This window comes from Rutidosis leptorrhynchoides, chromosome 2 (genome assembly GCF_046630445.1).
Source record: "Rutidosis leptorrhynchoides isolate AG116_Rl617_1_P2 chromosome 2, CSIRO_AGI_Rlap_v1, whole genome shotgun sequence".
NCBI classification, from domain to species: Eukaryota; Viridiplantae; Streptophyta; class Magnoliopsida; order Asterales; family Asteraceae; genus Rutidosis; species Rutidosis leptorrhynchoides.
Genome location: NC_092334.1, coordinates 577,316,111 through 577,388,199, shown reverse-complemented (window position 1 = coordinate 577,388,199; position 72,089 = coordinate 577,316,111). Strand labels below are relative to the sequence as shown.

The following is a 72,089-nucleotide window of genomic DNA, read 5'->3' as shown; positions in this document are numbered from 1 at the left end:
GTAATTAGCCCAACATCATGATTACTTCGTTTTAAATAAGCATAATAATAACTTAGCTACGAGACATTAATATAAAAAGGTTGAACATAACTTACAATGATTAAAAATAGCGTAGCGTTACACGGACAGAATTTCGACTTACACCCTTACAACATTCGCTAACATACCCTTATTATTAGAATTAAAATTAAAATTAAAATATAAATTATATATATATATATAAATTTTACGTATGATAAGAGAAGAAAAAGATATGAATTGTGATCAGAATTCGGTTGGCTTTATAGGGAATTTCGATTTTTGGGGCTCCGCGACTCGCGGCAAAATCCTCTTCAAACTCCGCGAGTCGCGGAGAATGTATTTACAGCTCACACCCTTGGAGTCTTTCTCTGCCGACGGTTTATAATATATATATATAATATATATATATAATTAATATAATTAATTATATATTATATTATATTTATATACATAGTTAACTTGTAATTTTTAGTCCGTTGCGTCGAGCGTTGAGAGTTGACTCTGGTCCCGGTTCCGGATTTTCGAACGTCCTTGCGTACAATTTTATATTTTGTACTTTGCGTTTTGAATCTTGTACTCTTGTAATTTCGAGACGTTTCTTATCAATAATTGGAACCTTTTTGATTGTCTTTTGTACTTTTGAGCTTTTTGGTCGTTTGCGTCTTCAATTCGTCGAATCTGTCTTTTGTCTTCACCTTTTATTATTTAAACGAATATCACTTGTAAATAGAACAATTGCAACTAAAAGCTTGTCTTTCTTGAGGAATAATGCTATGAAATATATGTTCGTTTTTAGCATTATCAGCTGCCTCATGTTCAGTTGTTTCTGATTAAATATGTGTTGAAGACTTTTGTGGTTGGTATATATAATACTTTTGACCCTATATAAGTAGTGCCTCCAAGTCTTTAATGCAAAAATAACCGCGCCTAATTCCAAATCATGCGTCGTATAATTCTGCTCGTGAATCTTCAATTGTCTAGACGTATAAGCAATTACTTTCGTTCGTTGCATTAATACACAACCGAGACCTTGCTTTGAGGCGTCACAATATATCACAAAATCATCATTCCCTTAAGGTAATGACAATATAGGTGCCGTAGTTAACTTTTTTCTTCAACAATTGAAACGCTTTTTCTTGTTCATCATTCCATTCAAATTTCTTCCCTTTATGCGTTAATGCAGTCAAGGGTTTTGCTATTTTGGAAAAATCTTGGATGAATCTCCTGTAATAACCAGCTAGCCCTAAAAATTGGCGTATGTGTTTCGGAGTTTTCGGGGTTTCCCACTTTTCAACGGTTTCAATCTTTGCTGGATCCACCTGAATACCTTCTTTGTTCACTATATGACCGAGGAATTGAACTTCTTCCAAACAAAATGCACACTTTGAAAACTTAGCGTACAGTTTTTCTTTTCTCAGCAACTCTAGCACTTTTCTCAAATGTTCTTCGTGCTCTTGATCATTCTTCGAGTAAATAAGTATGTCATCGATGAAAACAATGACAAACTTGTCATGATATGGCCCACACACTCGGTTCATGAGGTCCATGAACACAGCTGGTGCGTTAGTCAATCCAAATGGCATAACCATAAACTCGTAATGATTGTAACACGTCCGAAAAGCAGTCTTTGGAATACCATCCTCCTTCACCCGCATTTGATGATATCCAGAACGTAAATCGATCTTTGAATAAACAGACGAGCCTTGTAGTTGATCAAATAAGTCGTCGATTCTCGGTAGTGGGTAGCGGTTCTTGATGGCAAGTTTGTTCAACTCTCGGTAGTCGATACACAACCTGAATATACCATCTTTCTTCTTGACAAACAAAACAGGAGCTCCCCATGGTGATGTGCTTGGTCGAATGAAACCACGCTCTAAAAGTTCCTGTAACTGACTTTGTAATTCTTTCATTTCGCTGGGTGCGAGTCTGTATGGAGCACGAGCTATTGGTGCAGCTCCTGGTACAAGGTCTATTTGAAATTCAACGGATCGATGTGGGGGTAATCCCGGTAATTCTTTCGGAAATACATCGGGAAATTCTTTTGCGACGGGAATATCACTGATGTTCTTTTCTTCAGGTTTAACTTCCTCGATGTGTGCTAGAATGACGTAACAACCTTTTCTTATTAGTTTTTGCGCCTTCAAACTACTAATAAGATTTAATTTCGTGTTGTTCTTTTCTCCGTACACCATTAAAGGTTTTCCTTTTTCACGCATAATGCGAATCGCATTTTTGTAACAAACGACCCCTGCTCTCACCTTTTTCAACCAGTCCATGCCAATTATTACGTCAAAACTCCCTAACTCGACTGATATTAAATCAATTTTAAATGTTTCATCCTCCAGTTTAATTTCTCTCTCCTGACATATATTATCTGCTGAAATTAATTTACCGTTTGCTAATTCGAGTAAAATTTACTATTGATGTCGTAGCGTGGGGTACGTGATAGTACTATATTTTACTACGAAATACGTTACAAATTACACAAGTTTTAATTATTTATTTACAAATGAGATATACCTAAACCTTGCTACAACACTATAGGCAGTGTACCTAATAGTAGAGTAGTATAGTTTTTAGTAAGTCCGGTTCGTTCCACAGGGAGCGGGCTTATTTCACACTATATTTTTAAACAACTATATTTGTACAAAATATATATAATTATATATAATAATATATAAAAGGGGGTTTACCGTTTAATGACCGGTTTATCGATTTATATTTTAAGCGAAGCGTATAGTAAATGACGATATTTAAATAACAATATAAAATAAATAACAATAATTAAAATGACAATAAATAAAAGTACGAGGAAATATGAAATAAAATATATTATGCTTATTTAAGCTTCCGTAACCATGATGTTTGACGTTTTGATTTTAATTTATTGTCCTGGGTTAATTGTATTTTGTCCTGGATTATTTGATAAGTCCATCTGGTTTTTGTCCATAACGGTCCATCAGTCATAAATATAAAGTGCGAGTGTCCTCGTCAAATTATCCTTATGTCCGAAGTCAAATATTCCAACTAATTGGGGACTTAAACTGTAACAAGATTTTAATACTTTGTTTAATAATTACACCAGGTTATCGACTGCTTGTAACCCAAGGTTTTAATACTTTGTTATCAATTATGCCAAGTGTCCTTGTACATAATTTCACCCCTGTTTTAATAATTCTAGTGACTATTAATCCATTCTCTTGTCCGGTTAAATGAACTATTATTCGTACATATAAATACCCCGCCCATCGTGTCCGATCGAGTGTATATGGTTATTTATAGGGACGTCCAATTGTAAATCTTTATATTAAAATTAACAAACTATCATTTAGTTAAACAAATATAAAGCCCATTAATAGCCCATAGTCTAATTTTCGCAAGTGTCGTTATTTTGTCCAAACCCCAATTATGGTACAAAGCCCAATTACCCCGTCTTTAATATTTAGTCCAACATCATGATTACTTTGGCTCAAATAAGCATAATAATAACTTAAGTACGAGACATTAATTTAAAAAGGAGAACATAACTTACATTGAGTATTTATCGCGTAGTGTTACACGGACAGAATTTCGACTTCAAAAACCCGTAAAATAACCTTTACATAACCCGAACTAATCTAATATAAAACTACCCTATACTATATATATATATATATATATATATATATATATTATATATATTTATTTATTATTTATTACAGAGTATTATTATTATTATTTATATTTTTAAACTCGGCAGAATGCATGGCCTTTTATAGGGATTTCTGATTTTTCAAACTCCGCGAGTCGTGGAGTTTTTGGCCTTCAAACTCCGCGAGTCGTGGAGTTTGATTTTCCAGCTCACATCAATTTGGATCTTAGCTTTGCCGACATAATATATAAATAAATATAATATATAAATAATTTTAAGAATTATTTAAATATTATATTATATTTATGTGCATAGTTGACTTGTAATTTTTAGTCCGTTGCGTCGAGCGTTGAGAGTTGACTCATGTCCCGGTTCCGGATTTTCGAACGTCCTTGCGTATTATTTTATATCGTGTACTTTGCGTTCCGCAACTTGTACTCTTGTCATTTTTAGACGTTTCTCATCAATAAATTGAACCTTTTGAATTGTATCTTGTACATTTGAGCTTTTTGGACGTTTGTGTCTTCAAATCTTTGTTTTCGCCTTTTGTCTTCGCACTTATTTAATATAAACGATTACAACTTACAATAGGAAAATTACAACTAAATAATTTACATATTGGGAGAATATTGCTACTAAATATATGTTCATTTGGAGCACTATCAACTATCTAAAGGTGTCAATGGGCAACTTAATTTAGCACAAAATTCTCTACTCATATAGCTTCTATCCGCACCCGAATCAAATAAAACATAAGCAGATTTATCGTCAATAAGAAACGTACCCTTAACAAGCTCCGGGTCTTCCTGTGCTTCTGCCGCATTAATATTGAAAACTCTTCCACGGCCCTGCCCATTAGTATTCCCTTGATTCGGGAAATTTCTAATAATGTGGCCTGATTTTCCACATTTATAACAAACAGCGTTGGTATTACTTGCTCCGACACTATTCGTTTCGGCATTACTTGTTCTGACATTATTTGTTCCTTTAGTTTTGTTAAACTTTGGTCTGTAGACCTCACACTTTGTCGCGCTATGACCATTTCTTTTACACCTGTTGCAAAATGTCGTGCAAAACCCCTGATGATTTTCTTCACACCTATGACATGGCTGTTTTTGGTTTTTGTTGCCGTTGTTGTTATTGAGGTTATTGTTGGGATTGTTATTGTTGTTGAAACGGTTGTTGTAGTTGTTGTTGTTGTTGGGATGTTTGTTGTAGTTATTGTTAGGATTGCGGTTATTGTTGCGATTGTTGTTGCGGTTGTTGGGATAATTGTTGCGATTGTGGTTGTAATTGTTGTTGTTGTTGTTGTACTGGTGACTCTTGTCACCGTTTTCCTCCCACTTCCTCTTGAGTTGTTTTGTGTTGGCTTCTTCGGCCGCCTGCTCTTTAATTCTTCCCTCAATCTGATTTATGAGTTTATGAGCCATTCGACTTGCCTTTTGTATAGAAGCGGGCTCGTGTGAACTCACATCTTCTTGAATCCTTACTGGTAACCCTTTTACAAATGCGTCGATCTTCTCTTCTTCATCTTCGAACGCTCCCGGACACAATAGGCACAACTATGTGAATCGTCGTTCATACGTGGTAATGTCGAACCCTTGTGTTCGTAACTCTCTAAGCTCTACCTTGAACTTATTGACTTCGTTTCTAGGACGGTACCGCTCGTTCATCAATTGCTTGAATGCCGATCACGGTAGTACGTAAGCAGCATTTTGTCCTACCTGTTCAAGATAGGTGTTCCACCACGTTAACGCAGTACCTGTGAAGGTATTTTTAGCGTACTTAACTTTGTCCTCTTCAGTACACTTACTTATGGCAAACACCGATTCAACTTTCTCGGTCCACCGTTTCAATCCAACTGGTCCTTCGGTTTCATCAAATTCTAAAGGTTTGCAGGCAGTGAATTCTTTGTAAGAGCATCCTACACGATTTCTTGCGCCATTAGCTGCATTGCTAGATTCAGAGTTATTGTTGGTATGTAGTGCAGCCTGTACTGCGGCTATGTTTGCAGCAAGAAAGGTACGAAATTCCTCTTCGCTCATATTCTTGGTGTGTCAAGTAGTCGGTGCCATTTCCTTCAAAATAACCAACTGAATCGAGTTAATCACGCAGAATATTAAGAGTAGTCAATAGTATTTCGTAGCATAATATGACCTCATTTATAAAAGCTTTTTCTTCATATTAGCATTTTATAAGTTTAAATTCGGGTACTACCTACCCGTTAAGTTCACACTTAGTAGCTAATATACAATTCAACTGAAATGTCCCGTTCTTATTGATTAAAAACGTTCCATATTAATTGATTTCGTTGCGAGGTTTTGACCTCTATATGAGACGTTTTTCAAAGACTGCATTCATTTTAAAACAAACCATAACCTTTATTTCATCAATAAAGGTTTAAAAAGCTTTACGTAGATTATCAAATAATGATAATCTAAAATATCCTGTTTACACACGACCATTACATAATGGTTTACAATACAAATATGTTACAACAAAATAAGTTTCTTGAATGCAGTTTTTACACAATATCATACAAGCATGGACTCCAAATCTCGTCCTTATTTAAGTATGCGACAGTGGAAGCTCTTAATAATCACCTGAGAATAAACATGCTTAAAACGTCAACAAAAATGTTGGTGAGTTATAGGTTTAACCTATATATATCAAATCATAATAATAGACCACAAGATTTCATATTTCAATACACATCCCATACATAGAGATAAAAATCATTCATATGGTGAACACCTGGTAACCGACATTAACAAGATGCATATATAAGAATATCCCCATCATTCCGGGACACCCTTCGGATATGATATAAATTTCGAAGTACTAAAGCATCCGGTACTTTGGATGGGGTTTGTTAGGCCCAATAGATCTATCTTTAGGATTCGCGTCAATTAGGGTGTCTGTTCCCTAATTCTTAGATTACCAGACTTAATAAAAAGGGGCATATTCGATTTCGATAATTCAACCATAGAATGTAGTTTCACGTACTTGTGTCTATTTTGTAAATCATTTATAAAACCTGCATGTATTCTCATCCCAAAAATATTAGATTTTAAAAGTGGGACTATAACTCACTTTCACAGATTTTTACTTCGTCGGGAAGTAAGACTTGGCCACTGGTTGATTCACGAACCTATAACAATATATATATATATATATCAAAGTATGTTCAAAATATATTTACAACACTTTTAATATATTTTGATGTTTTAAGTTTATTAAGTCAGCTGTCCTCGTTAGTAACCTACAACTAGTTGTCCACAGTTAGATGTACAGAAGTAAATCGATAAATATTATCTTGAATCAATCCACGACCCAGTGTATACGTATCTCAGTATTGATCACAACTCAAACTATATATATTTTGGAATCAACCTCAACCCTGTATAGCTAACTCCAACATTCACATATAGAGTGTCTATGGTTGTTCCGAAATATATATAGATGTGTCGACATGATAGGTCGAAACATTGTATACGTGTCTATGGTATCTCAAGATTACATAATATACAATACAAGTTGATTAAGTTATGTTTGGAATAGATTTGTTACCAATTTTCACGTAGCTAAAATGAGAAAAATTATCCAATCTTGTTTTACCCATAACTTCTTCATTTTAAATCCGTTTTGAGTGAATCAAATTGCTATGGTTTCATATTGAACTCTATTTTATGAATCTAAACAGAAAAAGTATAGGTTTATAGTCAGAAAAATAAGTTACAAGTCGTTTTTGTAAAGGTAGTCATTTCAGTCGAAAGAACGACGTCTAGATGACCATTTTATAAAACATACTTCCACTTTGAGTTTAACCATAATTTTTGGATATAGTTTCATGTTCATAATAAAAATAATTTTCTCAGAATAACAACTTTTAAATCAAAGTTTATCATAGTTTTTAATTAACTAACCCAAAACAGCCCGCGGTGTTACTACAACGGCGTAAATCCGGTTTTACGGTGTTTTTCGTGTTTCCAGGTTTTAAATCATTACGTTAGCATATCATATACATATAGAACATGTGTTTAGTTGATTTTAAAAGTCAAGTTAGAAGGATTAACTTTTGTTTGCGAACAAGTTTAGAATTAACTAAACTATGTTCTAGTGATTACAAGTTTAAACCTTCGAATAAGATAGCTTTATATGTATGAATCGAATGATGTTATAAACATCATTACTACCTTAAGTTCCTTGGATAAACCTACTAGAAAAGAGAAAAATAGATCTAGCTTCAACGGATCCTTGGATGGCTCGAAGTTCTTGAAGCAGAATCATGACACGAAAACAAGTTCAAGTAAGATCATCAATTGAAATAAGATTGTTATAGTTATAGAAATTGAATCAAAGTTTGAATATGATTATTACCTTGTATTAGAATGATAACCTACTGTAAGAAACAAAGATTTCTTGAGGTTGGATGATCACCTTACAAGATTGGAAGTGAGCTAGCAAACTTGAAAGTATTCTTGATTTTATGTAACTAGAACTTGTAGAATTTATGAAGAACACTTAGAACTTGAAGATAGAACTTGAGAGAGATCAATTAGATGAATAAAATTGAAGAATGAAAGTGTTTGTAGGTGTTTTTGGTCGTTGGTGTATGGATTAGATATAAAGGATATGTAATTTTGTTTTCATGTAAATAAGTCATGAATGATTACTCATATTTTTGTAATTTTATGAGATATTTCATGCTAGTTGCCAAATGATGGTTCCCACATGTGTTAGGTGACTCACATGGGCTGCTAAGAGCTGATCATTGGAGTGTATATACCAATAGTACATACATCTAAAAGCTGTTTATTGTACGAGTACGAATACGGGTGCATACGAGTAGAATTGTTGATGAAACTGAACGAGGATGTAATTGTAAGCATTTTTGTTAAGTAGAAGTATTTTGATAAGTGTCTTGAAGTCTTTCAAAAGTGTATGAATACATATTAAAACACTACATGTATATACATTTTAACTGAGTCGTTAAGTCATCGTTAGTCGTTAGATGTAAATGTTGTTTTGAAACCTTTAGGTTAACGATCTTGTTAAATGTTGTTAACCCATTGTTTATTATATCTAAAGAGATTTTAAATTATTACATTATCATGATATTATGATATATTAATATATCTTAGTATGATATATATACAGTTAAATGTTGCTACAACGATAATCGTTACATATATGTCTCGTTTCGAAATCATTAAGTTAGTAGTCTTGTTTTTACATATGTAGTTCATTGTTAATACACTTAATGACATGTTTACTTATAATTTATCATGATTAAACATAGTGTATCAATATCTTGATATGATTCATATGTATTTAGTAAGACGTTGTTATAACGATAATCATTATATATATCGTTTCGAGTTTCTTAATTTAATAAACTCAATTTTATGTTTATAACTCATTGTTAAAATACCTAATGAGATACTTACTTATCATAATATCATGTTAACTATATATATAATCATATATATGTCATCATATAGTTTTTACAAGTTTTAACGTTCGTGAATCACCGGTCAACTTGGGTGGTCAAGTGTCTATATGAAACCTATTTCAATTAATCAAGTCTTAACAAGTTTGATTGCTTAACATGTTGGAAACACTTAATCATTTAAATAACAATTTCATTTAATATATATAAACATGGAAAAGTTCGGGTCACTACAGTATCAAGCATAGATGTTTGATGGTTGCTTAGTTTTTGATATCTAAATCTAAATCTAAATCTAAATCTGCAACAAACGTCATCATAAACACAACATCGACTAGCACAACTCTATATAATAAAATCTGAATTGGATTCTTACGAAACCAATTCCTAAGCCAAACGCATATATCATTAACAGAATCAATTTAAGCTCAAAAAATAACACAAAACTATCATTAACAGAATCAATTTAAGCTCAAAAAACAACGCAACTAAAATTAAGGTCTTATCATGATAATATGTTATTTTGAACCCTATAGTTTTTCCCATTTTTCTAAAAACTCGTATTTTAAATTGAACATGATAATAATCAGTTATATTATCACAGTTACCAATTTGCTTTCTTTACTAAATTATCAAAATAATTCCTAAAAATCTGTAATTTATATTATTGACAATTATCTTTTTTATTATTATGATTTTTGACTTAACAAGTAATACGATTATTCATTTTATATATTTCAAAGTTTAAAATAAAATACGTCATGATCCAACTAAAAGAGTTTTAAACTACGAAGAAAAAAAAGTTAAAAGCTATCAGAACTAGTGTTTTAAAAAAAGTTTATAGACTTTTGTCATTTTACATGCTCATTATTTTAACAGATGTAGCTACTCTACCAAACAACTAAATACGTATAAAAAACTAACAAATACCAATTAGCAACTATCATCTACAAGTTATCTGCTATAACTACGAGCTAATCAAAATGTAGATTAGTGGAGATTTATATCATTATATACTAATATTAACTTATTTATTAGTCAATATTTATTTATGTCTTTCAGATTCTGCTTTGGCATTTCATCGTTTTGCTTGGTCAGAAATCGTTGGCATCCCAGTATTTTGTGCTTCGAAAGATAGTGCTACGAAAGTCGGTGATCTTTTGGCGAAGGCTTGGCCGTGGCTAGGTCATCTTCTTCTATGGGGAACATTAGCTCTCTTTTGTGTTCATCAAATCATTAAACCCGAAGCATATTCATGATTCAGTTGACGTGTATGTTTGTACATCAGTCACGGAAAGGTTGGTATACAATGTTTGGGTATCTGAAGTATCATATTTGAGTTGCCTAACGTGTTTATTAGAGGCTTATGATCAGAGTTTACAAATCGATTTGTGATGTCAAGTAGTCCGGTTGAAGATGTGGTCGTTGATCGACAAGCAGAGGTTAATGCAGTTGTGTTTTCGAGTGCTCCTTCCTTTTTTATTGCTCGCATCTTGCTTAAGTTAATTGTGCACCTCCTGTTTCAATTTATGGTTCTGTATCGCTGCCTAAGACAAGAGTTGATTCAGATTTTAACCCGATGTTGGACGGTAATTGTTCCAGGTTAAAATTCAGATCTTTGTTCAATGAGGTGGTTCTAAATCGCATCCCGACTTGCTCATGGAAGGAGACATCTCCTTCTGTTGGTCCATCGGAAATCAGAGTTATGTTCGTGGTTCCGGATGTTGTTAATCATGTTGTTGTTGATAGTATGATTATGATACCTAAAAAACTGGTTGATTATTCGTGTTATTGGGCAAGCAAATATGGGTTTGTATTTAGTGATGAAGACGAAGTAGAACACTCGGACAAGAATGGTGGTTTTCTCGCGGGCTTAGTGAATTGTGGATTGATCTCTTCTTCCATGGCAGGAATTCTCATTGGCAGCACTTCAGATAATGTTTCATCATATTCGTTCAAGTCTCGTAAGGGTAATACTTTAGACAGTTTGAAAGTAGATGATAAGAGCACTCGGTATCCATCAATCAATTTCACCGTCCCCCCAAAATCGACGCCGGGATCGACGATCGGTCGACACCGGCACGACGTCGATCTCGCCGTCGATTTCCAAGATCCCAAATTCGACGGTGGCTTATCTGACCGTTTGAAGGTGGGAAATTTAAAAATGGACCGTTAACAGCTATTTCCCTTTTGTTTTTTTTTTGTTTTTGTTTTTTCTTTTGTTTTCTTTTTTCAGAAGTGTTTGAAGTTTTTTTTTTTTTTTTTTTTTTTTTTTTTGTGGTTTTGTTTGTAGGTTTGGTGGAGATGAAAAAGAGGGTAGGTGGAGATGATGTAAAAAGAGAGTAGGTGGAGATGATGCTGCAACAACAAATACGGAGTATTATATTATCAATTTTCTATTTTTCTTTTTTCTTTAAGTTGTTTTTAATTTAATTATTGTGTAATTTATATTTGTTTTTTAATTTAATTTAATGTTGTTATTAAAAAAAATTAATAAAAGATATTAAAAATAATAGAAAATACTTTTTTTAGGAATGCAATTTTTTTAATTAATGGAAGTTGTTTGTTATATATATTATTTATTTAATTATTTTAAATAACTAAATAAAATATTAAAACTCAATTAAAAAAAATAAAAACTAAAAAATAAAAAATGGACACTGTGGACACCACTACCCCGGCACAGTTAGTCAATTTCAGCTTCTAAAAATGGACACTGAGAAATGAACACTAAAATGGACACGGACACCTCGTGCTCTAAGGTTGTTAAACCGATCATTGAGAGTCGGAAATGTAAGACGGTGGCTGGTTAAATTGTTTCATTTGTTATTTTGTTATAGGTTATTTGTTATCTTTTTTTTTGGGACCGGTCATAGGTTTTGACTTTCTCCTGACCCGGTTTTGTAAACTCAGTTTAGTTAGCTTTAGCTAGGTTTTTGTGATAGAGTTCATTAATGATTTAGAGCACTGGTGTGGTGACGCGTTAGTTCAGTGTCTTTGTCACGACCCTACTTTTTTCGTTATCTTTTACCGTTAATTATTTAACTACCGTTAACTGTTATTCGTGCCACGTCATCTCTATGACCTATATTATTATTTTTGTAATATATATATATATATATATATATATATATATATATTAATTATTATGTGTTATGTGAATATTTGTATTCATATTTTAAGTTATACGTTTCTACGTGTCGCGGATTTCTATCCGGCGAATCTTTTCGGTTTTTAAACCAACGGCCGAGCTTTTGAGATTTTTAAGTCCTAAATATTTTAAATATGATATTTTAAGGTCATATGAATATATAGATATAGTATTTATATATATTTTTCGTCGCGCATTTGTTATCTCTCCGAATTTTCAATCGCGTAGTCGTGTTTTCGCGTTTCGGGTTTCGTTCGGGCATTCGGGCCACAAGTAAATCAAAATTTAGAAAATTTGGGCCATGAGGGCCCACCCCCATGACCCCATTCACCCGAAGCTAAGGGAGGGGGAGTACTCCTTTGTTTTTCCATTTTACTCATTTCATTTTCATTTCACAAATTAGAAGCCTAAGCCTAAACATCAATTTTGCTCTCATTCTCCCTCTCCTCTCCTTGGTGGCCGTCGCCTCTCACCCCACACATCATCATCATCTTCATTCAAACTTTCTTGGATCATCATTTAATCAACATCAACGCGTTTCTCTCGATCTCCTCTACGCGATAACATCACTTGATTCTCGATTAGGGTATAAACCCTAACCCTAGATTTTTAATTTTTTCATTATTTTTCTGTATTTTGATGTTATAATGATAGTATGATAGTTACATGTTATTATATTGATGATTGTATGCATAGAATTGCTCAAATACATATGTTTTCGGTTTGATTTGATTGGGACAGCAGCTTTTTCATTCATTTCTGATATTGTAACTGATATAAAAGTGAAATTAAAGTATCTAGATGAGTTCCTCTCATCAAGACATTAATTTTAGACTCCGGATTCACGTCGTTTCGATTCCCGGAGCTCTAGATATGATTGAAATGGTGTTTTGTTAAGATTGAATTATGAAAACGAATTGAACCAGGTTTGGTCTGACCTTGTGACCACTTTTAGAGTCTTTAGGGTGTACTAGTGTGTTAGGATTGATGATGGTATGAACTTTCATGTTCGGGTCATCTAAATCCGAGCCACAGATCACCCGTTACGACTAAATCATGATTTTGAATGAATTAAAGATCCAAGTGGTGTAATGGCTGATCATCACGACTTGGGTACTGTTCTTGGTGTCTTCTTGAGTGCACTAATGTGTCGGGTGGTTTGATTAGGCGGAGATATATATAAGGCTCGCCGAAAACGGACACCTGGGGCTCAAGATATGACCCGAAGAACTTTTGAATTAAAACTTATGGTTGATTATTAAAACTTATGATATAAATAATGATTTTCTTTATTATTAAATTACTTATGATATAAAAAGTAATTATTAAAATTTAAGACTTATGATATATATATTTCTTATATCATTTAATTATTATTTATGATTTAATTAATAACTTTTAATTAAACTTATAATAATACTTTTATTATTAATGGAAAATACTTATGATAAGTATTAAACTTATATTCTGAGATTATTATAATAAGACTTATAGTAAGGATTGATTAATTATTTAATTATTATAAGGCTTAGTTATTATTTAATTATAATTTAATTATTAAATACTTATGATTTAATAATTATAATTAAAAACTTATGATATGATTAATAATTCATTATTAATTAATAATACTTATGATATGATTAAAATTTATTATTAATTAATAATACTTATAGTATGACTAATATTTAATTAATTAATTAAATACTTATGTTATATTAATTATATCATTTAAACTTATATTAACTTTAATAATTCATTTTAATTTAATTAAACTTATGTTATGACATAATTATACATATTTAACTTTAATAAACATTATAACCTATATTATTATTATAACCTATACTTTTAAAATTAACGTTGACTATGTTTGACCAAGGTTGACTTTTGAGTTGACTTTCGGTTGACTTTGACTTTCAGTTGACTTTTGTTGACTTTCTAATTAAGGAAACTTTCATAACTTATAAACTTTCCAAAATAGCAACTTTCTAAATTTAGAAACTTTCCAAAAATAGAAACTTTCCAAAAATAGAACTTTCCTAAAATAGAAACTTTCCAAAAATGGAAACCTGCTAAAAATAGAAACTTTCTAAAAATAGAAAGTGTGTGTCTGTACGCTGTTCCGATCAAACCGATGCATGCTGAGTATTGTTCTATGTCTACTTGCAACATGTACAATAGATATCATACTAAGACTTGACCTAAGTTAGTTATTTATATCGACCTGCTTTATTTATAGGTCGGCGTTGTGATCATTCCTGATCACTTTACTTCATTTGCTGTTCGCTTATTTGTGTAGTTTCTTCGTTACTATTAAGGTGAGTTATAGTCCCCTTTTTTTACATACTTTTCAAAGTATATTTTTGGGATGTGATTACATGCATTTTATTTCACGTTTAGACACAAGTGACAATTAAATTTAAGTTATTCATTGTGAGTTGGACAAAAATATTTCCTAGTCTGGTAACTGTAATCACTGATTTCTACTGGTGAACGCGAATCCTACGGATAGATCTATCGGGTTTGACAACCCCATTTCGAGCTAGTCGCGCTAGCAATTTATAATCGAAATGTTTAGTACTTTGTATTTTGTTGTAGATACACTGTCCGGTGTATATCATTTATTATGTTTGGCAAGAGTAAATAAAGGGTTAAGTGGTTACCAGGTGGCTCATTGATAATGGAATAATGTTTAATGTTTTCTAACATTTTTAAATCTTGTGGTCTAAAGTTTATTCAATTATTTAAATCTATAATTCACTCAACCTTTGTGTTGACAGTTTACTCGCATGTTTTCACATGTACATGAGTTTATGTGATGCTTCTGCTGTGTTTAGAAGAGTCTGCATGCATTTGGGCAGATTTTATGAAACAATTATGAAACTTAAGCTTGCATTCTGTTTTTGGATAATTTAAATTTGTGGGTTTGTTGGCAATGTTTTGTGTCAACTTTGGTTAATTAATATGTTGGGTTATTTTAAACTACATATTTTGGTATGCTTTCCTTTTTGAGAAACTTTTGAAATAAAAGAATGCAATGTCGTTTGTTAAATTCATTTAAGTTCGATCAAGCTGTGGGACCAAGTGACATAGCTGTTAAGTGTTTTGACGGGGCCATCACAGTCTTGCTGATGACTGGACGCTGACTGGACTGACACTGAAAACTGACATTGGTGAAAAAATAGGGGAATTAGGAAGAATGTCAGTTCAGTGTCTTGAAAAGAGAAAATATTGTATGTTATTATTTTTTAATTATTTTTTAAAATTAATTTAATTATTTTAAAAAACAATATTAACACAAAATAAACTTCATTAATAATAAAAAAGTTACATTAATTAAAAATTAAACTACAAAATAAAAATACAATTCATAATAAAGATGTTATTTGTAAGTCGAATAGCTCAAAGATGTTCGACCAATGTCACTCTTCCCCCTCATCCTCCTCCTCCTCTTCCTTCTCCTGAGCTCGAATAGCCCAAACATGTTCGACTAAATCGCCTCGTAAACGTTCATGCACCTCCCGATCGTGTAATTCCTTCGTCCTGGCTTTATACTCTTCACATCTATCGTACCAAGTAGTTTGCATGTTCTGAACCGGTTCATACACCCAATTATTATCAGAAATGTTGAACCCATTATCTTCAACTATCATGTTATGCATTATGATACACGCATATTTAATTCTTTGAATAGCCTTCAACGAATAAGCCCTTGTAGGTTGTTGTAGTATATGTCAACGTCCTTATAAAATACCAAAAGTCCTCTCAACATCCTTTCTTGCCTTAGATTGTTTTCGTGAAAAGTATTTACTCTTGGGATCAGCTGCACTCGAATACGCTTTAACAAAAGATGCCCATTGAGGGTAAATCTCATCCGCTAAATAATAACCCCTTTTGTACTCCACACCATTAATAACATAAGGGATGTCTGTGAAATTATCATTAAGCATTGATTCGAACAAAGAACTGGTATTTAACACATTTATGTCATTGTTTGACCCAACAACCCCAGAATAAGCATTCCATATCCAATTATCATACGAGGCAACGACTTCAAGCATAATAGTTGGATGACTATGATCTCCTCGCTTAAATTGGCCTTTCCATGCAACTGAACATTTTTCCCAAACCCAATGCATACAATCTATACTACCTAGAATGCCGGGAAAGTCATGTTTTTCCTCATGAACCTCGTATAAACGTTCCATGTCCTCACGAGTAGGCTAGCGCATATAATCATTTGAATATAAAACAACAATACATTTCGTAAAATTCTATAAACTTTCACGAGCTACACGTTCCGACATTTGTAAATACTCGTCTAACGCATCGGGTGCATAACCGTATGTCAACTGACGAAGTGCCGCCGTTATTTTTAAATGTGTACTAATGCCTAACTCGCCACGGCAATCAGGTCTAACATGAAACCATTCAAAATATTTAGGTAAACGATTTGCAGAAAAATTTAATATACCTTCCATAATTCGGCTGAATACACGTCTCCTCATTCGAAATCGACGTTTGAACTCCACTTCACTATACTTCGGACGTTCAGCAAAATAGTCTCTTATGAGGCGATCATGTGCTTCATGGTGATCACGTCTGATATAGCGTCGCGTTAAACGAACATTAGAACTATCCCCCTCATTACTTTGATCGGCCTCTAACATTTCGAGTGCAAGCATCGTATACTCATCGTCGGAAGATGAATAAGCCATTGTATTTTATAAACTATTTTTGGATTGTATAAAAAATGAGAGAAGTGAGGTTTGTGTGAGTGTATAGATTGTGATTTGTGTGTGTATATATAGAGGTTTAATATATTATTTAAAGGAAAAAAACCGAAGTCTAACGGCTAAAAATTTGAAACGGGGCCCACTTAACCATCAAGAAACCAAAGTCTTGCTCACGACATCGGGATGGTCGACGCTGCACCGACGCCGAATCGGTGTGATGCGACGGTCACTCGACAATTTTGGGGGTGGCGACGCCGAACTGACGGCGACCACACCTCATGCTCTTAGAGTTCATTACTGATTTCGCGCCTTGCAGTATTGTTGATTGTAACATTTGTTCGTCTTTTTTATCGTTCGATGAAAAGACTTTGTTATATATTTTGTTTTTTTTGAAGTAAATAAGAAAAAATGCATACACTAGCCTTTTATTTTATACACTATGACTACCTTAGTTAGGGATGGCAATGGATATTTCATCCATGGATATCCATATCCAATTCATTTATGATGATTATAGATGACAATTTATCATTCATGGATATATAAATTATTACTTGAAATACATCTATACATACATATATACGTACTAAATATATGCATATACATCTACATATCGATATTATGGAGTTCGATCCCAATAATTATTTTGCAGTTAAAAAAAACATTTAGATATCGATATACATGTAACCTATAAATTTTAAAGTTATTAATAAAAATAAGGGTTATAAAAGTGTCAATTATTAAATTGTTACTAATGATATTAAACGTTACATATTTAAATTGACTTAAACATATATTTACCTATATTATAATGTCATTTGCTCAATTGAAGTCATAGGTGACAAATTACAATAAAAAATAAACTAAAAATATAAAGATTTATATATTTATATTTGTTACTCCGTATAATTTATACTTGGTTTTTAAAATCATCGTGAGATTAAATTAAGCATATGTAAATGAGAGGTGTAATCTCTTGAATCTAATAATTTGCTTGAAATTCAACGGATCAATCAGAGCGCGACATGTGGCGCTAAAATCACATGTGATTGAAAAAAAAATTTAATTTTTTTTTTTGGAAAATTTTAAAAAAAACTTTCTGAAAATATTTTTTTAAATTTAGTATTTCAAATCCAATCACATGTGATTCTGCATGCCAATCACATGTGCTTGTAAAACACAATCACATGTGATTCTGCATGTCAAATCCAATCACATGTGATTGAAAAAAAAATTCATAATTTTTTTTCAAAAAGAAATTTCAACCGAAAACAGACTTTAATTCGGTGATTTGATCAAATTTGTTAGCGTTTCATGATCATATCTTCAAAATTGCATACTTTAATTCAGTGATTTGATCAAGTTTTGATCAAAAACTTGGTGTTTTAAGGTTTTAGCACAAACTTACTGAAATTCGTCATTTTACTAAAAAAAAATTCAATCATATATGATTGGATTTGACATTCAAAATCACATGTGATTAGGTTTTACAATCACATGTGATTGACATGCAGAATCACACGTGATTTACTGCATGTCAAATATAATCACATCTATAGTTTCTATTAAAATGTTAAAATTATGATGTCATAAAAAGACTATTTCCCTTCATAAAAAAATCAAAATAAAAAATAGAAAATTTTTGAGACATTCTAATGATGTCATCAACACTAATTAATTATAATTAAAAAATAGCAAAAAATAAAAATACGCACAAAGCGTGTCGATAAATAAATACGGAATAAATACACAATAAGGAAAAAATAAATACAGGTCGATAACATCCTAATCAGTTTATTAGGGTTTTCAAACACATCCCTCCATTGTTCTCTCTGCACCATTCGAGTGTCTTCAATTCTTCATCATCGCTATCTATTGAAACGTTTTACAATTATCCGACCAAGAATCAACAAGTTTATACATGTTTGCAGCGATATTCGAAATTAGAATAAATCGTCGCGATTCGGGTCAGGTAATTTTCTCGCTACTTCATTGCGTTATTTTGTTCTTTTTTATTCGATCTAACATATTATTAGAGTTTGGGCATTTATACATTCATGGGTTTGACAAGATTATTCGTTCTCTCCAATCAAAAACCTTAAAAATCGTTTACGCTTGGATTTGATTTAGTTTTTTCAACAATTGATTAAAACAGAATTAGTGCTCATCATTAAACGGATCTTATCGAGATGAATCATACATTTGTTGCAACGTGCACGTTCATCTTCTTGATATAACTTTAAAAGGTAATTTTAATTTTTAGGGTTCTACTTCACACTTATGTAGGATTTGGTTGATATTCAATATTTTTTGTGTTTATTTCATCAATCTTATTGTTGTAGATTATGAATTCGGAGCTAAAAGAAATATCTAAAAGATAAATAGAAGTGAACTGATGTAATGTTTATGTGCAAGATTACTATAATATTTAATTTTCTCAAATAATATTTTACAGTGGTTCAAGAATTCGAGTGGATTATATGATTTAACGTATCAACAAGCCTGAAATGTTGAGGATTGAAAGGGTTCCAATGATTCTTTTTATTTACCATAAAGAGTTGAAGAAGAAGGATGTGGTGGTTGTGATGCCTATCATGTGTTCGATCTAATGCCTACAAGTTATCTTTTATTCATAATTTTTTTATCTTTCAAATTTACGCTTTGTAGGTGATAATGGGTTGAACTAATGGTTTGAAGATGTGACATGTCATTTTGCTACCATGAAGAGGAAGATAATGTTATCTTCATACATTAATATTTAGGTTACAAAGTTTGAGTAACTTGGTGCTTATCTAATGTCTTGAGTAATTATATTCATAGATTTTGTATAATGTTATTTGTTTTTGTGATTCTTGATAAAGATTATATAAATATGATCATAGAAAGAGCAAATTTTTTTTTACTGTTATACACTTTGATATATGAAACTTTTTGTATTATAGTTTGAGTTGCAGTTTTGAGGCCTCAAAATGCGAAACATTCAGTAGGCAGTAGCAGATCCTAATTTTGCAATAAATACATCATACATCTCATACGTTATCGCTCAAAAGGTAAATTGAGCTACACTTTTACTATGGATTTTTGATTTGTTCTCGAATTTTTGCTATTATTGTGTTTGATAGATGAATAGGTCATGTGAACAGGTCATCTTTTGATATTTTGATTAAAATTATTGCATGATTATTACTGATTTATACTGATTTGGATTAATACAATATAAAAGTGACCTAATTTTTTATGTTTGTATTTTGAAATTGACTGTATTTGTTGTCATATATTATGAGGTATCACCAAAGAGTAAAGATTCTTGCTGAACTGAGAACAATTTTTACAAGTTAGTAGCATTGATGATAACTACAGTTTGTTTTATATATATATATATGCAATTTTACCATATTCCAATTATTATTTGTTATGTGGACTGAGAATTGGACCAGATGTTTTCTTTCTTTAGGTGAAGGGTGTATCTTATGAACAAGTAAAAGAAAGACATCATTTCAAAATTTATACAGTATATATGAGTTGGTAACTGAATGCCTTCTAGCTGCTGCATCACATGTTTCTTTCAAAACATGTGCAAGGAGGTATTGGTCTCAATTTATGAACGGCTGATATTGTCATTATATTTGATAGTGACTGGAGTCCGCAGATATATTAACAAGCAGATAATCGTGCACATTGTATTTTATCAGAAAAAGGAGGTTATGATATTTGTTTTGGTCAGAGTTAGCTCGGTTGAAGAGGTGATATTGGAGCGGACAAAGCAGAAAATGGGCATTGATGATAAAGTGATATCGGTAAGATTGTTCGCCATAACTTTCGAAGGTTGGTCTTTGAATTGATTTGGCCCGTTTGGGATAATCGAATGATCAAAATGTCCATGTTTATAAATTAGTGGGTCAAAATTGCCATCTATGGGATGATATTATTGGTATTTGTTTGCCTTTGCAGCTCAAGATCAGATAAGAGTGATGGCATTATGAGAAGATGGATGAGGAAAGAAGACAAAAAGAGATGCATGTTTAGCTAGCCAACCGGTAAATCACGAGGTTCCAAGTGAACTGGGGTTATACTAAACCTGACAACCCGAAAAAGATGAGGTTAACAGGTTTGACTATGAAACATGGACCTGGAAAAAGATGTAGAAAATATGTATTGTAGAAAATAGGTAGTGTTTGTATTGGTAGTAGGGGAAATGTTACATTTTAAATATGGTTTTTATTAGCTGTCGATTTCGTTTAAGTACCCAAACGAGTTAGATACCGTGGACCAATTTGAAGTCAACTATTTACTAATATGATGGTAATCCGTTTTAACAAAACTTTTTATTTTGGTAATTAATATCTTTATATGTGGGTACAAACTTCACGATACCTAATGTCTTAGTAATATATACTCCTAGAATGAATGAATTCATTTATGTATTGTTATCTATATATTCTTATAAGGCTTCTTGTGTGTAGATAACTGTATACATGGAGGGACACTGCTAGGTGTTGCCTACTGAATATCAAGAAGGTTTAGCCCTGTAGATGCAACACATATTTCGCCAACTCAGTGGATGCCCTTATCAAGGATTTGAAGTAATGCCCTTTCTTCTTTCAGGCTATCTTTCTCAAAGGGATTCTGCTGTAGATGTAATATCATGTCAAAATCCTTGCTTTGAGGGTGATTATTATTCATGTTAATTATATAAATATCTTTTTGACAAACCCGTGATTTCACGGGTCATTTCACTAGTGTGATTGAAAAAAAAATTTCAAAAATTTTTTTTCTTTTCAAAAAAATCTTTTTTCGCAAAAATAAAATTCGAAAAAATTTTTTTTAATTTTTTTTAAAACTTTTTATTTTATTTTTTTTTTTCAATCACATGTCCCACCACGTGTCCACTCTGATTGATCCTTTAATCTCAACTTAGGTTTTATTTGAATATTCTTCATGTAAATGAATATAAATCCGACCCATTGCCATCGCAATCCCTACGCCCCTAATTAAACCCTAAAAAATAGTGAATCGCGGTGGCTTCGTTCTGTACTATACTGAGTTGTAAACAGTAAGCTCCCTTCTTCGTCTTTTATCTTTCTCTTGATTGAAATCTCAAACTTTTTTTAAACTTTATTATCGTTAGGTTTTACAGCAATTTTATTATTCAGTATTCACATACAAAATATGTAATTATCATATTATCGATGTCATCTATTATCTATTAGAATTACAATTTGGATAAATTCCTCCGTAAAAATGAGTCTGTGCTCTTTAGTTCTGTTTGTCAAGAAGCTTATAATCTTTATGTCGACATTGATAATCTTTTAGTTCTGTTTGTCAAGAAGCTTATAAAATGATTTGTTATATACGTTTAGGATATGAGCTGTTGAAAAGTATGCTACTAGAATTGAGTAGTGAATTTTTTAGGGCTAACAATGACTGGTGCCTATAATTTCAAGTTAAATCGTGTTAAAGGATCAGTACATTGCTCTATACATATAATAGGAAAACCATTTGTGATTACTCATTAAACATGTGATTTGTGATTACTTATTAAACATGTGATTTTTGATTACTTATTAAGTAACGTGTGAGTTTTATATATGTGAAACTTACACACATAATTGCACATGCTTAGAGCCTTAGAGACAATCTATAACATCCATTTTTTATCCAAGGGTCCATATTGGTTAGTTTAATGATTCTCAAGTTTTAAGGGTGTTAAATGCACTTGCCCTATTTGTGAGCCTGCTCTCAAAAAAACAGTTGAGTTTGAAATTCATAGCAACACTTTGTTTTTTGCCCGTTTTCTTATTTTTGTTTATCCTACAGCAATATTGAATGAGATTTAAGTACATTATTTCAGTTTCATTAGTTCAATGATGTACATAGATATAACTTCAGGCACCTTGGATTGAAACGCACACAACAACGTTAGAGAAAGTAATGGATTTTCTGAAATCAACCTTGAAGGCTTTTATGGACTGCACATGATACATTTGTAAAATTTTGGATTCAGAGAACAAGAATGATAGCAGAAGAAGAAGATAGAATAAGCAACTTGCCAGATGTTGTTATTCATCGCATTCTCTCTTTTCTTGACTTGAAGTATGCTATGCAAACTAGTGCTTTGTCCAAAAAATGGAAGCTTGTTTGGACTCGATTAACCCAACTAAACTTAGATAGTTACAACTTTTCTAATACATCTTGTTTTCATAAATTTGTGAATCATGTCTTATTACATCGCAACAATCATAGAGAAGTTTCAGGATTGGAGCTAAGATGCAGGGGATCAGCAGCTACACAATCTACTGTTAGAAGTATTGTGAACTATGCCTGCTTGCATAATGTTAGGCGACTGACTTTAGTATGGGACGCTACAAGGAATCGGGGATTTCCACAGTTTGTTTTCAGTTGCCGGGCTCTCAAGGATCTCACCCTTGCAGTCAAAAATCATACCTTGCATGTTGAAAATTGCTACATATCAGATTTAGGTTGGGACTTTCCAGTCCTGGAGAAGTTGAATTTGAGCAATTTTGAATTAGATGGTGGTAAAAGTAAGCGCATCAACCTTTTTTTCTAAGTGTGTCAACCTAAAGGACCTCACCTTACATGGGATCGAAATGCGTGACTTGGAGGAATTAACACTTTGTCTCCCACAACTTTCTAATCTTTCAGTCACAAATAGTTTCTGTAATGTTTTGAACGTGGTAACTCCTCAACTTCAGAATCTGACCGCATCTTTTGACTCTATTCATGGACTTTATTGTCGTGAGGGCTTTAGTTATCTTGAGAAAGTCCATCTGTCATGGTTTAATACTTATTTCTGTGTGGGAAAGGAGAGGCATCTTTCCAAAATAATCGGTGTATTGCAGAAATTCCACACTGCCAAATTTCTTATTCTTGATGCGTCCATTATTAAGGTATACAAATATGTAAGAAGCTTTCTGAAGCTTTTTTTTGCAATGCCACAGTTTTTGTAAGAAAAGTTTTCCGAAAAAGCTTTAACGTCATTGAGAAAAGGGTTTTGAAAATTATCTCTTCATACAAACTCACAAACCTATAAAAAAGCTTTACTCCAAAAGCTTTAGAAATCTCAAGCTTCTGGGAAAAAAAAAAAAAAAAAAAGAAGCTTTTCCTCCAATGAAGAAAAGCTTTTCCAAAGTCCTTTTTTTTCTAATAGAAAAGAGTTTTTATTGAAGATGTTCTAATTTAAACTCTTACTGCATAAATGTATGCACAAAATGTTAACACCAGTTTGGTGTAAAAAGAGAATCTTTCTTACACCAAAATTGTTTTCACCCCAATCTTTACACCAAATTTTTACACGAATGTTTATCATAACCAATTTTTACACATTTTGGTGTCTTGGTTGGAGAAGGTTTACACCAAATCTTACCCCATTTCGGTCTTTTGGTCTTTTGGTGCACACTTTGGATATAGCTTTAGTGTTTAGCTAGTTTAGTTAATCTGGGAAAAAGATCAGTTCAACAAGCTCACCTAGGGGTCGGGTCAGATGGTCGGGTCATATTGTTTCTTGATCCCAATGGGGATTAAAATAAAAATGTTTTGTTGTAGTTATAACACATTCTTTCTTTTGCTTCTATGAACACACTTTTACCTCACGCATACACCTCACTTTCCTGGGATTGGGTATTGTTGTTGTGTGAACACAGTGCTGAAACTTTCTGTTTCTTTGTATATAATATTTACCAAGGCTCTTTCATCATGTGTGGATCAATTGTTGCTCGAACCTTGTCCATTCAATAACTTAAAGTGTTTGAAGATGAATACGATGCTGGTGACACGGAGTCATGTAGTTGTCCCCGTTCAACTCAAAAATTACTTTCTTGACAAGTCTCCAACTGCCACTTTCATTACAGATTATCCTCAGGTGAATACGACTGTTAAGATTAACTCCTCGTGAAAATTAAACGTTTGAAAAACTTTACGAACTATGTAGTGTCCATGTTTAACTTATTAAAGTGATGTATTTATATCCAGATTTAGCATGAAAACTTTGTCTTCATGGACAAGAATATTACAGTAAGAGTTTGTTAAGCAAACTTTTAAGGTCCATTTGCTAGTTTCTGTACACATCTACAAGTATGAACAATTTAATAACTTAAAACACATTTGGTAGTGTGAAATTTTTATTATTATTATTTTTACCCACTTATTAGTTCAAACGATTTCCACACACTTATAAGTGTAACGTTAATATTTTAACAGTGTGAAGTTGTATTGTTTACCCACTTATAGTAAGTTTAAACTATCTATATGCACTTATTATTGTAACATTAATCTTTTATTCGTAAGTTGATGAACCTTGGACAAAGCATATATAAGTTGTAGTGAATTTGTAATTCGAATTTTTTTTTCCATTGTAGGTGCCACAGAAGAGGTCTAGCCAGCAGGTATATGATGATGATGATGCAGGGGCTAAAAAGATGGCCAAGTTGGATTTACAAAAACAACCAGCAGCTGATACTACTATAATAACCCAAGAGAATGAGTTGTTGGATGCAAATCTACAGATGCAAGATCAAGTTATTAGTAAGCAAGAGGCTATGTTGGAGGCGAAAATACAGATGCAAGAGCAAGCTATTACAAAGCAAAAGGCTATGTTCGAGGCTAAAATGCAGATGCAAGATCAAGTTATCACAAAGCAGAAGGAAATGTTTGAAGCTAAAATACAGATGCTTGATAATGTGATTGCAGAGCAGAAGGCAAAAATACAAATGCAAGATAATGTAATTGCAGAGCAGAAGGAAAGAATACATATGGTAGAGGTAGCAAAGTTGGATCACGATAAATTGATTTCATATGTCATCAAGTCCAAAATAGCGGAACTGAAAGTACAAGTTGAGAGTGGGAATCCAGATTATGAAGTGATTCGCTCAATAGGGTCTGAGATCAAATCAATTATGGAATTGATACCTGATAGCTTAAGGCCAGTCATGGACGCGCAGTTTTGTTTTGAGTATGTAAAGTGGAAGAGTTTGTTCCTTACCCACATTGATGTGAGCCAATGGTCAAAGATCGAAACCGAGCTGGGGATTATTAATGGAGTTTGAGATTTACCTTTTCTAATAACATTTACAGTCTGATGTTATTGTTGCTAAAAATTTCTGGGTGCCGATACAGTCTTTCATCTTATGTGCATGACTAAATTTATGCTTCTTTTCCCATTAATACTTTAAAGATGGAACTGCAGGCCTAAAATGGGCACAAATGATTTACATTCTCAAAGGAATTAGATTTCGATGGAATCTTAACATTTCAGTGTTTCACCATTCAAAGAAATTGTCATTTCTTCAAAAGTGTGATGGAATTTAATTCCATTTCTATCTTCAACATTCAAAATTAAATTTTACGTTTCTGGCCATGTTACGTTTAAGTGATGGAATTTACGATTACGTTTCGCGTTACGTTTAGAGCAACATTTTTTTGTATGTATATAGGAAATGTCTTCAACTAGGACCAGCATTTAGCAACATAACAAAAGGCTCACATATGAACACAACATCAACTATCATGCCTCCATAAAATAAAAGCTGAACTGGATTCTTACGAAAACAATTCTTAATAAACAAATATATACACACAAATATTTTTTTTAACGACGATATTGACATCGAATACTCTCATTTGTCACCCACACACGCGTTAGGAGGAAACTCTTCACACACCATCGCATTAATATACACACACATATTGATATAGGCAAACGAATAGATAGCGAGAGCTAATATCAGTAACAAAATCAATTCAAGCTCATAAACAACACAAAACTAAATTTAAGGTCTTGATCACTATTTTGCACTCTGTGGTTTATCCGATTTTTCAAAACTCGAATTTAATTGAACATGATAATAATCTATATATCTATATATATGTTTATATAAAAGAGAGTTTGAAATAGCTTATATATCATTAGTACCTTAATTATAGTAAATTATGCCATGTGTAAAATCCACGTCAATACCTATCTAATTCTAAATATTATTAATTAAATTAAATTAATAGGTGTTTATAAATATGTCCTCCATAGCTTTTTAGTCCGCTTTTTTTTTTCCTGATTCACAAATTTTTAAATTTTTATTATTAATTTCAATTGTGAAAATGAGATAAATCTGAATAGTTATGTTATAGAATAAATTAATTATATAAATAATACTACTTAACTTGGAAAAGTCAAACTTAATTTCCCTTTCATCTCTAACGGTTGTAACGAAAGCAGTGTTTTTGGATCCAATTACTTTTTCTTTAATTTCAAATCCAAATTGTCTATTTCGATCCTTTATAAGATGAACTCTTCGAATGAAAAATCGTTATAAAGACGAATCAATCCAACTAATCTACTCTATGAAATTTCGGATCGATGTAGTCAACATCTTATTTTCAAGTTCGAAAATATTATATAAGATGCTTTTAGAAAATTATAATGTTTTCTTAATAATATATAACCTATCACTGCTACAACTCCTTAATAACTATAATATTCATCCATATATAACTTATCAACATATGTTAGACGCTTCAGATTCTTTATCAACATATGTTAGACGCTTCAAAAGGATTCATATGAAAACGATTTTAAGGATTAAGTTGTTCAATTGACTATTCGAGCAAAATCTTATATTCTACAAAATAGATGTAAGTTGATGCACCTATAAAATATGTAGAATATAAATGTGGAACATAAAATGTAGAACATGTACATTTTCGTTCTACATTTTCTGCAACTCATTTTTTTGCTCGAATTTCTTCATTTTTGCTCGAATTTCACCATTTTTACTCGCCCACCATTTTTTTGTGCTCGAATTTCACCAAAATTGCTCGAATTTCTTGTTTTTTGCTCTCCCGCCAATTTTTTTTGCTCGAATTTCACCAAAATTGCTCGAATTTCACCAAAATTGCTCGAATTTCAGTGTTTTTTGCTCTCCTGCCACTTTTTTTTAATTCTAATAGGAGTTCTCAGGTTCTCACACATGCTGAGTTTTCACTGGATTCTCTCTCTCTCTCTCTCTCTCTCTCTCTCTCTCTATAATCTCGTAGGGAAAAAATAAAAAATCAAATTTGAAAGTGAAATTCGGTTTTAATCGAAAACGAACCGAATTCAAATTCGATTTTCAATTTGGTCTCAGTTTCGTTTTTGATATTTAAATTTGGTTTCAGTTTAATTTTCACTTTTAATTTTAAAAATTTAAAATCGAACCGAATCACTGGAAACATCGAAAACCAAACACCATATTATATCAATATGAAATAGTTTAATTGTAAAACAATTCTCATATATACCTGAAAAACACACATTATATCAACAGTTTATTAGTTGGGACAAACAGTATATATGATTCACCAATCACAGATGGTTAATATCATTCATTCATCATTCATGGAACAAAATAATTATTAATTATAATTAGATATATAAATTTAATAATAACTAATATTAATATAGAAACAATGTCCCCTTTTCTCTCTCAAACGTTCAAACCAACATATCCAAACTCAATTCCGGTCAAGCCAAATCATAACCCCCAATTCAACAATCACAAAACCTCACAACCAAACAACAATCACGCCTCCTATCCTCCTAAATCAACAATTTTTTTGGGTGCTTTATCACGCTATACCATTCCTGATGTCATCAAAAGCACTCTAAAGAATTATGGTCAAATACAGGGCCTATCTTGGAAACAAGATCGCAGCTTTGCTTTTGTGAAATTCGCTAATTCATTTCAAGCTTCAAAAGTGGTGGATCGTATGAATGGTAAAATTTTAAATGGCAGAAAGATCTATGTGGGTTTCGCCAAAAAAGATATGGTAGTTCAAGGTGGGAAAGAAGATGATCCGTTGACTGGTGGATCCAATTCGTTTAATATAAACCTTTCATTTTACAACAAACTCAATGACAACTTAGATCTTACTGCTATCATTATTGACAAAGAGCCTATGAAAGCTCAGAAATTGCTTAAATGGTTGAAAAGCCGTAGTATTGCACTTCGATCTGTTTCTGTTTGGGGTTTATTTGCTTACGTTGTTCAATGTGCCGATGCCGAGAGTTTTCACAGGATGACTATGGGTCCCACTATGAACGCTGTTGAATTTACAGAAGTCGTTCCAATGAACCAAAGAAGAAACAAATTCTCAAGATTCACAAAGTTAGCAATCAAAGGAATCCCTTTTGAATGTTGCTCGCCAGATTGCACAATTGAAGTTGCAAAAGAATTTGGAAAGGTTATTCAAATAGACACAAAGTCTCATCGGGCTACACAAGCAGATACACTATTTGCTTTAGTTGAAGTTTGTGATCCAGGTCCTATCAAAACTTATGCTTATGCTAAAGTATCGAATCAATTTAGATGTAAACTGTGGGTTGAAGAACTTCATCTTCATGATGAAGTTGAGATTGTGTCAGAGGATATTATAGAAGAGTACAATCATGTGTTACAGTGTACAATCAATGCAGTTGAAGAACAAAAAAGAACCATGATTCGGAACATTGTTTGCCCGGAATCTAATCTTAATTCGCCGGAAAATCCACCGGAAGAAGGAGAAATTACCGTTGGGGATGAGGATTTAAGCTATGTAACTCCAACTAAATCTTTTAGCAACGGTAACAAATCAAAAGATATTCATTATTCGTTAGAAAAGGTAACTAGTGATGTCAAATCTCAAAAAGATATTGTGGATGGGATCAAAAAGTCAATTTTTACATCTAATGGGAATAATAATAAGGACAGGCATGCGCAAGATACAGATAATATTTCCACTCCCCATAAGGAGTCCTTTTCACTAAACCAAAATGACTTTCATACCCTTTCTTCCAAAGCAACAAACTTTATTTCATCTCCTGTTCAATACAAAAATGACTCATCTCCATTTTCAAACATTTGAAAAATAAAGCAGACATTTCTTTTTCCAGCCCTGTTTCAAAGTTTAACTCTCAAGTTCCAATTGAAGAACAATGCATTCGAGAAAATAACAACTCCTCAGCTTCTGCCTCTTTTACTCCTGCTGTCCAAAATACCCATTCCTCGTCTATTTCCAACTGGTTTAAACCTGTTGCTCATTCCAAGGTTGTCTCCTTTAATGGTCACACTCTTTCGCCTTCTGCAACAGAACCACACCAATCTGATCATTGTCTTGGAAATTCTTGTAAGAAAGAATGTCAAGAAATCAAAGCTAGATGCTTACCCATTGAAAAACCTATTCAACCTTTTGTTCAGACCAAAAAAGGTGGTATGAAAATGTCCAAAGAAAATACCAACAATTGGATGGACGAGGTACCAAACTTATCCGATATTTTCGACACCACCAGCGAGATCAATCACGTAGTAGGCATTTCTGCAAATGTCAAAAACAACAACACAAACGGACAACAATTTGGTTCAAAAAAGTTATAACATATAAAGAAGAGTTGTATAATTTTGGAGTGAGGATGGAAAATATGGCTAACGATGATACTCCAATCAAGAATCATTAATCAAGAGGCTAGTTTCTTACCATTTTCATCACTCTTACAGATTCAATTTCCTGTACAAAGACGTTTAATTTCGACAAAATTACCTGTGCTCAATCTCCTCTGACAAACAATATTGTTTCATTTGGTCTTCGTATCGCCAATTTGATCCTCGAGATTCTATTGAAGACGTTGAATCTTTCCAGTAATTAGCAATTGACGTGTTTTTAGGGCTCAGGTGTTGAATGAACGCTTCCAATTCAATTAGGGGAAGATGGATCTTCAATGACGATTGAATCGTCTCTTTCTCCTCTCTGTTTGGGCTAATGAGTTTAGCTTTTGTTGGGCTTGTTTTATTGTTAGGTGCTTAAGTCCGCTTATCGAGTGGGCCTGGTATTCGAGTGGGCTCTTAATCCGGGTCAATTTTGGGGTTGGCGTTTCCCGTATGCATGGTTTTGCTTTCGAGCTTCTTTTGTTTCGTGTTGTTCTTTCAATCTTCTGTCATTTTTTTTTTTTGCGCTCAAAAGCCTCTTTCATTGTAATATGTTGAATATTCATCGTTCTGATGAAAGTATTTTAATAAATTTCTTTTTTCGCCGTAAAAAAAAAAAATTCATTCATCATTCATAGTATATTATATTTATATTTATATTTATATTTATATATATATCATTAAAATAAACACTTAATATTCTTATCGAATAGCAAACTTATTAACAAAAAAACCACAATTCATCCACAAATAAACCATATAATATCAAATTTGTTATAATTCAGTAGGCTTATAACTACCTTTAGTGGTTTGATTCTTGATGTTATAATTCAGTAGGCTTATAACTACCTTTAGTGGTTTGATTCTTGATGTTATAATTCAGTAGGCTTATAACTACCTTTAGTGATTTGATTCTTGATTTAGAATACTAATAATGAAGTGTAAGAACAAAGATGATAATGGAGAGAAAGAAAGAAACACTTTGTAAGTGTGAGAAATGGTGCAAGTTTAATGCTTGCATTCATGAGTATTTATAGCCTAAAATCTCAATATAAAAATACATACTTTGTGTACCAAAATTGACTATATGTATACACCAAAATTGACTATCCATATCTATATTATTATTATTATTATAGCACTCCCCCTTGGATAGCAATTTTATTTTGTTGAAGATCAACTATAAATTACTGCCTCGTTAAAAACCTTGCTAAAGAAAACCCAGTGGGAAAAAACTTTAGCTAAGGGAAAAAGAGTGCAGCATGGAGTTGACTCCCCCTCAAGTAGACATCGCTTCAGCTGTTACATCTTTTGAACATGTCTCATGCCAATGTTATGAACGTGTGTTCTGAAAATAGCAGTTGGAAGTGCTTTCGTGAAAAGATCAGCAGAGTTTTTGCTAGATTGCACATATCTCATTTCAATCTGGTTGTCCTTAATGAGATTTTGAGTGTATGAGAAGAATCTAGGTGGTATGTGTTTTGTTCGGTCACTTTTGATATACCCTTCTTTCATCTGTGCTATGCAAGCTGCATTATCTTCATAGATAGTTGTTGGACTTTTATTGCGTTCTAGTCCACAAGAATCAGTAATGAGTTGTGTCATTGATCTCAACCAAAAACATTCTCGAGTAGCTTCATGTAATGCAATCACTTCGGCATGATTTGACGATGTAGCAACAAGTGTTTGTTTTTGAGAACGCCATGATATTGCAGTACCTCCATTTAGGAATACATATCCAGTTTGAGATTTAGCTTTATGTGGATCAGATAAATAACCTGCATCTGCATAACCAACCAAATCTTGTTTTGATTCGTTAGAATAAAATAATCCTAAATCAGTAGTTCCTCGAAGGTATCGAAATATGTGTTTGATCCCATTCCAGTGTCTTTTGGTAGGAGCAGAGCTGAACCTTGCCAACAAATTAACTGCAAAAGAAATGTCAGGTCTTGTACAATTTGTAAGATACATAAGAGCTCCAATTGCACTAAGATATGGTACTTCTGGTCCAAGAATGTCTTCTTGATCTTCACATGGACGAAATGGATCAGCTTCAACATTGAGTGATCTAACAACCATAGGAGTACTTAATGGTTTTGCCTTGTCCATATTGAAACGTTTCAAAATCTTTTCAGTATATGTTGTTTGATGTACAAGTAAACCATTAGGCATATGCTCAATTTGTAAACCAAGACAATACTTGGTTTTTCCGAGATCTTTCATTTCAAATTCTTTCTTTAGAAGTTGAATGGCTTCATGGATCTCTTTATTTGTACCTATGATGTTAAGATCATCAACATAAACAGCTATGATCACATATCCGGATGTTGTTTTCTTAATGAAAACACAAGGGCAAGTAAGATTATTTGTATACCCTTTGCTTATCAAGTAATCACTTAATCGGTTATACCACATACGTCCCGATTGTTTTAACCCATATAAAGATCTTTGTAATTTAATCGAATACATTTCTTTGGGTTTTGCATTTGATGCTTCTGGTACCTTAAATCCTTCAGGTATCTTCATATATATATCACTATCAAGTGATCCATATAGGTAAGCAGTCACAACATCCATGAGATGCATTTCTAAATTTTTAGAAACTGCCAGACTGATTAAGTACCTAAAAGTAATTGCATCCATAACAGGGGAATAAGTTTCTTCATAATCAATTCCTGGTCTTTGAGAAAAACCTTGAGCTACAAGTCTAGCTTTATACCTTGTAACTTCATTTTTCTCATTTCTTTTTCGGACAAAAATCCATCTGTATCCTACAGGTTTCACATCTTTAGGAGTGAGAATGATGGATCCGAAAACTTTTCTTTTATTGAGTGATTCTAATTCAGCTCGTATTGCTTCTTTCCATTGAGCCCAATCATGTCTATTTTGACATTCAACCATAGATGTTGGTTCTGGATCATCATCATTATTCATGATGTCATATGCAACATTAAATGAAAATTTCTCATCAAGATTTTTCATTTCATTTCGGTTCCATAATATTTTTGAATATGCATAATTGATTGCAATTTCTGTATTGACATCATCAATCTCCTCTGCAGTAGGAGTACTGATTTGTGGTTCTTCTTGAACACTTTCTTTTACTTCATTATCAGCTGATTTTCTTTTTCGAGGATTTTTATCCTTTGAACCAATTGGTCTTCCACGTTTCTGACGTGGCAAAGATTCATGAGTGACGTTATTGCCAGCTTTTGGAATTTCAATTCGAGCTGGAGTATTTACTGCTGGTATATATGATTTTGTCACCGTTTTTGTATCTGTAAATGCATCAGGCAATTGATTTGCAAGTTCTTGTATATGCATTATCTTTTGAACTTCTGTCTCGCATTCTTTTGTGCGAGGATCAAGATACTTTAATTGAGGTTCACACCATGAAACATCATTTTCTTTATTTTTCATTTCTCCCCCTAATCTAGGGAACAATGTTTCATTAAAATGACAATCAGCAAAACGTGCTGTAAAAACGTCACCTGTCATAGGTTCAATATACCTTAATATTGAAGATGTTTCATATCCAACATATATTCCCAACCTCCTTTGAGGACCCATTTTTGTACGTTGTGGTGTCGCAATTGGAACATACACTGCACAACCAAATGTTCTAAGATGGGAAATATTTGGCTCTTGACCAAAAGCAAGTTGTAGGGGGGAATATTTATGACTTGCACTTGGTCTGATGCGAATCAATGCAGCAGCATGTAAAATTGCATGACCCCATATAGATACAGGGAGTTTTGTTCTCATTATCAATGGTCTAGCGATTAATTGTAAACGTTTAATCAATGACTCGGCTAAACCATTTTGTGTATGCACATGAGCAACAGAATGTTCAACAACAATTCCTATAGACATGCAATAGTCATTAAATGCTTGAGATGTAAATTCACCAGCATTATCAAGTCTCACCCTTTTAATGGTGTAATCAGGAAAATGAGCTCTCAATTTAATAATTTGGGCAAGAAATTTTGCAAATGCCACATTACGGCTTGATAACAGACAAACATGAGACCATCTGCTAGATGCGTCTATTAGAACCATGAAATATCTAAATGGTCCACATGGTGGATGAATTGGTCCACATATATCACCTTGAATTCTTTCAAGAAACATTGGTGATTCTTTCTCAACCTTAAGTGGTGAGGGTCTAGTTATCAATTTTCCAAGAGAGCAAGATGTACATGGAACCATTGTATCATGATGGATTTTTCTATCCTTTAGTGGATGTCCATGAGTACATTCAATAATCCTTTTCATCATTGTTGATCCTGGATGGCCTAATCTGTTATGCCATAAACTGAATACACCAGGATCAATATATTTTTCGTTAACTACCATATGTATTTCTGGTACATTTATATGTGTATAATGTAATCCAGAACTAAGTCTTGGCAGTTTTTCAACCACATGACTCTTGTCAGTGATACTTAAATATTTCTCATTTTCTGTTGTCACTGACTGATAATCATACCCGTTAAGGTATATGTCGGAGAAACTCAATAAATTTCTGCTTGACTTGGGAGAAAATAAGGCATCATTTATTAAAAATTTTGTACCATTTGGTAGTATGAAATTTGCCTTTCCTATCCCTTTTATCAAGTTAGCAGGTCCTGATATTGTATGTATAGTTCCTTCCGTTGGTTTTAGATCAATAAAATATTTCTCGGATTTAAGTATAGTGTGTGTAGTTCCACTGTCTGCTATACAGAGATCTCCACCACTTGATTGATGTTGTATTCCAGCAAAATTCATATTGAACTTCATATATAAGAAATAAATAGTGAGTACATTAATATTACACAATATTTTAAACGCAAATAGATAGTACTGAAACATTTAGCAAACATAATGACAAAGACAGACGATATTAAATCGTTTATTTTTCAAAAGACACACAACTTAAACATTCAAGAAATCTTCATATAAATCAGATGGTTTCTCAGTGACTGTTGGATCAATATTATCCACAAAATTTACTTCCTTTTCTTTACCTTTCAGCGAATCCTGATACATCTTAACAAGATGTTTAGATGTTCGGCAAGTATTAGCCCAGTGGCCCATTCTACCACATCTGTAGCAAGATTCTTCAGAATTTTTAGAAGAATTTTCTTCAACATCTTGTTTAATGGGCTTGTTTTGTGGTTGATATTTATATTTTCGTGGATTACTATTTCTTTGACCACCACGGCCACGACCACGACCACGTCCACGCCCATTACCATTACCATAAGGATGGTTTCTACCATAGTTATGGCTTTTGGCATGATGATGGTGATGGTTATTATAACCACGACCTTGCCCGCGTCCTTGTCCCTGTTTATAATTATTTGCAGTATTTGCTTCAGGGATTGCAAGTGTACCAGTAGGACGGGATTGCTGATTTTTCATTAATAGCTCATCATTTTGCTCTGCAACTAAGAGATATGAATTAAGTTCAGGATATGTTTTGAACTTTAGCATTCTCAAATTTCTTTGCACTGTGATGTTTGCAGCATTCATTGTGGAGAAAGTTTTCTCCATCATGTCTGCATCACTAATTTCATGTCCACAGAATTTAAGTTGTGAACATGTATTATACAGAGCTGAGCTGTATTCATTTACTTTCTTAAAGTCTTGGAACCTTAATGTTCTCCATTGTTCCATTGCAGCTGGAAGTAAAATTTCTCTTTGATTATTGAATCTGCTTTTGAGACCTTCCCATAAAACATGGGGATCTTCTACAGTCACATAATTATTTTGTAAGCATTCATCAATATGTTGATGAATAAAGCAACATGCCGTAGCTTGTTCTTTTTCAGAACAAGTGTTGTTTTCATTTATGGTTTCAAGAATGCCCATTGATTTAAGATGCATTTTTACTTTTATAACCCATGGCATGTAGTTGTTTCCAGTTGATTCTAAAGGAGTAAATTTAAGCTTTTCCAGATTCGACATTTTCTATTATCAAAAATTAAAACAAACATCATGATAAATTAGAGTCAATTTATATTCATAAGTATATAAACATTAAACATAAATTTAATATAACATAAATGATAAGTAGGTGACAGTGTCGACCATGTGTAAGCAATCATAAATAAATGTTATATAACAAAAATATAAATATTAGTAAACATAAATGAAAATTTGGCGACAGTGTCGACCATATATTTTTTCAGGTGGTATAACCGACCTATATCATTCTGGTGGTATAACCGACCATATATCATTTTGGTGGTATAACCGACCATATATCATTTTGGTGGTATAACCGACCATATATCATTTTGGTGGCAGAGCCAACCATATTTAGTATTAAGATTATCGTGCTGATAACGTGTTATAATTCAGTAGGCTTATAACTACCTTTAGTGGTTTGATTCTTGATGTTATAATTCAGTAGGCTTATAACTACCTTTAGTGGTTTGATTCTTGATGTTATAATTCAGTAGGCTTATAACTACCTTTAGTGATTTGATTCTTGATTTAGAATACTAATAATGAAGTGTAAGAACAAAGATGATAATGGAGAGAAAGAAAGAAACACTTTGTAAGTGTGAGAAATGGTGCAAGTTTAATGCTTGCATTCATGAGTATTTATAGCCTAAAATCTCAATATAAAAATACATACTTTGTGTACCAAAATTGACTATATGTATACACCAAAATTGACTATCCATATCTATATTATTATTATTATTATAGCAAAATTTTTTTACTTGGGAGTTGGGACTAACAATATATATCACTCAACAATCACTAATAGTTTATATCATTCAAATAAACCATATTATATCGATTCGAATAGCAAACGTATAGTATTAACAAGAAAAAACAGTTTATTGACAATGACTAACCATTTATATCATTCATATATTTCTGATACGTCTCAGAATCATCACTTCGAATGTTGTATAACTTGGTAAACATAGCCACGTTGAATATCAATTCTTTGATCGTGTATTAGTGTTAAGACTTAAAAAGACAGAAATAACCTCACATGACTCGCACATGTCATGAATTGGCGTTAATTGCAAAGATGAGAAATTTAGTTAAGGGACTGTTGGAGATTTGTTTGCAAACCACAGGGACTGTTGGCACGATTTTGTCTATATATATATATATATATTTACGAGTGAAAAACGATACTTTTCCTCCATTTTGTACAGTTTTTTTTTTCCGGCTTATAAACGATATAAATATTATAACGCAAAAAGAAGGTTCATCAAAAATGAAACCTCCTTCGAACATACAAACAATAGAACCGAGCAAACTAAACTAAAACTAAGCTCGCAAAACCGACAATAACAATCCAAACACAATGATCGACACGGACCAAGGCCTATACGTGAAACAACAATTAAACATCTTTAATGAAAGAGAAAATTGAACCAATGGTCCCTGTGGTTTACATAAAACGGGGTAATTGGTCCTTGATCTTCATTTTCGGGGTTCGTGGTCCTTGTGGTTTACATGGCCGGGGTGAATGGTCCCAAATTCTGACGGCCGTTTATTTCTTCCGTCAAGTGGAAACACGTGACAAACATGTTATCGGTAAAATCGTCATTTTTCATTTTTCTTATAAGAGAAAATTGGGCCATTGGTCTCTGTGGTTTACATGAAATGGGTATTTGGTCCTGAACTTCATTTTCTCTTTTCTCTTTCAAAACACATTTTCTTTTTCCTTTTTATTTTCTTTTCTCTTTTGTCTTTTAAAACCCACTTATTAAATTCATATCATCGTTCTGTTCATCTTCGACAATAACAAGTTTATCAGCACAAGATTTTAATTACAACTTCAATCATCAACAAATTCATCATCTTTTATCAATTCATCAAGTGCACGAGTATTACGACTTGAAATTTCTGGATCTGTTCATCGTGAATTTTCGCCAAAAATTAAATTCATGTGAATTGAAGCTTTTAATCTATTGAAATAGACTCCATAACCAGTGACAAACATCTCTTATGAATAATCATTTGCCAAAACACCTTCAAATTAACAGATACGTCGATGAACAGTGTCGTCTTCATGAACTTCAAGTTGCAGATGGATTTTTGAATTTAGCATGTTTTAGGTATAGTTTTCTTTATGAAAAACGTTTTAAACCAAATCATGACGATTGAAGTTCAGGACCAAATACTCCATTTCATGTAAACCACAGGGACCAATGGTCCAATTTTCTCTTAGATGAAGAATGAAAAATGACGATTTTACCCATCACATGTTTGTCACGTGTTTCCACTTGACGGAAGAAATAAACGGCCGTCAGAATTTGGGACCATTCACCCTGGCCATGTAAACCACAAGGATCACGAACCTCGAAAATAAAGATCAGGGCCAATTACCCATTTCATGTAAACTACGGTGATCATTGGTCCAATTTTCTCTTAATGAAAACACCAAAACATCTTTAATGAAACCTCCTTGTACAGTTATAGGTAGCCCTAATTCGCCATTTCTTCCGACCCCTAAAAAATGGCGAACTGCAGTCGCTTCGTTCTGCACTACTGAGTTGTAAACAGTAAGCTCCCTTTTTCATCATCTCTTTCTCTTTATTGAAACCTCAAACTTATTAAACTTTAGTATCGATAGGTTTTACAGCAATTTTATTCACATACAAATACAAATTTGTAATTATCATATTATTGATCGATATCATCTAATAGAATCACAATTTGGATAAGTTCCTAGCTTAAAGTGAGTCTGTGCTCGTTAGTCTTTCCGTAATGATCCTCATAATTGTTATGTCGACATGAGGAAACACTCTGTGAACGAGTGAATCACTTGTACTATGACTATAAATTTAAAATTGATTAGCCTTTGATCTTTTTATTGTAAGATTATTGTTTCATTTTTCTATAATATGATTTGCTTTATACTTTTAGGATATGAGGAGTTGAAAATATGCTACTACCTACTAGAATTGAGTAGTGGATTTTTAGGGCTAACCATTTCTGCTCCCTATTATTTCTAGTTAAATCATTTTAAAGGATCAGTACTTTTTTCTACATATATAATAGGAAGTTCATTTGAGACCCTTGGATTAATAATTGGATGGCCTATATTTACTCTAATGACATGTGATTACTTATTAAGGAGTGTGTGATTTTATATGTGAATTTTATACAAATAATCACACATGCTTAGAGCCTTAGAGACAATCTATATCATCCCAAGGGTGCATTTTGGTTAGTTTAATGAGTATCAAGTTTTGAAGGGTATAAAATGAACTCACCCTATGTATATATATACATTAAAAACTTATTAGGGATGCAAGTCCCACTTAGGAAAGTCGTATGTAGGGTGTGTGTGAGTCTGCTCTTAGAAAACTGTGAGTGTGAAGTTCATAGCAACACTTTGTTTTTCTCTTTTTTCTTATATATCTTTATCCTGCAACAATACTTGATGAGATTAAGTATATTATTTCAGTTTTATCAGTTCACTGATGTACATGAATATAACTTCAGGCACCTTGGATTGAAGCGTACTCAACAACGTTAGAGTAAATTACGCGTTTTCTGAAACCAAAATTGAAGGGTTTTATCTACTATACGGGTAACGTTTCTAATATTCTGAATTGAGAGAACAAGTATTATGGCAGAAGATAGAATAAGCAACTTGCCGGATGATATTATTCATCACGTTCTCTCTTTTCTTGACTTGAAGTATGCTATGCAAACTAGTGCATTGTCCAAAAAATGGATGCTTATTTGGACTTTATTACCCCAACTTAACTTAGATAGTTACAACTTTTGTAATACGTCTCATTTTGATGAATTTGTGAATCATGCTCTATTACATCGCAACAATCTTAGAGAAGTTTCTGTATTGGAGGTAAGATGTCAGGGAGTAGTTACGCAATTTACTTGCAAAAGTATTGTCAACTATGCTGGGTGGTACAGGACTTCATGAATTCCCACAGTTTCTTTTCAGTTGTCGGGCTCTCGTGGATCTCACCCTTGCAGTTGAGGATCGTACCTCGTGTCTTGCAAGATGCTACATATCAGAATCAGGTTGGGACTTTCCAGCTTTGGTAAAGTTGAATTTGAGAAATTTCAAATTAGTTGGTGGTAGAAATAAGCGCATCAACCTTTTTTCCAAGTGTGTGAACCTAAAGGACCTCACCTTACGTGAGATCGACACATGTGGCTTGGAGGAAATAAATCTTTGTGTCCCACAACTTTCTAATCTTTCAGTCACATTTCGTTACCGTTACAGTTATCCAAAGGTTCCCAACCCAAAGGTTCTTAACATGGTTGGTCATCAGCTTCAGAATTTGACCGCATCTGTCGACTCTATTGATGTACTTCATTGCCTTAATCTTTTGTCGAAGTCTGCAGAGGGCTTTGATTCTCTTAAGAAAGTGAATCTTTCATGGCCTGAGATTAACCATGTACCAGAGAAGACACGTCTTTCCCAATTATTCGGTGTATTCCAGAAACTCAACAGTGCCAAATTTCTTATCCTAGATCCGCACATCATTAAGGTATACAAATATGTTATTAGTAATTTCTTATACATGTTACTAAGAGCATTTCCATTGCAAAAAGTTTTTTTAAGCTTTTTTACACTGCCGTTTAGTTTTTATAAGAATAGCTTTTCGGAAAAGACTTTAAATCCAATGACAAAAAACTTTTCTGTACTCCAAAAGTTTAGAAATCTCTAGCTTTAGGAAATAAAAAGTTTCTGAAGCTTTTTTTAAGCTTTTTTTTATATATAAAAATAGAAAAGAGCTGGAGATGCTATAAATTATTAGTTAACAATTATTAAAACTAATAAAAAAGTTAAAATCATATACAATATTGTGCATTATGTAAACGTCTTTGTAAGTTTGTTTCAATTATATGTTCTTCATGAACTGGTTTTTAATTTTATGTTCGATATGCAACACAAGCGAATTGCAAAGTTCGGTGTGGTGTAACATGGGGTTTTAACTATTGTTAAACTAAATTGTTTCACCATTTTTTTGTGTCTTGGTTGGAGAAGTCCTGCACCAAATATTACACCATTTTGGTAATTTGGTGCATACAATGGTGATGCCTTTAAAGTTTAGTAGTTTAATTATGCTGGGAATAATAATGTTTTGTTGTAGTTATATTGCATTTTATCCTTTTGTGCATATATGAACACAGTGCTGAAAGTTTATGTTTCTTTGTACCAAGGTTCTTTCATCTCGCCTGGATCTATTGTTGGTTGAACCTGGTCCATTCAATAACTTAAAGTGTTTGAAGATGAATACGATGCTGGAAACAAGATATGTCTGCCGCCCAACAAAACGGGAACATGTAGTTGTACCTATTCAACTCAAAAACTACTTTCTTGACAAGTCTCCTAGTGCCACTTTCATTACAGATTATCCTCAGGTGAAATACAGTAGTTGTACTTCAACTTTTTAAAATGATGTATTTATATCTTGATTTAGCATGAAACCTTTCTTTCCGTGGACAAAAATATTATGATTTTGTTAAGCAAAGTTTTAAGGTCCATTTGCAAGTTTCTATACACATTTACAAGTGTGAACAACTCAATAACTTACACACAATTAGCAGTGTGAACTTTTTATTATTATTTTTACCCACTAATAAGTGTAACATTGATGTTTTTGTACATAATTGAATAAACCTTGGACAAATATAAGCTATGTTGATTTTTTTAATCGTAGTAATCTATTTTGTTTACAGAACGTACATGATGATGTAATGTCGGAAGCAGAAACAAAAGTACCAGATACTATATTAACCCATGACGAGGAAATGTTGGATGCAAATATAGAGATAAAAGATGAAGTTATTAGTGAGCAAGAAGCTATGTTGAAGGCGAAAATACAGATGCAAGATGAAGCCATTACAAAGCAAAAGGCAATGTTTGAGGCTCGTATACATATGATGGATCAAGTTATTTTAGAGCAGGAGGAGATATTTGAGGGTAATATACAGATGGAAGATCAAGTTATAAACGAAGCGAATGCTATGTTGGAGGCGAAAATACAGATGCTAGATCAAGCAATTATAAAGCTAAAGACAATGTTTGAGGCTCATATACAGATGGTAGATCAATTTTATATAAAGCAGAAGGAAAATGTCGTTACACGGTACAAGAAGGCGATGTTTGAGGATGAAAGACAGATGCAAGATCAAGTTATGACAAAACAGAAGGCAGTGATGTTTGAGGCTAAAATACAGATGCAAGATCAAGTTATTACAAAGCAGAAAGTGATTTTTGCGGCTGAAATAAAGATGCTTTTTCAAGTACATGCAATTCAGAAGGCGATGTTAGAGGCCATACTACAAATGCAAAATAATATTATTGCAGAGAAGAATGCAAAAAAACAAATGCTACATAATGAATATGCAGAGCTGAAGGCAAAAAATCAAATGCTACATAATGAAAAAGCAGAGCTGAAGGCAAGAATACAAATGCAAGTACAAAATAGCTGATGAATTGCAAGTCCAAGTTGAGAGTGATTTGTTAAACAGGGTGTGTGATTAAATCAGTTATGAAATTGATGATACATGAGAGCTTAAGGTCAGTCGTCATGGACGCCAGTGTTTTTTGAGAATGTACAGTTGATGCTAGCCAATGGTCAAAGATCGAAACCGAGCCGGGGATTATTTTTAGTTTACCTTTTTTCTATTAACATCCACGGTCAGCCAGATTTTAGTGTTACTAAAGAATACGATTCTCCAGCACTGTTACTGTATTTTGTCTGATGATGTGTATGCTTCCTTTTTACATTGAATGCATGACTAAATCTATCTATGTTTCTTCTATGGTCGTGCTAATATATGGGTATAAAGAAAGTTATCAGCAGAAGAAAAACATAATGATCGTTTTCAACAGCAGAATTTTCACTTGACAAATATCTAACGAATATTGTTTAAAATATGATGAGGTGGTTCAAAACCTAAATAATTTCAGTTAACAGAACTGTTTCATAAATTTACATGTATAGTTTTTCTGCAACTGGGTGTTAATCCTCTGAAACTAAGTAGTGTTGGTTGGCCTAAGGAGACCTTTCCCTGAAGTTTACTGGTTTTGAGGTGTTATCCAACTAGCCTGAAAACTCCTTTTCCTTCCCTTGATATATTTTAGATGTAGCTGTGAAAATATAAGCATGAGCGACTACAGGCCTGAAATGGGCACACTTTAACATAATAAAAGTATTCTGGCAGATGTTTGTTGGTTACTATATCTAAATATCTAAATATACAACTAACATCAGTTTTAATATACAGCACAGTCACAGCATATAATGAATATAAGCTGTAACTGCAGGCCTAAAGTGGGCACAAGTGGTTTACCCTCGGACAATTAATGAACCTCAGAGCAACATTTTGTAGTTATATATGTACGGTACATGTATTCAACCAAGATGACAAGTTAGCAATCAGTCAATGCCTTCACCAGTTGGTATTGTGGTAACAACGTCGATGCAAAAAGCAATGGCAATTGCAAAGTTGAGTTGTCTTGATGCAACGTAGTAGTCATATATTAAAATCTTTTCTTCCTTTGTAAATGTTGTACGCGTTCTTTTTAACTGATATGGAGTCACATGTCCGAATCTGTTGCCTGGTCAGAGCTAGAGGGTAGTTCAACTTTCAGAGAACTCTTGCATGTAGTTTTATTTTTGGTATCAACTATCAAGCATGGATGTTTGTCGGTCACTTAGTGTATGTTTGGTTACCATTTTAAAGCTTTTTAGAGCTTTTTAATATATCTAAATATGCAACAAACATTAAGTTACAACATTAGCTGAGTAGAGTATGAGCATTAGATGAATTGTTGCATAAAAAATAAGTTGATTTTGGAATCCAACGACTTAACTAACAGGTCAGGGTGGGTCAAAGTTGGAACTTTGCTGTCAAAATCGGATTTATTCGTTATAATTGGTCAATTCAATCCAAAATGGTCAAAAGTGGTCAAAATCAGTTAAACTAAAAGTTGATGATCAATGTTATCTCCAACTATACCAACTAGTTAGGAGCTTAACCCAAGTATCAGTTAGGAACGACGATGACCTATGCTACATCGTAGTTTATTTGATGTAACACCCTTCTCAAAGGAACTATATGTGAGACTCTCGTGTCATACGGCTCCGTTTCAAAATCAGGATCCTTTCCTTTGACTAACTGGTCCTCAAGCCAACTTGTCCTGCCTTTCTACTAACGGAGGTGTGCAAAGGTAGGCTCAAGCTTAGATTCTACTCGTGATCCTAATTTAACTAGTCATGTCCCAACCGATTTGTCCTAAACTAGCACTTTTACAACCTTTCTATTCAGTCTAATCGAGTCCAGCCAAAGTTCCACCTCTCAATTTCATTATTCACATCCTTAGCATCAATAAACAAAAACATACATCTCTATCTCTACAATATATATGTAAATAAAGCTTAATAGAGCAATTATTTAATTTATGATTAAATTTCAACTATTGAATTATGCAATTTACAATCAATACCCCTATAATTTTGCCATCCATTTAAAAAATTTAGATTTATAATGCTATAATCAGAAATTCACAAATGATCTACCAAAAAAAGCCTTAAAAACAATTAATGATTGAAAAGAAAATCAAATACCTATAATTTTATTCCTTAATGATAGCATAATTATTATTTTATTCCTTAAGATAGGCATGAATCGATTGGCTTCAAAGTTATTCATAGTTTATTATTATCACAATTAAACGTATTATTATAGTTATTTATATTTATACGAGTATTTATTTATATTTAATTTATATAGACAAAGAAATATATAGTTGTTATCCCCTCTTTATGCCTTAAAAAGAGAAAACTTATTAGCTAATAATTATTTCTAAAACCCATTTTTTAACCATTCTATTCTATCTAATAAAAAGGAGTTGATGGTGAGATCATCATGTGCTATATAAGATTGTAACATGTGCTTCTAATAATAGTAAATGTCAAACGATTCTTCCACTAAAACAACTAATTAGTAAATTAAATTAAATTTAATATATAAAAATATACTTTTTACATACTTTTTTCTTGGGTATATGAGTGATTTTGACTTACATATCTTAAAAAAATATATGCGTCAAGTAATGTCAAGTAACGTCAAGTAACGTCCACTAACGTCCACTAACGTCCATTAACGTCCACTAACGTCAAGTAACGTGAACTAACGGCAACTAACGTCAAGTAACATCAACTAACGTCAACTAACGTCAAGTAACGTCCACTAACGTCAACTAACGTCCACTAACGTCAAGTAACGTCCACTAACGTCAACTAACGTCAAGTAACATCAACTAACGTCAAGTAACCTCCACTAACGTCAACTAACGTCAAGTAACGTCAACTAACATCCACTAACGTCAAGTAACGTTAACTAACGTCGACTAACGTTAACTAACATCAAGTAACGTCAACTGACGTCAAATAACGTCAAGTAACGTTAACTAACGTCACCTGACGTCAACTAACGTCAAGTAACGTCCACTAACGTCAAGTAACGTCAACTAACGTCAAGTAACATCCACTAACGTCGACTAACGACCACTAACGTCAACTAACGTCCACTAACATCCAATAACGTCAAGTAACGTTAAGTAACGTCAAGTATCATATACTAACGTCAAGTAACGTCAACTAACGTCAAGTAACGTCCAATAACGTCAGATAACGTCAAGTAACGTCAAGTAACGTCAAGTAACATCAAGTAACATCAAGTAACATCAAGTAACGTCAAGTAACGTCCACTAACCTCCACTAACGTCAAGTAAAGTCCACTAACATCCACTAACGTCAACTAACGTCAAGTAACGTCAACTAAAGTCAAGTAACGTCAACTAACGTCAAGTAACATCCACTAACGTCAATTGACGTCAACTAATGTCAAGAGTAACGTCAAATAACGTCAACTTACGTCAACTAACGTCAAGTAACGTCCACTAACGTCAACTAACGTCCACTAACGTCAAGTAACGTCAACTAACGTCAAGTAACGTGAACTAACGTCAACTAACGTCAAGTAACGTCCACTAACGTCAACTAACGTCCACTAACGTCATGTAACGTTAACTAACATCACCTGACGTCAACTAACGTCAAGTAACGTCCACGAATGTCAACTAACGTTAACTAACGTCAACTAACTTCAAGTAACGTCAACTAATGTCAAGTTACGTCCACTAACGTCCACTAACGTCAACTAACGTCAAGTAATGTCAAGTAACGTCAAGTAACATCAACTAACATCAAGTAACGTCAACTAACGTCAAGTAACGTCCACTAACATCAAGTAACGTCAAGTAACGTCCATTAACGTCCTCTAACGTCCACTAACGTCAACTAACATCAAGTAACATCAGGTACCATCAAGTAACGACAAGTAACGTCCACTAACGTCAACTAACGTCAAGTAACGTCCACTAACGTCCACTAACGTCCACTAACTTCAAGTAACGTTAAGTAACGTCGACTAACGTCATGTAACATCAACTAACGTACACTAACGTCCACTCACGTCCACTAACGTCAACTAACGTCAAGTAACATCAACTAACGTCAAGTAACCTCAACTAACGTCAAGTAACGTCCACTAACATCAACTAACATCCACTAACGTCAAGTAACGTTCACTAACATCCACTAACGTCGACTAACGTCCACTAACGTCGACTAACGTCAACTAACGTCAACCGACGTCAAGTAACGTTAACTAACGTCACCTGACGTCACCTAACGTCAAGTAACGTCCACTAACGTCATCTAACGTCCACTAACGTCAAATAACGCAAGTAACGTCAAGTAACTTCCACTAACGTCGACTAACGTCCACTAACATCAACTAACGTCCACTAACGTCAAGTAACATTAAGTAACGTCAAGTATCATATACTAACGTCGAGTAACGTCAATAACGTCCACTATCGTCCACTAACGTCAACTAACGTTAAGTAACGTCGACTAACGTCTACTAACGTCAACTAACGTCCACTAACGTCCACTAACGTCCACCAACGTCCACTAATGTCAACTAACGTCCACTAACGTCAACTAACGTCCACCAACGTCTACTAACGTCAAGTATAGTCAACAAACGTCAAGTAATGTCCACTCACGTCAAGTAACGTCCACTAACGTCCACTAACGTCCACTAACGTCATGTAACATCCACTAACGCCCACTAACGTCAACTAACGTCAAGTAACCGCCACTAACGTCAACTAACGTCAAGTAACGTCAAGTAACGTCAATTAACATCCACTAACGTCAAGTAACGTTAACTAACGTAAACTAACGGCGACTAACGTCAACTAACGTCAAGTAACGTCAAGTAACGTTAACTAACGTCACCTGACGTCAACTAACGTCAAGTAACGTCCACTAACGTCCACTAACGTCAAGTAACGTCATAGCGTCAAGTAACGTCCACTAACGTCGACTAACATCCACTAACTTCAACTAACGTCCACTAACGTCGACTAACGTCCACTAACGTCCACTAACGTCAAGTAACGTTAAGTAACGTTAGGTAACGTCAAGTATCATATACTAACGTCAAGTAACGTCAACTAACGTCAAGTAACGTCCACTAACGTCATATGTATATTGAAATGTCCCGTTCTTATTGATTAAAAACGTTCCATATTAATTGATTTCGTTGCGAGGTTTTGACCTCTATATGAGACGTTTTTCAAAGACTGCATTCATTTTTAAACAAACCATAACCTTTATTTCATCAATAAAGGTTTAAAAAGCTTTACGTAGATTATCAAATAATGATAATCTAAAATATCCTGTTTACACACGACCATTACATAATGGTTTACAATACAAATATGTTACAACAAAATAAGTTTCTTGAATGCAGTTTTTACACAATATCATACAAGCATGGACTCCAAATCTTGTCTTTATTTAAGTATGCGATAGCGGAAGCTCTTAATAATCACCTGAGAATAAACATGCTTAAAACGTCAACAAAAATGTTGGTGAGTTATAGGTTTAACCTATATATATCATATCGTAACAATAGACCACAAGATTTCATATTTCAATACACATCCCATACATAGAGATAAAAATCATTCATATGGTGAACACCTGGTAACCGACAATAACAAGATGCATATATAAGAATATCCCCATCATTCCGGGACACCCTTCGGATATGATATAAATTTCGAAGTACTAAAGCATCTGGTACTTTGGATGGGGTTTGTTAGGCCCAATAGATCTATCTTTAGGATTCGCGTCAATTAGGGTGTCTGTTCCCTAATTCTTAGATTACCAGACTTAATAAAAAGGGGCATATTCGATTTCGATAATTCAACCATAGAATGTAGTTTCACGTACTTGTGTCTATTTTGTAAATCATTTATAAAACCTGCATGTATTCTCATCCCAAAAATATTAGATTTTAAAAGTGGGACTATAACTCACTTTCACAGATTTTTTTACTTCGTCGGGAAGTAAGACTTGGCCACTGGTTGATTCACGAACCTATAACAATATATACATATATATCAAAGTATGTTCAAAATATATTTACAACACTTTTAATATATTTTGATGTTTTAAGTTTATTAAGTCAGCTGTCCTCGTTAGTAACCTACAACTAGTTGTCCACAGTTAGATGTACAGAAATAAATCGATAAATATTATCTTGAATCAATCCACGACCCAGTGTATACGTATCTCAGTATTGATCACAACTCAAACTATATATATTTTGGAATCAACCTCAACCCTGTATAGCTAACTCCAACATTCACATATAGAGTGTCTATGGTTGTTCCGAAATATATATAGATGTGTCGACATGATAGGTCGAAACATTGTATACGTGTCTATGGTATCTCAAGATTACATAATATACAATACAAGTTGATTAAGTTATGGTTGGAATAGATTTGTTACCAATTTTCACGTAGCTAAAATGAGAAAAATTATCCAATCTTGTTTTACCCATAACTTCTTCATTTTAAATCCGTTTTGAGTGAATCAAATTGCTATGGTTTCATATTGAACTCTATTTTATGAATCTAAACAGAAAAGTATAGGTTTATAGTCGGAAAAATAAGTTACAAGTCGTTTTTGTAAAGGTAGTCATTTCAGTCGAAAGAACGACGTCTAGATGACCATTTTAGAAAACATACTTCCACTTTGAGTTTAATCATAATTTTTGGATATAGTTTCATGTTCATAATAAAAATCATTTTCTCAGAATAACAACTTTTAAATCAAAGTTTATCATAGTTTTTAATTAACTAACCCAAAACAGCCCGCGGTGTTACTACGACGGCGTAAATCCGGTTTTACGGTGTTTTTCGTGTTTCCAGGTTTTAAATCATTAAGTTAGCATATCATATAGATATAGAACATGTGTTTAGTTGATTTTAAAAGTCAAGTTAGAAGGATTAACTTTTGTTTGCGAACAAGTTTAGAATTAACTAAACTATGTTCTAGTGATTACAAGTTTAAACCTTCGAATAAGATAGCTTTATATGTATGAATCGAATGATGTTATGAACATCATTACTACCTTAATTTCCTTGGATAAACCTACTGGAAAAGAGAAAAATGGATCTAGCTTCAATGGATCCTTGGATGGCTCGAAGTTCTTGAAGCAGAATCATGACACGAAAACAAGTTCAAGTAAGATCATCACTTGAAATAAGATTGTTATAGTTATAGAAATTGAACCAAAGTTTGAATATGATTATTACCTTGTATTAGAATGATAACCTACTGTAAGAAACAAAGATTTCTTGAGGTTGGATGATCACCTTACAAGATTGGAAGTGAGCTAGCAAACTTGAAAGTATTCTTGATTTTATGAAACTAGAACTTTTGGAATTTATGAAGAACACTTAGAACTTGAAGATAGAACTTGAGAGAGATCAATTAGATGAAGAAAATTGAAGAATGAAAGTGTTTGTAGGTGTTTTTGGTCATTGGTGTATGGATTAGATATAAAGGATATGTAATTTTGTTTTCATGTAAATAAGTCATGAATGATTACTCATATTTTTGTAATTTTATGAGATATTTCATGCTAGTTGCCAAATGATGGTTCCCACATGTGTTAGGTGACTCACATGGGCTGCTAAGAGCTGATCATTGGAGTGTATATACCAATAGTACATACATCTAAAAGCTGTGTATTGTACGAGTACGAATACGGGTGCATACGAGTAGAATTGTTGATGAAACTGAACGAGAATGTAATTGTAAGCATTTTTGTTAAGTAGAAGTATTTTGATAAGTGTATTGAAGTCTTTCAAAAGTGTATAAATACATATTAAAACACTACATGTATATACATTTTAACTGAGTCGTTAAGTCATCGTTAGTCGTTACATGTAAGTGTTGTTTTGAAACCTTTAGGTTAACGATCTTGTTAAATGTTGTTAACCCAATGTTTATAATATCAAAAGAGATTTTAAATTATTATATTATCATGATATTATGATGTACGAATATCTCTTAATATGATATATATACATTAAATGTCGTTACAACGATAAACGTTACATATATGTCTCGTTTCAAAATCATTAAGTTAGTAGTCTTGTTTTTACATATGTAGTTCATTGTTAATATAATTAATGATATGTTTACTTATCATAATATCATGTTAACTATATATATAACCATATATATGTTATCATATAGTTTTTTTACAAGTTTTAACGTTCGTGAATCACCGGTCAACTTGGGTGGTCAATTGTCTATATGAAACCTATTTCAATTAATCAATTCTTAACAAGTTTGATTGCTTAACATGTTGGAAACATTTAATCATGTAAATATCACTCTCAATTAATATATATAAACATGGAAAAGTTCTGGTCACTACAGTACCTACCCGTTAAATAAATTTCGTCCCGAAATTTTAAGCTGTTGAAGGTGTTGACGAATCTTCTGGAAATAGATGCGGGTATTTCTTCTTCATCTGATCTTCACGCTCCCAGGTGAACTCGGGTCCTCTACGAGCATTCCATCGAACCTTAACAATTGGTATCTTGTTTTGCTTAAGTCTTTTAACCTCACGATCCATTATTTCGACGGGTTCTTCGATGAATTGAAGTTTTTCGTTGATTTGGATTTCATCTAACGGAATAGTGAGATCTTCTTTAGCAAAACATTTCTTCAAATTCGAGACGTGGAAAGTGTTATGTACAGCCGCGAGTTGTTGAGGTAACTCTAGTCGGTAAGCTACTGGTCCGACACGATCAATAATCTTGAATGGTCCAATATACCTTGGATTTAATTTCCCTCGTTTACCAAATCGAACAACGCCTTTCCAAGGTGCAACTTTAAGCATGACCATCTCTCCAATTTCAAATTCTATATCTTTTCTTTTAATGTCAGCGTAGCTCTTTTGTCGACTTTGGGCGGTTTTCAACCGTTGTTGAATTTGGATGATCTTCTCGGTAGTTTCTTGTATAATCTCCGGACCCGTAATCTGTCTATCCCCCACTTCACTCCAACAAATCGGAGACCTGCACTTTCTACCATAAAGTGCTTCAAACGGCGCCATCTCAATGCTTGAATGGTAGCTGTTGTTGTAGGAAAATTCTGCTAACGGTAGATGTCGATCCCAACTGTTTCCGAAATCAATAACACATGCTCGTAGCATGTCTTCAAGCGTTTGTATCGTCCTTTCGCTCTGCCCATCAGTTTGTGGATGATAGGCAGTACTCATGTCTAGACGAGTTCCTAATGCTTGCTGTAATGTCTGCCAGAATCTTGAAATAAATCTGCCATCCCTATCAGAGATAATAGAGATTGGTATTCCATGTCTGGAGATGACTTCCTTCAAATACAGTCGTGCTAACTTCTCCATCTTGTCATCTTCTCTTATTGGCAAGAAGTGTGCTGATTTGGTGAGACGGTCAACTATTACCCAAATAGTATCAAAACCACTTGCAGTCCTTGGCAATTTAGTGATGAAATCCATGGTAATGTTTTCCCATTTCCATTCCGGGATTTCGGGTTGTTGAAGTAGACCTGATGGTTTCTGATGCTCAGCTTTGACCTTAGAACACGTCAAACATTCTCCTACGTATTTAGCAACATCGGCTTTCATACCCGGCCACCAAAAATGTTTCTTGAGATCCTTGTACATCTTCCCCGTTCCAGGATGTATTGAGTATCTGGTTTTATGAGCTTCTCTAAGTACCATTTCTCTCATATCTCCAAATTTTGGTACCCAAATCCTTTCAGCCCTATACCGGGTTCCGTCTTCCCGAATATTAAGATGCTTCTCCGATCCTTTGGGTATTTCATCCTTTAAATTTCCCTCTTTTAAAACTCCTTGTTGCGCCTCCTTTATTTGAGTAGTAATGTTATTATGAATCATTATATTCATAGATTTTACTCGAATGGGTTCTCTGTCCTTCCTGCTCAAGGCATCGGCTACCACATTTGCCTTCCCCGGGTGGTAACGAATCTCAAAGTCGTAATCATTCAATAATTCAATCCACCTACGCTGCCTCATATTCAGTTGTTTCTGATTAAATATGTGTTGAAGACTTTTGTGGTCGGTATATATAATACTTTTGACCCCATATAAGTAGTGCCTCCAAGTCTTTAATGCAAAAACAACCGCGCCTAATTCCAAATCATGCGTCGTATAATTTTGTTCGTGAATCTTCAATTGTCTAGACGCATAAGCAATCACCTTTGTTCGTTGCATTAATACACAACCGAGACCTTGCTTTGATGCATCACAATAAATCACAAAATCATCATTCCCTTCAGGCAATGACAATATAGGTGTCATAGTTAGCTTTTTCTTCAATAACTGAAACGCTTTCTCTTGTTCATCATTCCATTCAAATTTCTTCCCTTTATGCGTTAATGCAGTCAAGGGTTTTGCTATTCTGGAAAAGTCTTGGATGAACCTTATGTAGTAACCAGCTAGTCCTAAAAACTGGCGTATGTGTTTCGGAGTTTTCGGGGTTTCCCACTTTTCAACAGTTTCTATCTTTGCCGGATCCACCTTAATACCTTCTTTGTTCACTATGTGACCGAGGAATTGAACTTCTTCCAACCAAAATGCACACTTTGAAAACTTAGCGTACAATTCTTCCTTTCTCAATACTTCTAACACCTTTCTCAAATGTTCACCGTGTTCTTGGTCATTCTTTGAGTAAATAAGTATGTCATCAATGAAAACAATGACAAACTTGTCAAGGTATGGTCCACACACTCGGTTCATAAGGTCCATGAACACAGCTGGTGCATTAGTTAAACCAAACGGCATGACCATAAACTCGTAATGACCGTAACGTGTTCTGAAAGCAGTCTTTGGAATATCATCTTCTTTCACCCGCATTTGATGATACCCGGAACGTAAGTCAATCTTTGAATAAACAGACGAGCCTTGTAGTTGATCAAATAAGTCATCGATTCTCGGTAGTGGGTAGCGGTTCTTGATGGTAAGTTTGTTCAACTCTCGGTAGTCGATACACAACCTGAATGTACCATCTTTCTTCTTGACAAACAAAACAGGAGCTCCCCACGGTGATGTGCTTGGTCGAATGAAACCACGCTCTAAAAGTTCTTGTAATTGGCTTTGTAGTTCTTTCATCTCGCTGGGTGCGAGTCTGTAAGGAGCACGAGCTATTGGTGCAGCTCCTAGTACAAGATCTATTTGAAATTCAACGGATCGATGTGGGGGTAATCCCGGTAATTCTTTCGGAAATACATCAGGAAATTCTTTTGCGACGGGAACATCATTGATGCTCTTTTCTTCAGTTTGTACTTTCTCGACGTGTGCTAGAACAGCATAGCAACCTTTTCTTATTAGTTTTTGTGCCTTCAAATTACTAATAAGATGTAGCTTCGTGTTTCCCTTTTCTCCGTACACCATTAAGGGTTTTCCTTTTTCTCGTATAATGCGAATTGCATTTTTGTAACAAACGATCTCCGCTTTCACTTCTTTCAACCAGTCCATACCGATTATCACATCAAAACTCCCTAACTCTACTGGTATCAAATCAATCTTAAATGTTTCGCTAACCAGTTTAATTTCTCGATTCCGACATATATTATCTGCTGAAATTAATTTACCATTTGCTAATTCGAGTAAAAATTTACTATCCAAAGGCGTCAATGGACAACTTAATTTAGCACAAAAATCTCTACTCATATAGCTTCTATCCGCACCCGAATCAAATAAAACGTAAGCAGATTTATTGTCAATAAGAAACGTACCCGTAACAAGCTCCGGGTCTTCCTGTGCCTCTGCCGCATTAATATTGAAAACTCTTCCACGGCCGTGTCCATTCGTGTTCTCCTGGTTCGGGCAATTTCTAATAATGTGGCCTGGTTTTCCACATTTATAACAAACTACATTGGCATAACTTGCTCCGACACTACTTGCTCCGCCATTACTCGTTCCGACACCATTTGTTCCTTTTGTTCTATTAACCCCTGGTCCGTAGACCTCACACTTTGCCGCGCTATGACCATTTCTTTTACACTTGTTGCAAAATTTGGTGCAGAACCCCGAGTGATTCTTTTCACACCTTTGGCATAGCTGCTTCTGATTGTTGTTGTTGTTGCGGTTATTATTGTTGTTGGGATGATTGTTGTAGTTGCTGTTGTTGTTGTTGTTGTTGTTGTTGTTGTTGTTGTTGTTGTTGTTGTTGGGCCGTTTGTTGTAGTTGCGATTGATGTTGCGATTGTTGGGATAATTGTTGCGATTATTGTTGTAATTGTTGTTGTTGTTGTATTGGTGATTCTTATCACCGTTTTCCTCCCACTTTCTTTTGACTTGCTTCACATTGGCCTCTTCAGCAGTCTGTTCTTTAATTCTTTCTTCAATTTGGTTCACGAGTTTGTGAGCCATTCTACATGCCTGTTGTATGGAGGCGGGCTCGTGTGAACTTATATCTTCTTGGATTCTTTCCGGTAATCCTTTCACAAACGCGTCGATCTTCTCTTCCTCATCTTCGAATGCTCCCGGACACAATAGGCACAATTCTGTGAATCGTCTTTCGTACGTGGTAATATCAAATCCTTGGGTTCGTAACCCTCTAAGTTCTGTCTTGAGCTTATTGACCTCGGTTCTGGGACGGTACTTCTCGTTCATCAAGTGCTTGAATGCTGACCACGGTAGTGCGTACGCATCGTCTTGTCCCACTTGCTCTAGATAGGTATTCCACCATGTTAACGCAGAACCTGTGAAGGTATGCGTAGCGTACTTCACTTTGTCCTCTTCAGTACACTTACTTATGGCAAACACCGATTCGACCTTCTCGGTCCACCGTTTCAATCCGATCGGTCCTTCGGTTCCATCAAATTCCAAAGGTTTGCAGGCAGTGAATTCTTTGTAGGTGCATCCTACACGATTTCCTGTACTGCCAGATCCAAGGTTATTGTTGGTATGTAGCGCAGCTTGTACTGCGGCTATGTTTGAAGCTAGAAAAGTACGGAATTCCTCTTCATTCATATTCACGGTGTGTCGAGTAGTTGGTGCCATTTCCTTCAAAATAGTCAAATGGAACAAGTTAATCATACAGAATATTAAGAGTAGTTAATAGTATTTCGTAGCATAATATGAACTCATTTATAAAAGCTTTTTCTTCATATTAGCGTTTTATAAGTTTAAATTCGGGTAGTACCTACCCGTTAAGTTCATACTTAGTAGCTAATATACAATTCAACTACTACAATTCTATATGAAAAACTGATTATAATAATATTTCGCGTTCAAACTTTTATACAATATTTTACAAACTTACAATACCGCTTATTTTACATAAAGCATGAAATATAGCACACAATAACTTTGATACAAGATAGTTGTGAAGATAATTCTAGCTAGTACACAAATCGTTCAGCAAAGGCAATAAAGACACGTAATTCATACGTCCAAAAACAAGTCATGCATTCTGGTTTTACTAGGACTACTTCCCATCCTTGGTCTTGTGCAACATAACCGTTATGGCCATTGATAAGACAGCGTGTTGTAACATCGTCAAAGGGACGAGGGTTACGTAATGTCCAACAGTCCCGTAACAATCTAAAAACCTCATTTCTTACCCCAATTACCGACTCCGTCACTTGTGGGAACGTTTTGTTTAATAGCTGTAGCCCGATGTTCTTTTTCTCACTTTGGTGAGAAGCGAACATTACTAACCCATAAGCATAGCATGCTTCTTTATGTTGCATGTTAGCCGCTTTTTCTAAATCATGAAGTCCTATATTCGGATACATTGAGTCAAAATAATTTCTTAACCCGTTGCGTAAAATAGCATTTGGGTTCCCCGCAATATATGCGTCAAAGTAAACACATCGTAACTTATGGGTTTCCCAATGTGATATCCCCCATCTTTCAAACGAAAGTCTCTTATAAACCAAGACATTCTTGGAACGTTCTTCGAATGTCTTACAAACTGATCTCGCCTTAAATAGTTGTGCCGAGGAATTCTGACCGACTCTAGACAAGATTTCATCAATCATGTCTCCGGGTAGGTCTCTTAAAATATTGGGTTGTCTATCCATTTTGCGTTTTTATACTGTAAAATAGACAAGAGTTAGATTCATAAAAAAAATACTTATTAATACAAGCAATTTTTACATATATCATAAAGCATAAGCACACTATATTACATATATTACACCACATGAATACAACTATCTTATTCCGACTCGCTTGTTTCTTCTTCTTCGGTTTTGGTTCGTTTTGCCAAGTTTCTAGGGATATATGATTTTCCCCTAATACGAGCCGTTGTTATCCACATTGGTTTAGAAAAACCTGGTGGTTTAGAGGTTCCCGGGTCATTGTTACAACTTAAGGACTTCGGGGGTTGACGATACATATAAAGTTCATCGGGGTTGGAATTAGATTTCTCTATTTTTATGCCCTTTCCCTTATTATTTTCTTTTGCATTTTTAAATTCAGTTGGGGTAATTTCTATAACATCATCGGAATTCTCGTCGGAATCCGATTCATCGGAGAATTGGTAATCCTCCCAATATTTTGCTTCCTTGGCGGAAACACCATTGACCATAATTAACCTTGGTCGGTTGGTTGAGGATTTTCTTTTACTTAACCGTTTTATTATTTCCCCCACCGGTTCTATTTCTTCATCCGGTTCCGATTCTTCTTCCGGTTCCGATTCTTCTTCCGGTTCCGACTCTTCTTCCGGTTCCTCTTCGGGAACTTGTGAATCAGTCCACAAATCATTCCAATTTACATTTGACTCTTCATTATTATTAGGTGAGTCAATGGGACTTGTTCTAGAGGTAGACATCTATCACATAATATCAAACACGTTAAGAGATTAATATATCACATAATATTCATATGTTAAAAATATATAGTTTCCAACAAAAATGTTAAGCAATCATTTTTAAAGAAAACACGGTCGAAGTCCAGACTCACTAATGCATCCTAACAAACTCGATAAGACACACTAATGCAAATTTTCTGGTTCTCTAAGACCAACGCTCGGATACCAACTGAAATGTCCCGTTCTTATTGATTAAAAACGTTCCATATTAATTGATTTCGTTGCGAGGTTTTGACCTCTATATGAGACGTTTTTCAAAGACTGCATTCATTTTTAAACAAACCATAACCTTTATTTCATCAATAAAGGTTTAAAAAGCTTTACGTAGATTATCAAATAATGATAATCTAAAATATCCTGTTTACACACGACCATTACATAATGGTTTACAATACAAATATGTTACAACAAAATAAGTTTCTTGAATGCAGTTTTTACACAATATCATACAAGCATGGACTCCAAATCTTGTCTTTATTTAAGTATGCGATAGCGGAAGCTCTTAATAATCACCTGAGAATAAACATGCTTAAAACGTCAACAAAAATGTTGGTGAGTTATAGGTTTAACCTATATATATCATATCGTAACAATAGACCACAAGATTTCATATTTCAATACACATCCCATACATAGAGATAAAAATCATTCATATGGTGAACACCTGGTAACCGACAATAACAAGATGCATATATAAGAATATCCCCATCATTCCGGGACACCCTTCGGATATGATATAAATTTCGAAGTACTAAAGCATCCGGTACTTTGGATGGGGTTTGTTAGGCCCAATAGATCTATCTTTAGGATTCGCGTCAATTAGGGTGTCTGTTCCCTAATTCTTAGATTACCAGACTTAATAAAAAGGGGCATATTTGATTTCGATAATTCAACCATAGAATGTAGTTTCACGTACTTGTGTCTATTTTGTAAATCATTTATAAAACCTGCATGTATTCTCATCCCAAAAATATTAGATTTTAAAAGTGGGACTATAACTCACTTTCACAGATTTTTTTACTTCGTCGGGAAGTAAGACTTGGCCACTGGTTGATTCACGAACCTATAACAATATATACATATATATCAAAGTATGTTCAAAATATATTTACAACACTTTTAATATATTTTGATGTTTTAAGTTTATTAAGTCAGCTGTCCTCGTTAGTAACCTACAACTAGTTGTCCACAGTTAGATGTACAGAAATAAATCGATAAATATTATCTTGAATCAATCCATGACCCAGTGTATACGTATCTCAGTATTGATCACAACTCAAACTATATATATTTTGGAATCAACCTCAACCCTGTATAGCTAACTCCAACATTCACATATAGAGTGTCTATGGTTGTTCCGAAATATATATAGATGTGTCGACATGATAGGTCGAAACATTGTATACGTGTCTATGGTATCTCAAGATTACATAATATACAATACAAGTTGATTAAGTTATGGTTGGAATAGATTTGTTACCAATTTTCACGTAGCTAAAATGAGAAAAATTATCCAATCTTGTTTTACCCATAACTTCTTCATTTTAAATCCGTTTTGAGTGAATCAAATTGCTATGGTTTCATATTGAACTCTATTTTATGAATCTAAACAGAAAAGTATAGGTTTATAGTCGGAAAAATAAGTTACAAGTCGTTTTTGTAAAGGTAGTCATTTCAGTCGAAAGAACGACGTCTAGATGACCATTTTAGAAAACATACTTCCACTTTGAGTTTAATCATAATTTTTGGATATAGTTTCATGTTCATAATAAAAATCATTTTCTCAGAATAACAACTTTTAAATCAAAGTTTATCATAGTTTTTAATTAACTAACCCAAAACAGCCCGCGGTGTTACTACGACGGCGTAAATCCGGTTTTACGGTGTTTTTCGTGTTTCCAGGTTTTAAATCATTAAGTTAGCATATCATATAGATATAGAACATGTGTTTAGTTGATTTTAAAAGTCAAGTTAGAAGGATTAACTTTTGTTTGCGAACAAGTTTAGAATTAACTAAACTATGTTCTAGTGATTACAAGTTTAAACCTTCGAATAAGATAGCTTTATATGTATGAATCGAATGATGTTATGAACATCATTACTACCTTAATTTCCTTGGATAAACCTACTGGAAAAGAGAAAAATGGATCTAGCTTCAATGGATCCTTGGATGGCTCGAAGTTCTTGAAGCAGAATCATGACACGAAAACAAGTTCAAGTAAGATCATCACTTGAAATAAGATTGTTATAGTTATAGAAATTGAACCAAAGTTTGAATATGATTATTACCTTGTATTAGAATGATAACCTACTGTAAGAAACAAAGATTTCTTGAGGTTGGATGATCACCTTACAAGATTGGAAGTGAGCTAGCAAACTTGAAAGTATTCTTGATTTTATGAAACTAGAACTTTTGGAATTTATGAAGAACACTTAGAACTTGAAGATAGAACTTGAGAGAGATCAATTAGATGAAGAAAATTGAAGAATGAAAGTGTTTGTAGGTGTTTTTGGTCATTGGTGTATGGATTAGATATAAAGGATATGTAATTTTGTTTTCATGTAAATAAGTCATGAATGATTACTCATATTTTTGTAATTTTATGAGATATTTCATGCTAGTTGCCAAATGATGGTTCCCACATGTGTTAGGTGACTCACATGGGCTGCTAAGAGCTGATCATTGGAGTGTATATACCAATAGTACATACATCTAAAAGCTGTGTATTGTACGAGTACGAATACGGGTGCATACGAGTAGAATTGTTGATGAAACTGAACGAGAATGTAATTGTAAGCATTTTTGTTAAGTAGAAGTATTTTGATAAGTGTATTGAAGTCTTTCAAAAGTGTATAAATACATATTAAAACACTACATGTATATACATTTTAACTGAGTCGTTAAGTCATCGTTAGTCGTTACATGTAAGTGTTGTTTTGAAACCTTTAGGTTAACGATCTTGTTAAATGTTGTTAACCCAATGTTTATAATATCAAAAGAGATTTTAAATTATTATATTATCATGATATTATGATGTACGAATATCTCTTAATATGATATATATACATTAAATGTCGTTACAACGATAAACGTTACATATATGTCTCGTTTCAAAATCATTAAGTTAGTAGTCTTGTTTTTACATATGTAGTTCATTGTTAATATAATTAATGATATGTTTACTTATCATAATATCATGTTAACTATATATATAACCATATATATGTTATCATATAGTTTTTTTACAAGTTTTAACGTTCGTGAATCACCGGTCAACTTGGGTGGTCAATTGTCTATATGAAACCTATTTCAATTAATCAAGTCTTAACAAGTTTGATTGCTTAACATGTTGGAAACATTTAATCATGTAAATATCACTCTCAATTAATATATATAAACATGGAAAAGTTCGGGTCACTACATATATTAATGATTACAAACTGTGTTCAAACTCTCCGAAGTTTTCGAAGACACTTCAAACAATGAACAATCGAGATGATGATCCAACCACATATTACCCACATTTGTGTACCTAAAAAGCTCTCGAAGCCAAAGTCATAGTTCAACGCGTATCCATGTCAGACCCTTTGGCATTTATTAGCTAAAATGACTTTTCAATTCCTTTTCAAAGTAGACAGTTTTGTCACAGCTCCAGCAAGTCAACTTCGACTTTTCAGTCGGACCAGTCTTATTATAATCTCGATAGATACGTTGCCCTTTCGCCAACGTTACCGGGGAATCGTTTATATTCACCACATTAGCAATAAACTTACCAACAACTTCACTGATCTTTGACTTTCCAAAAAAAAAAAAAAATCATTATAATTATCGAAACCCTATCATATATTTATTCGTACCTTATAACAAGAATTGCCATACCAATTATTGAGAATCAGCAATCAGTATTTTGAAACCTCGCAGCATGTCTACATCAACAATTACATATACACACAACGTCTACCTCCAAGACTTACATTCTTTGAATGAGAAATTTCTGAAAAACACCCTAAACTGCGAACCAGTTCTCGAAATTTTGAAAAATGCTGATGAAGCAACAAAAACTGTAAACGACCTTAACAGTAAAAAGTTGGATTATAAAGGATAGTATATTGGCAAAGTTCAGAAAAAGAGAAGCTTTAGAACTGGAAAACGGATTGAGCAAAGTATGAAGGAGGCTGTGGACAAATCATAAAGGCTGAACCTGCCTTCAAAGGATCCAAATGATTCATTACTTGCTGAAGTCATTAACGAATACCTTGCTCCTAACTCTAAACCCCTGCGAACAATATCCTTCATCATCCTCCGATATTAGACATTCTAAGATATCATCGTATCTTTCATTATAAATATCATCCATACTTCTGAAGATATTTTTATAATTATTCTTATCTGAAATCATTTACCTCTTCGCGCTATCTGTATTATATCATAAAGGAAACTATTTTAGTTTCTAAATTCTGAAACATTCGAGTTTAAAATAGGAATATTCTTGAAGAAGTGTTGGGAGCTGAAGCATGAGTTAGTATAATATAATGACACTTGATCAACGTGATTATATTATAGTAATTCATGATGAGTTTCTAAATGGAACATGATGATTCACAGATCATAACGTCATCATGTGCTATGTTACACGACTCTTGTATTCTATTTAATCTCTAAAAATATCAAGAATATATTTTCTTGATGATTCGGTCTTTTCAGGGTATTTTGGTAAATTAACAAATCAAGATCGTGTCATTACAATTTCCTTCCTAGAACATTAACAATGTTCATTCCGAAATTTATATCTGCGAATTCTGGACCATTACAAGCGGTGCTTAATCGCAAGAAGAAGAAACAAAAGGACAAAGCTCCGAACTAGAAATGGGAGTATAAATCATAGCAAATAGAAGAGAGCATTAACTGTGGATGACAATGATTATAGAAGAAGCAAGGACTTTGAAATATAAGGGAAGATATAAAACCCAACAACAACCCAGAAATCACAAACCGTATATATCAATGCATATAGCAATATAAAGACACGGGAGAACTAAAAACACTATAAAACCAAGAGTATAGTAGAAGTAAATAGATTCTTCCGGAGGCAGATGAAAAAGAAGAATGACAGATATGAAAGTGAGGAGTATATCGAGAATCAGTACTGGATGAAGCATATTGACAAATACTTTAAAATATGAGTTGAGGGAGAAAGAATAGAAGGTGTGAGTTGTAAGGAAACGAAGGAGGTAGATTTATAGTGAAATACCCGACAGAGAAATCAAGATGGATTATCGTATTAATTCGAAGAGAATCATAATCTCCTTAATCACCGAAGCATCAAATCCAACATAGATTACAAAGATTTTCTTTAAATTCGGAGATCAATTGTGATGACGTCAAAAGATATGACGAATCACTATAATCTTATTTCCTTCATTTACGATAACTTCCCTCATACGCTTTGAGTAATCGAATTATTTTATCCATACTTCTTAGACATGATAAAACTTTATAATCGTCATAATAACATTCTCATTGTTAGTCATGACGACCTCTATCAAATTTCGGGGACGAAATTTCTTTAACGGGTAGGTACTGTGACGACCCAGAAATTTCTGACTAAATTTAAACTTTATCTTTATATTATTCTGACACGATAAGCAATGTTTGTTAAGTTAAATCTCAAGGATTTTAAACTATGTTTATACATTCATTTAAACCTCGACCAAATTCCAATGATTCACGAACCATTAAATGAACATATATGAATATGTATGTATATGTGTATATATTATAAATTGAAAATGTCAAAAAAAGTATTTAAACGTATAATGCTTTACATGAACGTATTTGTTTCAATATGATTATCGACGAAATTAAAAAAATATATTAAATGCTTGAATTATCAGAAACATTGAATTATGATTACAAGTCTCTGTTGAGAGGTCCACTATGATTGAAAAAAATCTATTCCTTTTAACGATATTCGGAATAATTTGTAAAGCTATTTATAAATAAAAACAAAAAGTGTCATTTACGAAAGTTAGACAAAAGTTAGTGGAGAATTGGTTTCCATAATATTCTATTAATCTATTTTCAAACGTACAAAAACGTTTTCAGTTTAAAAAGAACTTTATTATTAAAATATATATAATTTTTATAAATATCTAGAATCACTTTTGACAACTCATTACTTAACCAGTATAATAAATATAATGATATTTATATTTTATTTCATTAAATATATATAACGATTTAAATTAATATTATATATATTTATACGCGTATTATACATACATAGTTTTTATACTTTTACTATACTTTAACTTTACCTTTACTTTACTTTTACTTTACTTTAACTTTAATAATTCACTTTAATAATTCATACTTTAATAATTCACTTTAATAATTCATACTTTAATAATTCACTTTAATAATTCATACTTTAATAATTCACTTTAATAATTCATACTTTAATAATTCACTTTAATAATTCATACTTTAATAATTCACTTTAATAATTCATACTTTAATAATTCACTTTAATAATTCAAAAATCTATTATAAATAGAATTCAATAGGTTTCATTATTTCATAGAAACTTGAAAATATATTTCTCTAAACTCTCTCAATCGATTTACATATATATATATATATATATTTGCTCTGTATTATTTCAAGATATTATTAGTATACATAAAATATTACGACGGAGTGATGTCCGAGTGATTTCAAAATAGTTTTTTTGAATGAGTCGAAGCTAAGGAAATTATGGGTTATAGCTATGGAGGTGATGGGTATGGTTCATGGGTATGCTCGTGAGGTCAATCTAGTGTTTATCATCTCCGTTGCGTCTACGTACTTTCCTGCAATATTGAATCTCAATATTGATACGTTCGTGAATCCGAGGCCAATCTTGCACTTGTTAAATGACGTTATATGTATTTTTACTACGAAATACAGTATGGTGAGTTTCATTTGCTCCCTTTTTAATTGCTTTTGCAATATATATTTTTGGGCTGAGAATACATGCGCTGCTTTTATAAATGCTTTACGAAATAGAGACAAGTGATCAAAAATGATAATTCTGCGGATTGATGTGCTAGGTAATTTAGTTACATGTTATAAGAGCATGTGAGCGCGAATCCTAAAGATAGATCTATCAGGCTTAACACCCCCATCCTGTAGGCTGCACTAGACATAAGAGCTAGTGGGCGGATGTTTAGTACTTCGAGGATTATTTATATACTTGCGAGTGTACGTATCCATCTTTGCGAAGATGACTTATTATATTATTGTTAAGGTTGGTTACTGAGGCCTCAACATAAGCAGAACGGTTTTATACACTTGCGAGTGTACATATATTTATAAACGGAAATCTTGTGGTCTATTAATATATTGAAATGATTGTTATGATAAACCTATGAACTGTCCAACCTTTTGGTTGACACTTTAAAGCATGTTTATTCTCAGGTATTAAAGAAATCTTCCGCTGTGCATTAGCTCATTTTAAGGATATTACTTGGAGTCATTCATGGCATATTTTGAAAGACGTTGCATTCGAGTCATTGAGTTCATCAAGATTATTTTTAAGCCAATTATAGTTGGATGTATTATGAAATGGTATTCATGCCGTCAACTTTCGTTGTAAAGAAAGTTTGTCTTTTAAAAACGAATGTAATGTTTGTAAAATGTATCATATAGAGGTCAAATACCTCGCGATGTAATCAACTATTATGAATCGTTTATAATGTATATGAACGGGTCATTTCAGTTGGTATCAGAGCGGTGGTCTTAGCGAACCAGGTCTGCATTAGTGTGTCTAACTGATAGTCGTTAGGATGCATTAGTGAGTCTGGACTTCGACCGTGTCTGCATGTCAAAAGTTTTGCTCATCATTCTTGTCAGAAATTACTTGCTTATCATTCTTAGTCTAGACACATCTTATTGCATTGATTGCATGAATAGTGTATTGACAAAATTCATATCTTAGCGTATCTGCTAATTCATATCTTAACGTATCTGTTACTGTAAACTTTTCCTGACATATTCCGTAAATTCCTCCGTAATCTACGAAAAATCATTCTATGTAATTAGAATACCACCCGATAGCCGAAAAATCATTTCATATCGAAAAATCCTTTATTCAATCGAACGAAATGGAATTCGTCATTAGTTCAAGTCCCTCGAATTCCGATATGGAATCCCACTCAAGCTCCAAAAGCAGTGTGACCGGAATGGATCAACCAATTAGCCATCATCTATTCTGGATGAATTGGGGATAGGTTCGTAGCCTCCTCAATAATTGGAGACAAGAAGAAGGTGATCCCTTCCATCCACCACATTGCCCTCTTGGCGATGAACCTGAAGCACTTACCGGCGAACCGGTCTGAAACACCATTTGCTCTCTCATTTTCAGAGTATCTCGTCACGATTATATACTACATCAAATTCTAGATTTTATTTATCCGCTCGTCCGAACCGACAATCACCCCGGTGTAACAGAAGAAGTCAACGCGCTTCGCGCTCGAGTAGTGGCTTTAGAGAATATGGTGCAAGGGTTACAAACACCAACAAATAACGAAGTATTAATTCATAATTTCAATTTTATTGAATAAATACTCCGTAGAAGTTATGTAATTTCTAAAGTCTTTAGGGATTATTCAGTTCTAGTTTCAACCGTAAATCAAATGAGTTTAATTTAATATTAACTCATTAAATCTATGTTACATCTGAAGAAAATATGCACATATATATTTTCATAAAGACTGTAATAAAATTCTGTTGTACAAAATATTAATTGTGAAAAAAAAAATTAACGGGTAGGTAATACCCGAGAGATATATAAATTCACAATTAATATGTTACATTTTTCGAATCTGATTAAGCAAATCATCAACTATACTCCCAAAATCTCACAACAATATACATTCTTGTATAGTAATCAAAACAACCATTCTCACCCAAATTTGATTACGCATTCTGATTTTGACAAATCAAAATCCAAGTCATGATTTAACAGAAGACATCACTCTTAGATTCCACTAACGTCAAGTGACGTCAAGTAACGTCCACTAACGTCCACTAACGTCAAGTAACGTCAAGTAACGTCAACTAACGTCATGTAACGTCAACTAAACGTCCACTATCGTCCACTATCGTCCACTAACGTCAAGTAACATCAACTAACGTCAAGTAACCTCCCCTATCGTCAAGTAACGTCAAATAACATCCACTAACGTCAAGTAACGTTAACTAACATCCACTAACGTCGACTAACGTCAACTAACGTCAAGTAACGTCAACTGACGTCAAGTAACGTCAACTTACGTCAAGTAACGTCAACTAACGTCAAGTAACGTTAACTAACGTCACCAGACGTCAACTAAAGTCAAGTAATGTCCACTAACGTCCACTAACGTCCACTAACGTCAACTAACGTCAAGTAACGTCCACTAACGTCAACTAACGTCCACTAACGTCAAGTAACGTTCACTAACGTCCACTAACGTCGACTAACGTTAACTAACGTCAAGTAACGTCATGTAACGTAAACTAACGTCACCTGACGTCAACTAATGTCAAGTAACGTCCACTAACGACCACTAACGTCCACTAACGTCCACTAACGTCAGCTAACTAACGTCAAGTAACGTTAGGTACCGTCAAGTATCATATACTAACGTCAAGTAACGTCCACTAACGTCAAGTAACGTCCACTAACGTCAACTAATGTTAATTAACGTCAAGTAACGTCCACTAACGTCAAGTAACGTCAAGTAACGTCAAGTAACGTCAACTAACATCAAGTAACCTCAAGTAACATCAAGTAACGTCAAGTAACGTCCACTAACCTCAACTAACGTCAAGTAAAGTCCACTAACGTCCACTAACATCCACTAACGTCAAGTAACGTCAACTAACGTCAAGTAACGTGCACTAACGTCCACTAACGTCAACTAACGTCAAGGAACCTCCACTAACGCCCACTAACGTCAACTATAACGTCAAATAACGTCACATTATGTCAACTAACGTCAAGTAACGTCAACTTACGTCCACTAACGTCAACTAACGTCAAGTAACCTCCAATAACGTCCACTAACGTCAACTAACGTCCACTAACGTCAGGTAACGTTAACTAACGTCACCTGACGTTAACTAAGGTCAAGTAACGTCCACTAATGTCAACTAACGTTAACTAACGTCAACTAACGTCCACTAACGTCAACTAACGTCAATTTACGTCCACTAACGTCAACTAACGTCAAGTAATGTCAAGTAACGTCAAGTAACATCAACTAACGTCAAGTAACGTCAACTAACGTCAAGTAACGTCCACTAACGTCAAGTAACGTAAGTAACGTCCACTAACGTCCTCTAACGTCCACTAACGTCAACTAACATCAAGTAACATCAGGTACCATCAAGTAACGTCAAGTAACGTCCACTAACGTCAACTAACGTCAAGTAACGTTCACTAACGTCAACTAACATCAAGTAACGTCAACTAACGTCAAGTAACGTCGACTAACGTCCACTAACGTCAACTAACGTCCACCCACGTCCACTAACGTCAACTAACGTCAACTAACGTTCACCAATGTCCACTAACGTCAACAAATGTCAAGTATAGTCAACTAACGTCAAGTAACGTCCACTAATGTCAAGTGACGTCAATAACGTCCACTAACGTCCACTAACGTCAAGTAACGTCAAGTAACGTCAACTAACGTCATGTAACGTCAACTAAACGTCCACTAACGTCAAGTAACATCAACTAACATCAAGTAACCTCCACTAACGTCAAGTAACGTCAAGTAACGTCAACTAACATCCACTAACGTCAAGTAACGTTAACTAACGTCCACTAACGTCGACTAACGTCAACTAATGTCAAGTAAAGTCAACTGACATCAAGTAACGTCAACTAACGTCAGGTAACGTTTACTAACGTCACCTGACGTCAACTAACATCAAGTAACGTCCACTAACGTCAACGTTCACTAACGTCAACTAACGTCCAGTAACGTCCACTAACGTCAACTAACGTCCACAAAAGTCAACTCACGTCCACTAACGTCAACTAACGTCCACAAAAGTCAACTAACGTCCACTAACGTCAACGTTCACTTGTAACATCCGTGTTACATCCGTCCCACATCGGTTGGAGAGGGGAACGAAGCATGCCTTATAAGGGTGTGGAGACCTTTCCTAGCATGACGCGTTTTGGGACCACAAGCGCAGCAGATCCCATGAGAACTCTGCAGTTAAGCGTGCTCAGGCGAGAGCACTACCAGGATGGGTGACCTCCTGGGAAAGTGCTCGTCGTGTTTGGTCGCCAAGAAAAATCCGTGAGCAACCTACGGGGGAGACAAGGGTACGTCCCTATCTCTGCAAAGCGGACAATATCATGCTACGGGGAACGTTTTACCTGGGGTGTTACAGAATGGTATCAGAGCCAGGTCCCGGACCAAACGTGCACAGCGAGGACGCTGTGTCCCATTAGGGGGGAGGATTGTAACATCCGTGTTACATCCGTCCCACATCGGTTGGAGAGGGGAACGAAGCATGCCTTATAAGGGTGTGGAGACCTTTCCTAGCATGACGCGTTTTGGGACCACAAGCGCAGCAGATCCCATGAGAACTCTGCAGTTAAGCGTGCTCAGGCGAGAGCACTACCAGGATGGGTGACCTCCTGGGAAAGTGCTCGTCGTGTTTGGTCGCCAAGAAAAATCCGTGAGCAACCTACGGGGGAGACAAGGGTACGTCCCTATCTCTGCAAAGCGGACAATATCATGCTACGGGGAACGTTTTACCTGGGGCGTTACATCACTAACGTCAACTAACATCCAGTAACGTCCACTAACGTCAACTAACGTCCACAAAAGTCAACTCACGTCCACTAACATCCACTAACGTCAACTAACGTCAAGTAATGTCAAGTAACGTCAAGTAACATCAACTAACGTCAAGTAACGTCAACTAACGTCAAGTAACGTCCACTAACGTCAAGTAACGTAAGTAACGTGCATTAACGTCCTCTAACGTCCACTAACGTCAACTAACATCAAGTAACATCAGGTACCATCAAGTAACGTCAAGTAACGTCCACTAACGTCAACTAACGTCAAGTAACGTTCACTAACGTCAACTAACATCAAGTAACGTCAACTAACGTCAAGTAACGTCCACTAACGTCAACTAACGTCCACCCACGTCCACTAACGTCAACTAACGTCAACTAACGTCCACCAATGTCCACTAACGTCAACTAATGTCAAGTATAGTCAACTAACGTCAAGTAACGTCCACTAACGTCAAGTGACGTCAATAACGTCCACTAACGTCCACTAACGTCAAGTAACGTCAAGTAACGTCAACTAACGTCATGTAACGTCAACTAAACGTCCACTAACGTCAAGTAACATCAACTAACGTCAAGTAACCTCCACTAACGTCAAGTAACGTCAACTAACATCCACTAACGTCAAGTAACGTTAACTAACGTCAAGTAACGTCAACTAACATCCACTAACGTCAAGTAACGTCCACTAACGTCAACGTTCACTAACGTCAACTAACGTCCAGTAACGTCCACTAACATCAACTAACATCCACAAAAGTCAACTCACGTCCACTAACGTCAAGTAACGTTAAGTAACGTCAACTATCATATAGTACTAATGTCAAGTAACGTCAACTAACGTCAAGTAACATCCACTAATGTCAAGTAACGTCAAGTAACATCCACTACCGTTCACTAACGTCAAACAACATCAAGTAACGTCAACTAACATCAAGTAACGTCAAGTAACGTCCACTAACCTCAACTAACGTCAACTAACGTCCACTAACGTCAAGTAACGTCGACTAATGTCAAGTAACGTCAAGTAACGTCCACTAACGTCAAGTAACGTCAACTAACGTCATGTAACGTCAACTAACATCCACTAACGTCAACTAACGTCAAGTAATGTCAACTAACGTCCACTAATGTCAATTAACGTTAAGTAACGTTAGGTAACGTCAAGTATCATATACTAATGTCAAGTAACGTCAACTAACCTCAAGTAACGTCCACTAACGTCAACTAATGTCAACTAACGTCAAGTAACGTCCACTAACGTCAAGTAACGTCAAGTAACGTCAACTAACCTCAAGTAACATCAAGTAACGTCAAGTAACGTCCACTAACCTTAACTAACGTCAAGTAAAGTCCACTAACGTCCACTAACGTCAACTAACGTCAAGTAACGTCAACTAACGTCAAGTAACGTCAACTAACGTCAAGTAACGTCAAGTAACGTCAACTAACGTCAAGTAACGTACACTAACGTCCACTCACGTCAAGGAACGTCAACTGACGTCAAATAACGTCAATTATAACGTCAAATAACGTCAACTTACGTCAACTAACGTCAACTAGCGTCAAGTAGCCTCCAATAACGTCCACTAACGTCAACTAACGTCAAGTAACGTCCACTAACGTCAGGTAACGTTAACTAACGTCACCTGACGTCAACTAAGGTCAAGTAACGTCCAATAACGTCAACTAACGTTAACTAACGTCCACTATCGTCCACTCATGTCAAGTAACGTCAACTAACATCAAGTAACATCAAGTAACATCAAGTAACGTCCACTAACCTCAACTAACGTCAAGTAAATTCCACTAACGTCCACTAACGTCAACTTACGTCAAGTAACGTCCACTAACGTCCACTAACGTCAAGTAACGTCAAGTAACGTCAACTAACGTCATGTAACGTCAACTAAACGTTCACTAACGTCCACTAACGTCAAGTAACATCAACTAACACCAAGTAACCTCCACTAACGTCAACTAACATCCACTAACGTCAAGTAACATTAACTAACGTCCACTAACGTCAAGTAACGTCAACTGACGTCAAGTAACATCAACTAACATCAAGTAACGTTACCTAACGTTACCTGACGTCAACTAATGTCAAGTAACGTCCACTAACGTCCACTAACATCAACTAACGTCAAGTAACGTCCACTAACGTCAACTAACGTCCACTAACGTCAAGTAACGTGAACTAACGTCCACTAACGTCGACTAACGTCCAGTAACGTCAAGTAACGTCAAGTAACGTCAAGTAACGTCAAGTAACGTTAACTAACGTCACCTGACGTCAACTAACGTCACGTAACGTCCACTAACGTCCTCTAACGTCAGGTAACGTCAACTAACGTCCACTAACGTCGATTAACGTCCACTAACGTCCACTAACTTCCACTAACGTCAAGTAACGTTGAGTAACGTTAGGTAACGTCAAGTATCCTATACTAACGTCAAGTAACGTCAACTAACGTCAAGTAACGTCCACTAACGTCCACTAATGTCAACT

At 34.1% G+C, this 72,089-nt stretch overlaps 3 protein-coding genes across 13 annotated transcripts; 2 read left to right on the top strand and 1 right to left on the bottom strand.

Annotated features, from left to right (window-relative positions):
- Positions 1 to 15,680: 15,680 nt before the first annotated feature.
- Positions 15,681 to 16,466, bottom strand: LOC139889845 (uncharacterized). The gene is made up of 2 exons (XM_071872765.1): positions 16,013 to 16,466; positions 15,681 to 15,904 (listed from the first exon to the last, which is right to left on the bottom strand). The coding sequence occupies exons 1-2, from the start codon at positions 16,464 to 16,466 to the stop codon at positions 15,681 to 15,683; spliced, it is 678 nt and encodes a 225-aa protein (XP_071728866.1).
- A 2,319-nt stretch (positions 16,467 to 18,785) lies between these two features.
- Positions 18,786 to 26,379, top strand: LOC139894596 (uncharacterized). Of its 11 annotated transcripts, XM_071877974.1 has the most exons (12): positions 18,786 to 18,966; positions 19,150 to 19,240; positions 19,450 to 19,573; positions 19,662 to 19,756; positions 19,937 to 20,044; positions 20,449 to 20,578; positions 20,687 to 20,791; positions 20,946 to 21,102; positions 21,458 to 21,577; positions 22,884 to 23,902; positions 24,697 to 24,873; positions 25,370 to 26,379. In XM_071877974.1, exons 10-12 carry the CDS (start codon positions 23,525 to 23,527, stop codon positions 26,054 to 26,056), a joined length of 1,242 nt encoding a protein of 413 aa, XP_071734075.1. In that variant the 5' UTR covers positions 18,786 to 18,966; positions 19,150 to 19,240; positions 19,450 to 19,573; positions 19,662 to 19,756; positions 19,937 to 20,044; positions 20,449 to 20,578; positions 20,687 to 20,791; positions 20,946 to 21,102; positions 21,458 to 21,577; positions 22,884 to 23,524; the 3' UTR covers positions 26,057 to 26,379. The 11 variants fall into 11 exon arrangements, with proteins under 11 accessions (XP_071734075.1, XP_071734080.1, XP_071734076.1 ...); XM_071877979.1 differs by lacking the exon at positions 19,450 to 19,573; XM_071877975.1 differs by having other exon boundaries at positions 19,450 to 20,044; positions 20,719 to 20,791.
- Positions 26,380 to 41,638: 15,259 nt separating this feature from the next.
- LOC139893234 (uncharacterized) lies at positions 41,639 to 42,903 on the top strand. Its single transcript, XM_071876389.1, has 2 exons — positions 41,639 to 41,806; positions 42,125 to 42,903. Exons 1-2 carry the CDS (start codon positions 41,675 to 41,677, stop codon positions 42,878 to 42,880), a joined length of 888 nt encoding a protein of 295 aa, XP_071732490.1. The 5' UTR covers positions 41,639 to 41,674; the 3' UTR covers positions 42,881 to 42,903.
- The last annotated feature ends 29,186 nt before the right edge of the window (positions 42,904 to 72,089 follow it).

Excerpts from the sequence above, each read along its gene's own strand:
- LOC139889845 (XM_071872765.1), bottom strand. The coding sequence starts at position 16,466 with ATGGAACGTTTATACGAGGTTCATGAGGAAAAACATGACTTTCCCGGC. Across the intron at positions 15,905-16,012 it reads GGATGTTGAGAGGACTTTTG|TTGAAGATAATGGGTTCAAC; the intron begins GTATTTTATAAG and ends ATAACATGATAG.
- LOC139894596 (XM_071877979.1), top strand. The coding sequence starts at position 23,525 with ATGGTGGTAAAAGTAAGCGCATCAACCTTTTTTTCTAAGTGTGTCAAC. Across the intron at positions 23,903-24,696 it reads TTGATGCGTCCATTATTAAG|GCTCTTTCATCATGTGTGGA; the intron begins GTATACAAATAT and ends ATATTTACCAAG. Across the intron at positions 24,874-25,369 it reads TCATTACAGATTATCCTCAG|GTGCCACAGAAGAGGTCTAG; the intron begins GTGAATACGACT and ends TTTCCATTGTAG.
- LOC139893234 (XM_071876389.1), top strand. The coding sequence starts at position 41,675 with ATGAATACGATGCTGGAAACAAGATATGTCTGCCGCCCAACAAAACGG. Across the intron at positions 41,807-42,124 it reads TCATTACAGATTATCCTCAG|AACGTACATGATGATGTAAT; the intron begins GTGAAATACAGT and ends TTTTGTTTACAG.